The sequence below is a fragment of the Musca autumnalis genome, unplaced genomic scaffold (genome assembly GCF_047663935.1).
Source record: "Musca autumnalis isolate F117 unplaced genomic scaffold, ASM4766393v1 scaffold_1, whole genome shotgun sequence".
In the NCBI taxonomy this organism is placed as follows: Eukaryota; Metazoa; Arthropoda; class Insecta; order Diptera; family Muscidae; genus Musca; species Musca autumnalis.
Window position 1 is genome coordinate 171,306,045 of NW_027411644.1, and position 72,089 is coordinate 171,378,133.

Here is a 72,089-nt window from a genome sequence, read left to right on the forward strand (position 1 = left end):
CATTACAAAATACGATCTACTTCCCTCTCTTACAAACAAAGATTAACACATCATTTCTCTTTCACATTCAACACGGTTTATTGACATTATTGCTCTTAATAATAACGTACAAATATAACAAAAAAAATTGAAACATTAACACCTAGGCAGCATTTAAAAATTCGGATGAGTCACTTACTCAGATCACCCACTATTACAAAAGGAAACAAACACAATGATGCTAAATCTGGCGTATTTTCTGCACTTATAGTACCTGCCTAGTAGAGCTCTTTTAGGTGGTCTAGGGACATAATAATTCGTCCACACAATATAATAAAACAAATGACAGAATATCTTCTGTAATCCGGGGGTAACCCTACGCTCAATGATATTTAACAACAAAGGAGTTAATGTCCCTCACAATAAATAAGATTACAATTAACACTTAAGGACAACACTTCGACGCACAACTTAACCTAGCAAATACATTCAAATTTTAAGTCTATTATTAATTTTTTTGCAGTTACTTGCTATCTTTTGTTTATCTTAATTTTAGTTTTTTTAGTTTAGCCAAATTCTAGTTTCTCATATTTAAGGTTTTGCAAATTTATAGTTTTTTAATTTTTTTGTTTAAATCTTTAACTTTAAGTTTCACTGATTAATTAATAGTTTTTTCTTTTTCCTTTTTTTTAGCGGCTTTGTTGGTGCGCAGACGCGATTCCTGGGCTTCAAGTTTAAAACTTTTGGACATTTTTGTTACCTGAATTTCCATATGCAATACCTCTACTTCAGGCATTTTCCCCCGGCTTTACTCTGGATATGGCTGTACTTGGCCCAAACCCACCGCATCAAGACTTTCTGGCCTTAATATGAATAAAAGGAGCTGACCTCTCGGCTTATATAGCCGGGGAGGTCAGAGAACATCCAATTTTGCTGATTGGTGATATCTTTAAATAGAATATAACAAAACATGCAACACCATAACTATTTTATATAACAACACTACACCATGAATAAACTTACATTTTACTTTTATCACCCACAACATGTATTTAAATACAATAAAAAATAAAGAATTTATTTAATTTAACTTTAACTCGGTTGTGGTATTTAAAAAAAAATGGTTTATTATATTATAGCCGGGTTGGTATTTGCAGCAGCTTATGTTGCTGCTGAAGGTTATTCTCTGCTGCACACAACTATAAAAATGAGGGCGCTTTTAAGCATTTTAAACCCTTTTATAAGCCGGGAAAGACGCAGAACTTTCCCTCTTTTCCTATTTTCTTCATTTTCCTATGTTTTTTTATTTTTTATTTGAACCCAACCTACGGAACCCTATACACCCCCACAGGTTTGTATTTCGGATTAAGGCACTTCTCTAATCTCGTAAATAATGCAACCCTGACAGTGGCAGCACTTTTATATAGCGCTTTTCCCGAATTACAACATTTCCGGTTTCATTTTTCTAAAGCCGGTTAAAGCAATCACTTCGTGCAAAAAATTTGCACACCAAAAATAATTCCTTTCAAACACCACGCAACATGGTCGACAGGCAGTTAAAGTCGCTTGCGCATACCACTACTATTGGCAGACGTGTAGGGCTAAATCGAATCCAAATTTTTTGCAACAAATTTCCCCCAAAAATATTTGGGGTCTAAAACCATTATTTCGATGATGCACATTTTTGTTCGTATCAAAATGTATATACCCTCGATTGTCTAAAGTCAAAAAAGGGTAAAATATGTCTTTAATCGGACGGTACCTTTACATGGCGGCTATTTCAAAGGGTGGTTTTATGTTGACAATTTTTGGTGAAGGAGTCTTGTGACCATTTGGAAACTTAAGTAACAAAATACAGATATTTTGGTCAAAATCAGCTACTCCTCAAAATACTTAGAATGACCATTCGGTCTACAATTTAAAACCTCGAAATAAGAAAACAATCAACTCGTTTACATTGTTGAAACATTAAATTAGCTAAAATACTAAGTAGAGAAGTTGCGTTTGTGACCCCTGAGATGCTCAAATGTCAAACAACAGTTAGTTTTTTCAAAAAATTAGCTAAAATACTCAAAATTCCTAAGATCGGGTGAACCACTGATTACTTAAAATGTCAAATTACAGCTAGTTCGGTTAAAAATTGTAGTTAAAATCCTCAAAATACCGAAAATTGGGAGGTATATGGGGGCATTATCCAAACATTGACCTATGTTGACAATTTTTTATTGAGAGCTGTGGTGTCCACTAAGAACTTCAAATGCCTTTGGCTCTAGACGCGTAGCTTTAAATGGCTTGGCGTTATCTAGACTTACTGATGGATAGGTGTGGTATCCACTAAGAACTTCAAATGTCATATTGCAGCTAGTTCGGTTGAAAATTGGAGCTAAAATCTTCAAATTACTGAAAATACGGAGGTACCGTTATATGGGGGCTATAACAGAACATAAACCTATGCTCACAATTGTGGGTTGTGAAGTTTCGTGGTCACTAGGAATGTCAAATATCAAATAAAAGGTAGTTCGGAGAAAAAATGTAGGAAAATTCGTCAAAATACCTGACTTTGTGACTACATTGAACTTCTAATGTCAAATGACAGGTAGTTTGTTCAAACAAATTACCTAAAATCCTCAAAATTCCTAAAATCATGCCCTCATGATTAACAATTAACAATTTTTGATGGGGAAGTTTCATGACTGCAGGCAACCTTAAATTTCGAATTACTGCTAGTTCAGTCAAAAATTTAGCAAAAACCCGCAAAATACCGAAAATCGGCAGGTACCGTTATAAGTGCGCTATACCAATACATGGACCTATGTTGACCAATTTCAGTGGGGAAGTTTCGTGACTACAGGTGGCTAGGTCAAAGAATATAGCTAAAATCTTCAAAATACCGCAAATCGTGAGGTACCATTGTATGGAGTCTATCCCAAAATATGGACCTATGTTGACAATTTTTAGTGAAGAAGTGAAGAAACTTCAAATGTCAAATTGCAGCAACTTGGGTCAACAAACTGTAGCTAAAATTATGAAAATACAAAAAATAAGAAGGTAGTATTATGTGGGAGCTATACCAAAACATGGTTAAACCCTTATTGTCATTATCACGAAGACTACTCGCTATAAAAACTTTAACACGATGCGACAAGTATTTCGCTAATAAAATCACAACACGATACCAGATATAAGCGTACAACAAGTCTATCATTGAACTATATTTAAGTTTGGGGGTCACACTTTTCGATTGTTGTCAGCCTTCTTAGTTTGTCACCGCGGGGTTTTTAGAGCTTTCACAATATCAGGAGAACTGAACATGCCAACATGCAGGAGTGTGGATGTTGAAAATTAGAATATGCAACAAGTAAAAAGTCGTTAAGTTTGGACGGGCCGAACTTTTTATACCCTCCACCATAAAATAGTCTTTATTAAAATTGAATAATTAGTTTCCTTTCACAATTTTAGGTGGATAATATTTTTGAATACGCATACCTCAGATGTCTAAATTATCTAATCAAATCTAATCTAAACAAATCTAAACCAGTAAGGAAAGGATCATAGTCGGGCGGGGCCGACTATATGATACCCTACACCACTGTGAATATGTAAAATATATATATATATATAAGATATATATCAATTTGAACTGATTTATATATATTATGGTACAATTATTACTAGACAAAACTCAGTCACACATTCCAAATTTCATCAAAATTGGACAGATATAGGGTGTTTGGTGCAGCAAATACGTGAAATCGATCGAAAATATATATGGGAGCTGTATCCAAATCTGAACCGATTTCGATATATTCGGCACACTTATTTCTAGACCGAGTTCAATCACACAATCCAAATTTCATCAAAATCGGACGTATATAACGTGTTTGGAGCAGCAAATACGTCAAATCTGCTGAAAATATATATGGGAGCTATATCCACATCTGAACCGATTTCGATGTAATTGGGCACATTTATTTTTAGACCGAATTCAGTCACACACTCCATATTTCATCAAAATCGGACGTATATAGCGTGTTTTGTGCCGCGAATACGTCAAATCGGCCGAAAATATATATGGGAGCTATATCCAAATCTGAACCGATTTCGATATAATTTGGCATACTTATTTCTAGATCGAATTCAGACACACATCCCAAATTCCATCAAAATCTGAACTATATAGCGTGTTTGGTGCAGCAAATACCTCAAATCGGCTGAAAATATATATGGGAGCTATATCCAAATCTGAACCGATTTCGATATAATTTGGCACACTTTTTTCTAGACCAAGTTCAGTCACACATTCCAAACTTCATCAAAATCGGACGTACATAGGGTGTTTGGTGCCGCAAATACGTCAAATCGGCCGAAAATATATATGGGGGCTATATCCAAATCTGAACTGATTTCGATGTAATTAGGCACATTTATTTTCAGACCGAATTCAATCGGATATTCCAAATTTCATCAAAATCGGACTTATATAACGTGTTTGGTGCAGCAAATACGTCAAATCGGCCGAAAATATATATCAGCAAAAATGTCTAAAATCGTCTTTTCCATTTCAAAAAAATCAAAAAAAAATTTGATACTACATCTATGATTTTTGGTACATAGATTAAGAAAAAAATCGTCATTCCAAATCTGTTTTCGTTACCAACTTTGATTGTTGCGCGCAAAAGATATGACCGTTTTAATTATGCTAATTAGAAAAAATTCTAAAAAAATCGCGGCTTAATATAGTAAGCTGTTATATCAAATTGTCGTTAACTGAATTCGCACCCTTTGAGAATATGCAAAAAAAAATTCAAAAAGTTTCAATGGATTCGCGAAAAATTAAATTTGTTAAATAATTTCACGTATTTACAAACATATTTTTGAAACAATAGCGCTTATACTTACAAAAAAATATATAAAAAAATTATAGCAGCATCCAAACATTGTGAGGAATAAAATGAAACCTAAGTCGTGAAATTTGGAGCTATAGTATTCGTGTTATTTGCAAAAATACAATGAAAATGTGACGAAAAAAATAAAATTATGTTATTTTAATTTTATTTTTTTATGGTTTTATAGGAAATGTTGAAGAAAAAATGATTGAGTTCTTCGTCATTTTCGTCCAAATTTCACGCAATAATGAAGATATTCCGTTGCAACAACTTTTTCACTTATAGTTTTCCTACTGGCGAATATTTTTAGAACATTATATTAAATCACAAGGAATTCCAATTGTGGCATAACATTAAAATAATGTTATATTGAATATTACAACATTTGAAACGCATAGAAACCGCGTAATAGTGGAAATCACAAGATGCGCATCCGATTTTCCAAAACAGCGAATCAATCCCTCTTATTTGATATACATTTTGTGAAATTCCATTTGACGACCACGATGTAGCATTAGTTGCATGTTAGGGTGCAAAAAACAGTAAAATGCCCATAATTTCCACGAAGTACATTTGCTTTTTATGCGCATCCGATTTCAATGATCACCATTAAAAAATACATCATCCTATGTCATTTCAATGCGATCCATCAAGAACCGTGGATGTAGCATCGCACTCAGTTTTTAGAAAAAATCTTTTATATCTCCGGATTCGCGAACGTTTTTCAATATCTGTTTTCGCACATTTTAAATATGCGTTTCGCTCTATTTATCTAAGTAGGAATAACACATCTAAAACGCGTCTAAATACGCGATATTTTCAAAAATATTTTTTGCATATTTTCGAAATTTGAGGGGTATCATATCCGCCGATCTAGTGGATGGATTTAGACGCGCAAAGGCTTGTTAGATTCAGAACGTAAAAAAACTAAATTCACGCGGGTTTCCACTGAAATCGAAAGGCATTTGTAAGTTTTGAATCCAAAAAACTGTTTTTTTTAAAAAAATTACGCACAAAAGTTTCGACTTTAAGCTGAGATTGTTGTGAACCTTTGAAGGCTACACGCCCGAGATATACATCAAAAAATGCGTAATCGCGAGTACTACAATCTCATAAACAGTTTTTAAACGAGTACAGTTGCGCGTTCCGATTAGAGCAAAAATTCAAAAAACCCAATTTTTCAGTCTTCAAAATGTCAGCATCCGTTTGAGATTGATGCGGTGGTTATATTAAAAAATAATACGTTAGAAACTTCATCTCTGAAGTGTATTCTTTAACTTCTTCTTTGAACATTATACTCTACATTGTATTGTAAAGCCACTAATTGAAAATTGACTTAAAAAAACTCGTTTCATTCACCGATTTTTTTCTATTTTTTTACATTAATATGACCACAGATTCCGCTCAAATTATAATTTTAAGAAATCCATCGGTGAATCGTGCTAAAACAATTTATTTTACCTAAATGCGTTCAAAAGTTATGGTATATTACAACAATTCGCGAGATACAATACCCCATACCTCAGTTTCAACAGAAGTAAATTTTCTACAAAAAGGCCGATATATGAGAGCTATATCCAAACTGATTTTCAAAAAAAGCAATAGCGTTCTTCCTATGGCTAAAAAATTATATTCCCCAATTTTCAGCAGAATCGGACAAAAAATGCGACTTGCACGTTGCGAACAAAAATACATGGACAGACGGACATAGGGACGGACGGACATGCATAAATCGACTCTGAGAGTGATTATATGTATATCCCCAAAAGGAACTATGGGTCTATTTCGTTTCCTTTTGTATGTTACATACAAATGCACAAAGACATAATACCCCTTACCACAGTGTGGTGTAGGATATAAAAATGTGTTCAGCCAGATGAAAGGTACCAAAAAGTTTTATAACTGCAGGGGACATCAAAAGACAAATTACGGGTAGTTCCCTCAAACAATGTAGCAAAGACCCTCAAAATACAGTTATATGGGAGCTATACCAAAACATGGACCTTTGTAGACGATTTTTAGTGAAGAACTTTCTTGACCACTGAAAACTTCAAATGTCAAATTACAGCCAGTTCGATTTTTGGTGGAGAATGTTCGTGACCACAAAGAACCTCAAATGTCAAATTACAGCAAGTTCTGTTAAAACTTGTATCTAAAACCCTCAAAATACCGAAAATCGTGAGATACTGTTATATGGGACCTAGTTACATTTTTGGTGCAGAAGTTTCGTGACCGCAAGGAACCTCAAATGTCAAATTACAGCAAGTTCGATTATGTTAGGTTGAAAAGAGGGGTGATGTAAGATCACCACATCTCCTTATGGACATACACTTAAGCCATAAGTAGGTCTGTTGGGCGCTCTAATTTTGGGAAATGGAAAAGGTTATTTTTCAGGTGTAAGGAATTATTAGTTAAATTTCAGATTTTGTTTTGTCTTAGTTTAGGATCCCTGTCCTATTTACGTAGTCTCTTAGATTTTTAAACTTGATTGTCCTAATTTGGTTGAGTCCTTGTACGTATTGTATCGTATACAGATGTTTTTTTTGCTCAGTAAGAGTAGTTCCTTTGTTTTGTCCTTATCTGGGTTTCCCCATGGGATTTGTGCGTTTTTCCCTTCTATTCACTACTCCAGAGGGATATACATATTTGCATGCCTTTGGCTCTAGACACGTAGCTTTAAAAATCTTGGCGTTATCTAGACTTACTGTAGGTTGCTCCCTGGCTTGTTTTGCCAAGGAGTTTGCTATTTCATTACCCCTAATCCCGGTATGCCTTGGTACTCATATAATGTTTACCGTACCGTGTTGGGAGTAATTGTATATAGACTTTATACATTCCAAGACAGTTCTAGATTTCACTGTCTTGGTTGTTATGGCCCTAATGGCTGCTTTGCTTTTGCTGTCCGTAAGGATGTCCTCTATTTTCTCCTTACATAGGCATTCCTCATCTGCTTGCTTGTTTTGGATTTGTTTCGGAAGGTTATCGGGTTAGGCGATGGCATAGCTATTTAAAGGATTGTTCCTCTAGGACCCTCCACTCATGTACATCGTATATTAAATTCTCTAAACATATCGTTATATCTAGTACATCCTCCCTAATTCTATTAACAAAGGTTGCTGTATTTCCTGTGTTAAGTGTAATCAGGTCGTTAGTATTTAAGTAATCTACCCCACGAGATGTGTTGTGAGTTAGCATCGCTACTTACTAGTACTTCGTTACCAGTTTGCTTGATCCTTCTCATCAGTTGCTGCAATTCCGGCGAAGGTGGTAATGTCGGGGAATCGAACGGCAGGTATAGTGACGCTAGGTATATATTTCTATTCCCCTGCTTCAATACTGTGATGTCCGACGATGAGAACTCTGGAGAAAAAAGAAAGCATAAGTCTTTGTAGCATATAATGCAGGTCCATGGTCGGGTTATTTATATGGTTAAGTCCAGGAACCTTGTTTTTTATGGTCCAAGGTTCTTGGACTTGGACGCTAGGTATATATTTCTATTCCCCTGCTTCAATACTGTGATGTCCGACGATGAGAACTCTGGAGAAAAAAGAAAGCATAAGTTTTTGTAGCATATAATGCAGGTCCATGGTCGGGTAATTTATATGGTTAAGTCCAGAAACCTTGTTTTTTTATGGTCCAAGGTTCTTGGACTAAACCAATATGTATATTACCTTTAGTTATCTTGTCCATCAGGGCTAGTGTTGTCGTTTCGCTCCGATGGAGGTTGATCTGGATGACCTCAATCATGGGTCCTCCAGTAGGTTGGTTTAATTTCATCTGCTCCTCCCTCCTTTATGTCTTTTGGTAGGTTGACCTCCTGGTTGTTAGGTTTGGCAATCTCCTCCTCACCAACTCTTGCCTTTCCAATCTTGAAGAAGACCGAGTTCGAGACGAAGAAAGCCTGGCCCTCAGTCTTAGCGAGTCCGGCTAGTTAGAGATCGTTGATCCCCATCACAAGGATAGTGCCGTCTTCTCTCTCCTCCCTGTGGAAGACCTCCCACCTCTCCACTTTTAGGGTCACATTTTGTACGACAAAGACCTCGAGCATGCGCTCCGTCTCGAGCTTGCAGCCGTAGCCCTTGACGTACACCGATGCTTTGGTTAGATGAGGAATTTCGTCTTTCCTCACCAGCTTTAGTCTGCCAACTTCCTATGGAGTTGCTGTGCTGCTGACTACCTCCCCGAGGGCTGCAGAGTTTGTGTTTGAGTCCAGGTGGTACAATAGGGGGACCTCCTTGGTTCACAGTGGTTGATTTTTATTGAAACTCGTCCTTGCAGGATTTGCTCCAATAATTTGTAGTTGATCGATTTCTCGATTTCCGATAGGTGGTCTTTGGGTAGCCTTCCAGATCCTTTGCTAGTGTCGATTACTGCATAGCACAGATCGTCCTTGTAGTACATCTTGGCTACCTTGGCGTAAGTCGATGTAATATTTGTGGTAACCTTTGAAGCAGTCAGCTGCAGTTCCTTTTTTAGTCTACCCTGGTTCCTCTTATATTTCTTTCTTTGAGCCCCAGACCACTGCACTCTTTTCGTTGTGAGCTTTGCGATGCTCGCGATCTCTTCCTTTACCATATTATGGACTTCCTCTTTTATAGGGTTATCCACAATGGTGATGTTAGTTTTGCCGCAGCTATCAGATTCGGATACAGGGTCGCTTCCATCCTCAAATGGTTGGGTTAAGTTAAATCCCCCCCTGTGCTGCCCTTTATCCTCCTCCGTTGTAACACTATGTTGTGTGCTTGTAGCATTACCTTCAACCACAGATGCCAAGCCACCCACATCTATGGGAGATTTTTGCTCACGATCGCATGATATCGACGGGGGGTGACTCGTGGGCAGATCACTGGTCCCCGCCGGCACTGGGTTAATTAGGTCGTGCGCCGTAACTTTTTCATCATTTTTAGCTTCTTCCATATTTGCTTTTTGTTTTAGGGGAACTCTCCCGTAGTCAGTTTTTTGTCCGCGGGAAACTCAAGGTTTCCAGAGGTAGACAATCCCACCACTCTGCCCCAGACCCGCCATGCAACAAGTATTAGACAGAGTGTACTACCATTCACCTCCCCCTATCCGCCGGTGGGGACGCGACCGGCAGTAGAACTGACAAACTCCCGTTCGATTAAAAATTGTAACTAAAATCCTCAAAATACCTATGGGGACTATACCAAAACAAGAAGCTATGCTGGCGATTTTTAGTGAAGAAGTTTCGTGACCATCAAAATACCAAAAATCGGAAGGTACCGTTATTTGAAGGCTATACCAAAACATGGACCTTTGCCCATAATTTGTTGATCACTCGGAACCCTAAATGTCAAACTATAGCTACTTATGTTTGAAAGTGTGACTGAAAACGTCAAAATAACTGAATGGGGCGTTGCCGTTTTATGGGGGCTAAACCAACACGGGAACCGATATAGCCCGTCATCGAACTAGACCTGCCTGCAAACAAAAGACGCATCTTTCCAAATTTTCAGCGTTCTATCTCCATTTTTGTGGATGTTAGAGTGATAACCACAGACGGACGGACATATTAGATCGACTCAGAATTTCACCCTGAGCAAGAATATATCAGGAATATTGTCAATTATTTCATATTCCATTTCAGAAAAAACGGATAATTTTTTTTCGCGCTACATCAACGATTTTTGATATGTAGGTTAAGAAAAAAATTGTCAGTACGAATCTGGTCGCGAGCCAATTTTTGGTTGTTGCGGACAAAAGTTATGGCGCTTTTATTTCGCTTTTTAAGAAAGAAAATATTATTAAAACGCTAATTATTTTAATAAGCACAATTGTTACAAAAAAGTTCTCTCGAAGTGACTTCAGCGAGTAGATTGCATAATACCTGCAAAATGTTACACAGAATTCGCGGAATGTACATAAAATTGATAAATTATTGAATATAAGTCAACTTTTTTCAAAATTAAGGCCAATTTAGTGGTCATAAAATTACATAAAAATTTGTTGTGGATCTAAACTTCACGGCAAATCAAATGAGACTACAATCGTACAGATTGGTGTTATAGTTTTGATGTTACAGCCAAAATAAGCACATATTTTGGTCAAAAAATACTTTTTTATTTGACAAAATATCACTGTGCAACACGAAAATTATTAACTATTTTCTGACACCGCAGTGTGATAGAACACTAAAAATGAGAAGACACGTGTCTCGCCGTTTTTCCCTATCTCATCAACTTTCGCGGTTACAAGCCTCCAAAGGTTTGAGGCTTTGATGTAAAAAGGGTCATTTAGTCAAGACTATATCTTCCAAACCGTTAGGAAATTTGAATTTATACCGGAGGCAATGTTGTAGCTCTTGTCTTAAAGAACAAAAATTGTGAACACATATAACCCATCAAGCTTCATTTGCAAGGTCAAAATCGCCATGGTAAAATTTCTTTTAAAAATTTTTCTCAAGTTTTTTATACAGCTTTCAAACCGATCAAATTTGAAGCAAATAACCAACTACAAAAATGTACCTCAGATCTTAATAAACATCTTTCTAGAATATACGAACTCTGTAGAAACGGATCTTAATGGTCAAAATAGCAAAACAATTGCGATTTTTATCCTCTTTTCTAGGATTCTGCTCCATAGATATTAAACCGTTTAAAATTCAAGAAAACAATCAACCACAATAGTGTAGCAAAGGCATCAACAAACAACTTTCTGGAATATGCGAAATGTCTATGAACGGTTCTTAATGCTAAAAATAGCACAAATCTTTTGAAAAGATCCAATTTTTATACTTTTTTCTCCGACTCTGGTCCAAAGATACGCAACCGCCCAAAAATTAAGGATACTGTCAACTACAAAAATGTACCTTAGATTCCAACAAACAAGTTTCTAGAACAAATGAAGGTCCTAGGAACGATTCTTCAAGCTCAAAATTCGATTATTTTAGATCATTCTTTCCTGTTCAAGACCGTAAATAACAAACCTTTCAAATTTCCTTGAGTTTTTAACAATTTGTTATTTCCAAACCTGAGCAGGGGGAATGTTAAAAAAAATTAATTTTTCGTAAATTTCAACCCTAAGAAACATACCTAGAAAATTCATATGTTCTAAAAAGTTGTTTACTGAGATCATAGGTACATTTTTGTGGTTGACGGTATCCTTATTTTTTGGGCGGTTGCGTATCTTTGGACCAGAGTCGGAGAAAAAAGTATAAAAATTGGATCTTTTCAAAAGATTTGTGCTATTTTTAGCATTAAGAACCGTTCATAGACATTTTGCATATTCCAGAAAGTTGTTTGTTGATGCCTTTGCTACACTATTGTGGTTGATTGTTTTCTTGAATTTTAAACGGTTTAATATCTATGGAGCAGAATCCTAGAAAAGAGGATAAAAATCGCAATTGTTTTGCTATTTTGACCATTAAGATCCGTTTCTACAGAGTTCGTATATTCTAGAAAGATGTTTATTAAGATCTGAGGTACATTTTTGTAGTTGGTTATTTGCTTCAAATTTGATCGGTTTGAAAGCTGTATAAAAAACTTGAGAAAAATTTTTAAAAGAAATATTACCATGGCGATTTTTTCCTTGCAGATGAAGCTTAATGGGTTATATGTGCTCACAATTTTTGTTCTTTAAGACAAGAGCTACAACTTTGCCTCCGAGATAAATTCAAATTTCCTAACGGTTTGGAAGATATAGTCCTAACTAAATGACCCTTTTTACATCAAAGCCTCAAACCTTTGGAGGCCTATAACCGCGAAAGTTGATGAGATAGGGAAAAACGGCGAGACATGTGTATTCTCATTTTTGGTGTTCTATCACACTGTAGAGTCAGAATATGGTTAATAAAACATGACTCAAAAAATTACACACAGTGTATTTTTTCACATGCATTATGTAGTAGAAAATATTGGAAAAATCTATAGAAATATTTCCTTCGTTTTGCTTAAATCTCCCAATAAAATAGACGGATTTTGCTTTATTGACATTCATATTAAAGCTTTCCCATTAGGGAAGGTAATTGGGTTGAGGAGGATATATCTCAAAGCTTCTGAAATGGAAATAGAGGTCAAATAACCCATTTTAATTTATATGCATTTTAAAATACGTGTAAATCGCGTAATTATTAAAATCATTTTGTCCGCATGTGATTTTCATGTACAGCAAGGCCATATCTTTTAATTTATATATATTTTTCGAAATTTACATTGAAGGCTAAGATGTAGCATCGGCTGCATCCTAGCATTAAAAAACCTATAAAATATATCTAATTTGCGCAAAGTGCATACAATTTTTGTCCGCATCCGATTTCAGTGTTCACCATGAAAATCTATATCGATATATATCTATTTCAAGGCGAGCAATCAAGAACCGTGGATGTAGCATCACACACTATTTTTTGAGATAAAATGAATGTAGCTCCCTTATAAGTGAAGTTTTCAAATCTCTGTTTCCGCTAAAATGAAGATGCTGCACTAGTTTTCTCATTGTAGTGGAAACGATCCGCAGAAAACGCGATAAAATACGCGATATTTTCAAAAACAATTTTAGGTGATTTTTCTACTTTGGAATTTCTCGTAACTCGCGTTTTAGTAGTTGGATTTTCACGAGGAATGATTTATTGGATCAGAAACGTAAAAAACTAAAATGTGCAATCAAGTACGAGGAAATCGAATAACAATTGTTAAAATTAGAGCCGAAAAATATGATTTTTAAAAAAATGTTCACACAAAATTTTCGAATTTGAATGCAGATTTCTATGAAGCTGTGCAGACTACATTCACAATATTCCTATCAAATAACTCAGAATCGCAAGTACTACAATTCTATATATGGTTTTTATGAAAACCTGTTTGCGGAATGAAATTAGAGGAAAATTTCAAAAAACACTGTAAATCTGGATTCAAAATGTCAGCATCATTTAATGGTAGAAGCAGACGAAATTTTGAAAAGTAATACATTAGTGAGATGATCCTTATTTAGTTTGCTGCTGCTTTTACTTTGACAGGAAAATCGAGAGAAGTGTGGTTTACTCACAAATCGAGAGAAAACAAAAAAAGACATGGTGGCTTCAACCCATTTTCACCAACTTTTTAACATAAATATAGCCACAGCTTCCTTGCAAATTATCTTTTAAGGCCAATATTTTTTGCCACGTCCAAAAACATTTCATTTTATCAAAAAGTATTTAATTTTTATAATATACAATCACGAGTCGCTTGTTCTAAAAGGGTAAACCTTGGCTTCAGCTATGTTAAATTTTCAAAAATATTGGTGATATATACTTTATAGGGTCGCAAATGAGTATTTCAAAACTTCAAAACAAACTTAATATACCATCCATACTATAAAATTGCTAGTTTTTCTTTGAAAGATCTACTGGCCAATCTGTGTTGACGGTGAATATGGGCGTCGTATGAACCCGGAATTGTAAAGGCTGTATAACGACATTGGCATAGTTAAATTTACTGAGTAACTACGAGTAATGAGTTACAAGTAGCATGTCATGAAATGGCCTGCTATCAACAAAAACATGATATCCAAAATTGGAAAAACAAAGTAATAAATCGGATCGTTTGGACATATATTTTTAATATCGGGCCACCTAAGGAAAGTTCCAACAATAAATGATCACCCAAAACTTCATGAGTTTGACATACCAATTTTCTCGGTTCGTAATATACTCGCAAATAGCTTTCTTTCCAAAAAGCTATATGCTCACAAGGCATTGAGTTACATTATCACGGCTTTACTTAAGCCTTAACGGTAAAAAAACAACACACACCCTATCAATAATCGTTTTCTGCACAATATTTTAAGTATATATTCCGTTCATCTTAAAAGTAAATTACTTCAAACAAAAAATACAAAAACAGAAATCCTCCAAATCCCTAATGAATTGATTTTCCATACAAAGATATAAATCAATTCATTAGGGATTTTGAGAGATCAGTATTCCAACAAAATTAACTTATTGCAATATTTATCAATTAAAATACTCTTTATGGCCACAATGATTCAATACATTACCTAATTATGAAAATAATAAGCAATAATTTTGATGGAAAATATTCAACAGAATCACAGACACACAGCCGAATGTATAACAGCGGCCACAAATAAATAACAAATATAACAGTAGCAAATATTCACACATTTGCACGCACAAAATGGGCGAAAAAAGTACGCATTATTTTGAGAACACTTTAGAAATGCCACAAGTTGCAAATTAAACAATAACAAGTAGAAGAGATGCATAGTCAGAAGCTGGAAATGCGGCTATACAACAGCAACAATAACAAGTGCAGTTTGAAATATAAATGACAAAACAAAACAAATCAAATCATCGTCATCATCTTCATAATAATCTGAATAATCATAGTAAACGTAATGAATGTTGAAGTCCTGAATATATTGAAATGCACACATACACACAACGCACATACAGAAGCTAACACACATACGCACACTAGAATAACTCTGCGACTCTTGACATACGCAATAACCACTCCATCAACAGGATAATGGCTACAGGAGAGCAATGATGACTATGCGATAGATGGATGAATGAATGAATGATGAGGATAGACTACTGACTGGCTAAATAATAACAAGTAAATTACAACAACAACAGTAACAACAATAACATCAACAAAAAAACAATATTCCAACAACAGCAACAAAATTACGCAATGGAGATGCCAGTTAAAAATCCCAACATATTGCATAAAAAACAAAAACAACAAAACTTACTTCTGAACTCGTTTTGCGTGAAATATTGCGTTGAGGCACAGTGGGTTATTTAGCCAATATGACGTGGGTTCTAGATAAAATTATAGCAAAAGTTGTTGGAGAACAATCACTACATATTGTTGGATAGCTACGCAAGACTACGGAGTAAGTGTTCTACAATGAAATTTTATTTATTACCGAGAATAATTCTCAATCACCATGAGTGATTGGTTAGTTAAGTAGTTCAGTTTTTGATAAACAAGAGGAGGCTTGCTACTGCAAGGAGTACGAAGGGTATTTTGGGTCCGCCAACACTCATTGGGAATTACTTTTGGAATCTTCCCATTCAGTTGTGGTGGCGAATAAATTTACAGTTAGCATTCGGGTGTTGTTCCACTCCACATTCGGGTACATCTTCGTGTGTTTTTTATACCCTCCACCATAGTATGGAGGGTATATAAAGTTTGTTTTTCTCTTTGTAATGCATTGAAATATACATTTCCAACCCTATAAAGTAGGTATATTCTTGATCAGTTTAAAATTCTGAGTCGATATAGTCATGTCTGTCCGTCTGTTGTAATCACTCTAGCTTCCACAATAATTGAGCTAGAGAGCTGTATTTTTGCACCCGAGCTTCTTTTCTCCATAGGCAGGCCAAGATTGAATATGGGCTATATCGGCCAACGTTTTGGTATAGCCCCCTCAAATAACGGTACCTCCCGATTTCCGGTATTTTGGGGATTTTAGCTATATTTTTACCAAACTACCTGTAATTTGACGTTTAGGAACCCCCAAAAAACTACTTCACTAAAAATGTTATAGATAGGTCCAGGTTTTGGAATAGCCCCCATATAACGGTACCTCCCGATTTTTGGTTTTTTGAGGATTTTAGCTACCATTTTTGACGAAACTACCTGTAATTTAATATTAAGGGTTCACAGTGGTCACAAAACATCTCCACCAAAAACCGTCAAGATAGGTCCATGTTATGGTATAGCCCTCATATAACGGTTCCTCTCGATTTTCGCTATTTTGAGGAGTTTAGCTACAATTTTTAACCGAAATACCTGTAATTTGACAGTTGAGGTTCCCAGTGGTCTCATCTCCTCCAAAAATTGTCAACATAGTTTCACGTTTTGGTATGGGGGTTATATAACGGTACCTCCCGAGTTTCGGTATTTTGAGAATTTTACTTATTATTTTTAACCGAACTAGCTGTAATTTTACATTTGAGGTTCTCGGTGGTCACAAAAATTCTCCACTAAAAATCGTCAACCTACATAGGTCCATGTTTTGGTATAGCTCCCATATAACGAAACCTTCCAGTTTTCTGTATTTTGAGCATTTTAGCTAAAACTTTTACGGTTCTAGCTTCTCCACTAAAAATCGTCAATATAGGTCCATGTTTTGATATAGCCCCTACAAACAGTTCCTCCCGATTTTGGTTTTTTGAGAATTGTAGCTAAAATTTTTAAGCGAACTATCTGTAATTTGGCATTTAAGGTTATTGGTGGCCACAAAACTTCTCCACCAAAACTTTTTCGATATAGGCCCATGTTTTGGTATAGCCCCCATATGACAATACGTCCTGAGTTTCGGTAGTTTGAGAATTTTAGATACATTTTTTAACCGAAGTAGCTGTAATTTAGCATTTGAGGTTCTCTGTGGTCATGAAACTTAGCCCAAACTTTCACTTGGCTGAACACATTTTTTAGATTAGATAATTGTGAAAGGAAATTTTATTTTAATTAAAACTGTTTTATGGTGAAGGGTATAAAAGTTTGGCCCAGCCGAACTTAACGTTCTTTTACTTGTTTAGTCTATCTTCGTTTGTAGTCCCACTTAACCTTTGGGTGTCGTTCTAATCCACCACCGTGTGTTATTACACTATGTGCAACCGATACTGAGTTTTAGATGCTAGCTCGAAGAATTAGTAGTAACGAACAACCGCAACCCGAAAACACCGAATTTCCATGATCCCGAACAATTGCAACACGAAACCCTGAGAGCCCGAACAATCGCCACAAGAACACCGAACCATCGAATTCAGGATCATCTTCAAACCGTCTATACCCAAGCATCAAATCACCGAGATTACGGTCATCTACAATCTCGAACATCAAATCAGCGAGTTCCCGATCACCTTAAAACCGTCTATACCAATGCCAACCAAGAAGAGGGCAAACAAAATTCTGAATATTGGCAACTTTTGGCAGTGTGTTAGTAAGGTTGTATAACATGCATGCTACAAAACAAAAACAAATCAAAATATTTACTCTCTTTTGTGTGCTCTTTCGTTGCGTTCGGGTCGTGTGTGTGAATTGCTGAAAAACTTCGTAACTTCAACAATACCAAAGAACGGCATTGGTCTATGTATATCCAAATATCGAATTCCCGAGTTCCCGATCATCTACAAACCCGAACAACGAAGCATCGAGTTCCCATTCATCTTCAACTCGTCTACATCCCGAGTTCTCGACCATATACATATAAACAACAACGATTCCCGGAACGAATCAAGGAGTTATCTATCGATCATCTTCAAATCGTCTAAACCCAAACATCGAATCTTCGCATTCGTGATGGTTAAGGAATCGTCTATATCGGAGCACCAAAACATCTGCCAATCGCAGAACAATCCCACGGCGGCAGTCACCTCAGTGTACACATGTTTGTATTTGTATCGTTTTTATGTGTTTTGGTCCCTGCCGGGACGGAGGAAAACCCAGGACCAATATATTTATGCTCGGTTTGTCACATCCGCATCTTCACCCAAATCTAAGCTTCGGTGAGATGCAATTGATTTTGGGAGTGGGTGCATCTAAGGGGCTGTTCTGGACTTGTCCATGCGACGGACAACGACAGGGACTATGTTGCTGCATGAACACAGTCCCAGTGAGTCGCCGTTAGATTACGCGACTCCCCCGCATAGCAGCCGCGCACGCAGCACTTAACACCAGCCGTTGTTTTTCCAATCACTGACCTATCCCGCTTGAGTCAGACTCTAATGGCCCGAACATTGAATACATTTTGGTAGCAGTCAGGTGTTCAACTGTCGAAATAGAATTGCTTAATGTTTACATCCCGCTGATAAATAACTGTACTCCTTCTATAGGCCCAAGCCTCCTTTTGGAAGGTCATAACCCACTGGTATAGGGGGACTTTAAAGTTCATTATGAGTTGGGGCATTCATTCCTGGGCAATGACCAAAGGGGTATAGTGCTGGCTTAACAATTGTATATCTCTAAATTTTGCACGGACAGTGAGGACGCCATTACCAGAATTTTAGTTGAATTCTGTAAATCATTTTTTTGAGTTGCCGACAATATCCGTAAAACTAAAACGCAAAATTATGAATCGAAAATTTTAATTAAAGTTGACATCAATGTTAATATCGGTTGGACTTAACCACTACTACATTTATGTTGTAATTTTACCGACAAATTTCGTTAATTACGGAAATTATAAGCATTTTACCAGTTTTTGTCGGTAACTTGAAAAGAACATAGAAAACAACTTGTCTTGTCTTTTGGGTCAGAACATTGTCTCCATCAGCAGAACGCCCGATTTCATCACCTCAGAACACCGCAGGTTCATCAATCATGGGAAAGCTAATTGGGCTAATTTCAGAGAGTTCACTAATCACCTCTTTAGAGATCTGCCCAACCCATCTGAAAGAACGTTCCGAGACATAATCACTGTTGCGCCCGCTCGCCATATACCTGCTGGCTGAATACCCAAAGTCAGACCAAATTTCCCGGCAGAGGTGATGTGATAAGCGTAAAGAGCTTCGTCGAGCCAATGTCAGTGACCCAAGAATCGGGGAGCTGCCACTGGAAGTTAATAGATTGGTCGGTGAGCATAAGCGGAATAAGGGGTTAAACCATCTTAAGATTTGCAACATCGAGCCGAAATAAGTGAATAGTGTGCAACGGTTAAGTCACTCTCGAACCCTAGAAAGAAGGAAGATAGGACTTCAATCGCGTTTGGCGCCGTTACGCTGACTGATCCGAAGAGGCGCGTAAGTTTCTTTAATAGAGAGTTTGTCGAGCACCGCATTAAATCTCTTTCCACCGAGGAGAAGCACAGGTTACAATGGATGATGTCTCGAATGCCATCAGCAATCTCGATGGAATCTCCATGATAATGTTGAAACAGCTGGATGAGCCGGGAGTTAGGCATCTCACTACAGTTCCCAACCTTTCGCTAGCCACTCACATTGTACCCAAAGTCTAGAAAATCGGTTGGGTGGTCCTGCTCCTAAAGCCAGGTAAGGGTGACAGAAAAGGTATGTCGTACAGAACGATTTCGCTTTTGTCGCCCGTAGCAAAGACTTTTGGAGCTTTACTCGTCCCCAGCATCAGAAGTAGTTATCCACTTACCGATTACCAGCTTGGGTTCCATATGCAGCATCCTCCGGCCAAGTTTGAAACGTTGGATAATCAATATTATGTGTGGTCGCCAGTCGTACGTGAAATGCAGGAACAAGACCCTTTAGTCTGCCCAGGGTCATAAATAGTTCGGTAAGCTGCACAGCATGACAACAGCGCTGCTCGCCACCACCCCACATACTTGTCGAAGACTCAACCATAGCAAGCTGCGCGATAGAACAGTGTTGGTGGCTCTCGTCTTATCAAAAGCCTTTGTCAAGCACTACAAGCCGTTTGAAGACATCGCCAGTCGTTCGTGGAATTCAGGAACAAGACGGTGTTGAGATCGTAAGGTATGCGGATGATTGTACGATCTGGTGTCAGGTACCTTTCCTGATGTCACTTGTGAAAGGCAGAACTCCTTTTTCACTGATCTTACCCCCATTAAATGTACGATCACTCTGTTCACCCCATAGATTGCAGGGGTGAGCACTGAGTTGAATGTCAAGGTCGATAGTGGCAGTCTTCCCACCACTAACTACCAAAATTATTGTAGGGGCACGTTCGATAGTATGTTCTCGTCTTCCGCGCATGCCACAACTATCTGCGACAGGCGACTTAGATGCAGATAAGCAAACCTTGTTGACCGCACATAACGCCATTGGTCCAGTGTGGTCCGCGAACATAAGTGCAACGCGATGGACAAATAGTCACACCTGTCAGAATGCCAGCCTGGGAACTGCAACATCTACATGAGGAGACAAAGATTATTCCAGTACAGTGTGCTCTCCTCACAATACTTGCTCGGGTGTTACCGTGAGAGCCATCCTAATCACTATATGGTGAAAGGACCCCCAACTAGGCATGTTATGAGGGATCGTTATGATCTAGGAACAGAGGTCTAACGTTGCAGAGGGAAGTCTTAAATCAGCAAGTCTATTAAACAGGTTTGAATGGCATTCACACAGATGTCGATGCTCCCATCTACCGCGAGAGCTGCCACGATCAACTACGCTCGGGATGGTGCAGCCGTCTAAATTCCTATAGGACGAGGATTAATGACACCGTGCAAAACATCTGCCCAGCACGCGGCACACGTCCGCACGACACATTGCAGATTCTAAATGCCCTGCCAAACCTACTCGACAAACTTCTGTAGCTTTGTGATTATAACCAGACGAAACAACCAATTACCTTGAACTAGAAATAGAAATAGACCCAGCGGGGTTGTTTGTGATCGTTTTGATATTACTATTGCACGTAACAGTTAAGTTAACGAAAGCTCCGAAATCCTTACTATAACAAAACAAGATTTTGATTTTATTTAATGAATTTTTAACAGAAAGGAAATTTGTTCGCGTTTAGAAATGAGCAATACTGGATCTGTCTATAAAAAAGAAACTCTGCGGAAAGTTATAGATCTTGGCAATCTTTGGGTTCAACAAACACATCGAAATTAATGTTCATTTTTATCTTCTGCAAAATATCACCACTTCAAAAATCTTCCATTGTCCCGCCATCAATGTAGTTACAAAAGGGGTCAGAAAAAGGATGGTGATGAGCCCTAACTGCTGTAATCCAGTAGTGATGTATGGGAACATTGGTTATTTACAGTGCGGGCAGGTTTTGCATTTAATTGTCATCAGGATTTGTGTGCGTTAGCAAACAGGATGCTAGTCAAACACACGCACACATGAATATAACACTCACACACACACACGCAGACGCTCAAATATGAACATTTTCAGATATTTATTCAAAGCATTTGCATTCTGACTGAATTGGCAAAATAATAAAAAAAAAAACCAACACTCAATTCAACTAGGACAACCAACCGTATTGGATGGTAACAACTCACCGTCAGTATAGGTCGTCCGTCGACCACCACCACAACAGCCACATTTTTATCCTATTTTTTAAACAATTCAAAAAAACCAACACACATACATTCACACACTTACGCACAAAAACGACTCCAATTGAATCGCAGAAATAGAAAAGCCAGTCAGCCAAACAGCTATCCAGCCAACCGTCCAACAACAACAATTCATACAAAAATCGTAAAGAACTGATGAAACAAAACAAATGAAAATAATGGCGAACAATTCAAATATTAAAACTGCGTAAAAAATCACAATTGTTAGTTGAATGGATGGATAGATGGATGAATCGCCTCAAATGATTTTGGATGGATACTATAGGTTTGGCTGTATGTAGTCTGGTTTCGGTTGTCATCATCAATGATGTCCATCAAAAGAGAATTTGAATGGAAACTTTGATTTCGATGTTGACAATAACCAAGTTGACGATAGAGTACCAAACATAAGAAGTACCATATATTGAAAAAAAGTAATTGTTGAGTGTAGGAATGACAGATTATAACTAAATAATCTATAAATTGCGTTAGGTTACAAAATATGTTCAAAATTCGTCAAACTTTCTGATCCGACTTGAGTAAGTGATCTACTTTGATAGCACTTCCAATACTGCCTAAATGATAATACATCTGATTTGTCCGATTAGACTTCAGGTCATTATAGAGAATAGAATTATAGCGATGTAGTTGAGATTACAAATAGGAAAGTCCCTTTTGTGTCGCGGAACATTTCGTGACCTATATCTCGGTTGAATGAAATTATCATAAAGGTCAATCATGTAGAGAATTTTCATAGCTACTACATTTTTTTAGTCCTATTTCGATAGGACTTGCGGTTTCCAAGCAAAATCGTGAAAATCTAAAAAACCCCTAAAAATTTCAACTTGAATCGCGATTTATTTAAAAAGCGCTCCGACAATTTTTTTTTGTTTTTTGATTTTTCTTATCTATGAATCCGCAAAAACTTCCCAGGTGTAAGCACCTTCCATTTAAAGTTGATTCAAGAGCACCGTGAACAATGTTAAGAATTTGGACCAATGTCAGTCACTTCTTTCGATAGTTATCAGATTATGAATTATTGGAATTTTTAAATATTTCGTTTTGTTTTTTAAAGCTGATTCTAGGCCCGATTACTGAAAGATCACTAGTCCTCCGTCAACCAATCCAAAATCACAACCAGTGGTTGTGAAGAGGATGGGGTCAACCGAAGAACAAGGACACTAACCACCCTGTGGTGTCACCAGGGGAGATTCCTTTAACACCCGTTAAGGGTATTACGCTAACATGTTTTGGGCGATCACCCAAATAACGTTAAATACTTAGTTTGAGCATTTGGCTAATAAAAAAAAACATAAGACCACAAAAAAGAAGAAAAATAAGCCTGGCTATAGTTAACGACCCTCGCAAACGTTTTAAGGACCATGATCTACGAATCTGAACCTGGAATGTTCAGACTCTTTGTAGAGAATGTGTAGTTTAGCACTGGCATACAATGGATTAGGAAAGGCATCTAGATCTGCCGCCTTCTATTATTGCAACCATTACACAAAACACAAGTTTAATAGTGGATTTATTGTTGGTCGGAGGTTAAAACATCTGGACTCCAGTTTTCCCCCGTTGAATGAAAGACTTACTACCATTCAGATAAAAGCTAAATTTTTCAACATAAGTTTTACAAAGACAAGGACAAGCGAACCAAAAATATGTTTTACTAGCACTTAGAAGACACATATGACCGCTGTCCCGCCTATGACATTAAAATTATTCTAGGCGATTTGAATGTCAATATTGCAAAGGAGAACATCTTTGGCCCAACAGTCGGGAAATTCTGTCTCCACTGTGAAATGTCTGACAATGGAATGAGGCTGATTAACTTCGCAGCGGCAAAATTCAATTTAAGAAATTTTTATAAAGCATTTAGTTTATTTAAATCAATTTACAACAACACTTACTGTATAGAATTCCAATCACTATTTTTCTATGTTTGTTTTGCTATTGTTCTTGTTGTACGCTTTCGCTTCTCTCTCTCCCTCTCAATTGTCTTGACTATTAAGTTACACTGGTGTGCGAAATAATAGAGCCACAGAAGTTACAACACATTAAACGTTTCTAAATCACTTCTGAAAAGTGTTTTATGGCGCAAATTGCATTTTTATAGTGGAACATTATCCCTTAAATAAAATGCAGTCAACATTTGTCCAATTTGGGGGTTGACCTTGTATTAGGTAGGGTAGAGCCTGTAAAGAGGTGTGCGAAAAAATAGAGCCACTTTAGGTAAATAAGACATTTTCTTAAGGAAATTTAAATTTGACCGTCAATATCATAGGGAAAACTTATTTTTCCTTCCTAACATTATTTTCCTGAATGAACCTGCACCAAAAATTAAAATTGTAATTCCCCTTCTAGAGTTAATGGGGCTGAAAACCCATATAGGCTCAGAATCACAGATAATGGTATCCCCGCAAAGCTCATCCGGCTTTGCAAAATGACTTTAACTGACACGAGGTCCTCAGTTAAAATAGGAAGGAACCTCTCCGAAGAGTTTGGTACCAAAAGAGGTTTCAGACAAGGAGACAGCCTTTCGTGTGATCTCTTTAACATCCTGCTAGAAAAGGTTATACGAGAGGCAAACGTCAAAAGAAGTGGCACAATCTACACCAATAGTCACATGTTACTTGCTTACGCTGATGATATGGACATCATAGGCCGATCAGTAAAAGAAGTAACTGATACCTTTATGAAGGTCGAAGGAGAATCTGCTAAAGTGGGTCTGGCGGTAAACGGTGAGAAGACCAAGTTGATGGTGTCGACGCGCAATGCGTCCATTGAGCTCGGACCGACTGTGGAAGTTGGTTCCTATAATATTGAGGTAGTAAAAGACTTCGTCCACCTCGGCACCTCCGTACACACAACAAACGACATCAGTTGTGAAATAAAAAGAAGAATTGTATTGGACAACAGATGCTACTTTGGTTTAAGTAAGCAGTTTAAAAACAAAGGCACATCTCGTCAAACAAAAATAACGCTCTACAAAACACTGATACTACCCGTGCTGATGTATGGCTCCGAAGCCTGGGTACTTGCGCAATCAGACATGGCGGTGCTTGGTGTGTTTGAGGGAAAAATTATTCGAAAGATCTACGGACCAATCTGCGTTGACGGTGAATATCGACGTCGTATGAACCACGAGCTGTATCTGCTGTACAACGACATCAATATTGTTAAACGTATCGAGATGCAGCGATTGCGTTGGCTAGGCCATATCATAAGAATGATGACCCCGCTAAAAAGGTGTATAAACACGGACCGCTTGGCGGTGCACGCAGAATTGGCAGGCCAAGGAATAGATGGCGCAAACAAGTGGATGATGAGATGAAAAGGCGCGGTATTCCAGAAAGCGAAGCAACAAATGGAGAGAATTGGAGATCTTTTCTTAGTTCGGCCTATATAACAAATATTCTGTAATGGGCCAGCTAAGTAAGTAAGTAAGTGGCTGGGCGAGTGGAGTAGTATTTCCGACCGCGACTTGAAATCTTCAGTGTAATCTAAAGATTAAAAAAGTAACCTGAATAGAGTAAAGCTGTGAGCTTACTAGTTACTAGAGTTAGCTGTGTGCTAGTAGAAAGATAAAGTCCTGCGCGAATAAGTTAATGACGTCAATAAAACATTGTAAAATCGTAATCTAAAACGAACCCTCGTTTTATTTGATACAAATCGTATCGGGGAATAAAACAACGTCTGCACGGGATTAAGTTATGCCCGAGAGAGATATCGCAAGGAAAGGTGAAAGGAAAAAGAGAGAAATGGAAAAGCGGGAATGTGAAAAATCGAGATGTTCAAGAGTCAAAATGAAGTCCAAAAATTCTACCAAAGATTGAAACATCAAACTAATGGCTTTGGTACAGGCATATCCTCCAGTAGAGATGAACAAGATTATCTTCTTACAGATACAGATAGTGTGCTCAGGATATGGATATTTTCCAAACTGTTGGTACCTAATACTAGGGAAGACGACGAAGATACAGATCCGATTCCAAAAGATGGTATTGAGGGTATACCGCCCGTCCAAGATAAGGTGCAGAGAGCAATAAACCGGCTGAAGAATAATATGGCGGCAGGAGCCAAAGACTTACCAAGAGAACTGTTCAAACCCGGAGGCGACACGCTGATAAGGTGTATGAACCATATTGTGAACGACTGAAGCATATACTCTCAAGTATTCTAAGACATGTTTAAACATGTCAGAACAGATTAGTACCAAAAGAGGTTTCAGACAAGGAGAACAAGGTACAAACGTTAAAAGAATTGGCACAATGCAGACGATATTGTCACCATATCGTCAGTAAAAAAAGTAACTGATAACATCCAAAAAAGTCGAAAGAGAATCTGCTAAAGTGGGTCTAACAATAAGCGGCGATAAGACCAAAGTGAAGGTATCAACGCGCAATGAGTCCACAGAACTCGGACCAACTGTGGAAGTTGCTACCTATAATTTTGTGGTAGTTAAAGACTCCGTCAACCACGACACCGCGATAAACACAAAAAGAACACAAGTTCTGAAATTTTAATCTTCTTAATATATAAAAGAGCTTAGAGATAAGTGGCTGGCGAATCCGCTGAAGCTAAAAACTTGAAATTTTGAGTGTGGGTTGTTTTTGGTTCGTAGGCGTGAGAAAAGACTGTGTTTTTGGAAATTCGAACAAAAAGGGTACGAAAAGTACCAAAAGGTACTAAATAGGGTACCTACCCTTTGTATTAGGCAAACAAGAAGAGCTAAAATTCTGGAATGAGGGTCACTGATGGTGGGTTAGAAAGATGTACCAAATGGTACCTGAATATTATTCGACCATCACCAAACTCAATGTGCTCCTTCCTCTCTGATATCAAAATTGTGACCTGTAGCTGGATTAAACAAATGGAAAAATGGGATGCATTACTGACCATTGCGATTTCTCCGTTTTATGACCACCTACGCCAACCTACTTTGCATCAATGTTAAGGTTATCTCTTCATCCTCCATTGACAGGCTTTGCTGTTGGAATATCCCTGCTAAAAACCGACATATTCGCAAAACGAATAAAAGTTTGAATTTTCTCCACACACGTTTTTGCCCATTCCGACTCGTGAATATTATCCGACCATCACCAACATCAATGGGCTTCTTTCTCTGTGAGACCCCCATCCAACCCCAAAATTTCGCGATCAAAATTCCGACCTACCGACTATTGCGATATCTCTGTTGTCTAACCACCTACGACAACCTACTTTACATAATTGTAAAGGTAATATTTTCTACTATCCTTGCCTTGGGATTTTCTATTTTCATAGCCAGACTATGTTTTTGGAAGGTCCCCAACCAAAGCTGTGATATTCGTCATTATTATTAAAGTCGCAAAAATTATAAGTTGTGTTCTATTAGCGGCTATTGCGATATCTTCGTTGTTTGACCACCTACGACAACCTGCTTTACATCCTTGCAAAGGTGACATTTTCTACTTTCATTAGCAGGTTTTGCTTTTGATGTACCCCATATAGAAATGGAGATATTCGATTTGAAATAAAACGTCGGCTTTTTCTCCAAATAAGTTTTTGCCCACTCCGACCCCTGAATATTATCCGACCATCACAAAAATAGGCTTCTTCCCCTCCGGGACCTTCATCCACACCCAAAATTTGGTGACGATCGGATTAAAATAGCGGCCTGTAGCGTGATTACAAGGTTTAGATGGACAGACGGACGGATACACATAGCCAGATAGACTCAACTCGTCGAGACATTCATTTTGGTATATATAAGTATGGGTCTACGACCATAATTTCGATGCGTTACAAACTTTTTGGCCTAAACCAACTTATAATACCATCCCCGGTGCCGTGACATAACTCTAACGGACATAACTCCCAAAACTATTTTGAGAGTTATGTCCTCCTTTGTTTGCGGACATAAGTCCCAACATTTTTGGGAGCCCGTTTTTTGTGGGAGTTATGTCCTCTTTGCTTCACGGACATAACTCCCAACGAATTTTGGGAGTTATGTCCGCAAAGTAAAGGGGACATAACGCCCAAAATAATTTTGGGAGTTATGTCCGGGCACCACCCTCCCCACATAGGGGTGTAGGGTATAAAAAGCGACATCTCGACAAACAAAAATAACACTTTACAAAACATTAAGCACTGCCTTATCTGCTTGCGCAAGTTCCCAGGCTTCGGAACCATACATTAATTAGCACTGGTAGTGCTAATTAATGTATGGTTCCGAAGCCTGGGAACTTGCGCAAGCAGATAAAGCAGTGCTTGGTGTGCATGAGAGAAAAATCCCTTAAAAGATCTACGGGCTAATATGTACCACGAGCTGTATCGGCTTTATAATAATGAGCGATGATGAATCTGCTAAAAACAGGTGTATAATGGCGGTACACGCAGAACTAGAAGACGATGGTTTCGATGGAGTAAACAAGTACAAGACGAGATCGAAAAACACGATATTCCGTATTGGAAAAGTAATACAACAAATGGAGAGGAAAGAAAATGTTCTTTAGTTCGGCTTATAGAACAAATGATTAGTAGGGGGCCAAATAAGTAAGCGATTCCAGGTGGATAAAATCGCTTATAATATAATTGTTCCATTTATCGCCGAGTCCGAACGACGTATCTTAGAACACCAATTGTAGATAAGTTTTACATGGCTGAAATACTCAGAAAATGCCGCCAATATTACTGAGGGGAACTTTGCCACCGTTGAAAATTTGAACCCACGTGGTGGCACCGTGGCAGATCAATTTAATAATGTTTTTTTTTCGACATTTTCATATAAAGTTTAACCTTCGAAGTCATATGCGGTAAAATGAGCACACTTTTGTGTATAGTATGCTATTTCTATTTCACCATCTCACTGACCTTCTCCAGCAGAATGTTGAGAGAGATCACACAAATCACACAATATGCCGGCACCCAGGACATAACTTTGGTAGTTATAATTAAGGCAAATATTTCAGGAAATTTGTTACCAACATAAAAAAATTTGCTAAGCCTTACCGATACCAGTTTTGGTTGCATTGTTGAATTTCTTCCCATTTTTCCCTATAAAAATATAACAACAAACCTCTTACTATTTTCATGCATTTTTTTATTCACAAGAAATTATTTTTGTAATTTGGTCTCTTAAGCAAAAATCTTTCACAAACAAAACTGATAAGAAGAGCTTGCCTTTGTTTGTCTCTCTGTATGCGTTGTTTTATTATAGCTTATAGTAAATAAAAAAATAAATTAAAAAGACCCCTTCCCCCATAAAGAATAGAAGAGTTTGTTTGTCAGCCGCAACCAAAATCTCATCATGCGTAAATACACAGAATATCCATTTATCCATTCCAATAATATCATTGTTTTATATAACAAGAAATGTCACAGCGACTGTTATCTCTAGAAGATAATTTTAAGAATTACAAAATAACAAAAAATTATTTTCAATTATATGAAGTAATTTCTTACTTACTCACTTAGTTGGTCCTCTACAGGACATTTGTCCTATAGGCCAATATTCTTAAAAACAATCAATCCACACCCAATCATAATACAGTTGAATTAGCTATCGAAAAGCTTGTAGATACAAGGAATTCATTCATGATGAACATGCGAAGCATGATGCAAGAAATGATGCGAAACCAAAGCATCTTGTACTAAAACGAAATTAGTTAAATAAGAATATCCTATTGGAATGCAAACGGCTTAAGCCAACATAAATCTGAAGTTTAAAGCTTCCTCCGTAGTCAAAACATCGACACTCTCCTCGCATCTGAAACACATTTCACTATCAGAAACTGTTTCCGAATAAAAGAGTACTCCACTCTAGGGCTTGTTGACGCACTGCTGTAATAATTCGAAACTCTATAAAATACTATCCTTTACCCGAGTATAGCACCGATCATATACAGGCGAACCGCTGATAGATAATTTTATTACAAACCCAATACGGCTATCAATCAAGGATGTTGAAAGGGCCATAAAGGACCTGAAGGCAAAAAAATCTCCAGGAAGTGATAACATTACTACAAAAATGCGTATAGAACTTCCATATTCTGCAGTAAAACGATTCTATTCATATTCAATAGTATATCGAACTGGATATTTTCCACTCTCCTGGAAGAAATAGTCATGATACTAAAACCTGGAAAAGACCCAACACAAGCGAAATCTTACCTTCTAATAAGTCTTCTGTCGATATTGTCAAAATTGTTTGAATCAATCCTGTTATTGAGAATTACACCATACATCAATACATGTAATATAATACCCGATCACCAATTTGGTTTTTGAAAAAACCATAGCACAATACAACAGGTGCATCGCATCGTCACTTACATCAGGGAAGCTTTCGAAGAGAAGCAGTACTGTACTACTCTATTCATAGATATTTCCCAAGCCTTCAATAAGATATGGCATGAAGAACTTTTATACAAAATATACGAGTTACTACCAAACACACTCACAAACTATTTTGAAAATAAATAACTGATCGCTCATTTGAAGTAAAAGATAAAGGTATACTTTCAACCCCTAAAAACATAAAGTCTGTGGTTCCTCAGGGAAGCATACTTGGTCCCATACTTTTCTTTATATTCACATCGGATATGCCTACAACAAATTGCACACACACACACATCTATGTTCGCAGACGATACTACATTCGCTAGTATCCACGCAGACCGCGTAATTGCAACTCACCAGTTACAATCGCATATAAGTTCTCTTGGAAATTGGCTGAAAAAATGGAGAATAGCGTTAAATGCGGCCAAATGTACACATACCACATTTATATTTAGAAGAATTAAATTAAAATCGTTAACGTGCAAGTACCACAAGCAGAACATGTGAGATACCTTGGTATTCACTTAGATCAAAGGCTTACGAGGAAATTTCATATTGAATCAAAATTAACACAAGTGAAGTTAAAATGCTCCCAAATCCAGTGGATTATTGGACAACGGTCTACCGTCGACTTAGCATACAAAGTACTTTTATATAAAACAACAATAAAACCAATACGGTCGTACGCAACTCTGAAAGTGCCTCAAATGTAAGTAAATTGCAAAGAAGGCAGTCGAATATTCTTGATTTCAGGTGCTCCATGGTACATAAGAAACTCAAATTTACATAAAGACCTCAACGTGCCAATAGTTGAAGAAGAAATCAAGAAGTACTGCCAATCCTATAAAGCCAAACTACGCGCACACTCAAATAATCTAGTTCGCCAGCTATTATTATTCGAAGGATACAACCGTCTAAAACGGAGAGATACTCTCAGCATATCGACACCTCCAAATAATAGTATGCTAAGTCTAAAAAGTGAGTTTTGCAGGAGAAGCTCTCAAAGTTTGGACATTTTTTTGAACTTCAGTACTATGCTAAGTCAATATTTGTTTATAACTTCTGTTCGGATTGACCGATCATTACCAAAATTAGACAGAATTTAAGTTAAAGGACGTTCGACACCTCCAAATAATAGTTTGCTGATTCTGAAAAGCGAGTTTTGCAGGACAAGCTCTAAAAGTTTGGAAATTTCTTTGACCTTCAGTACTATGCCAAGTAAATATTTGTTTATAACTTCTGTTCGGAATGTCCGATCACTACCAAAATTTGACAGAATTTAAGTGAAAGGACGTTAAATATAAAAATGTAAAGAACTTGAAAACATGCTAAGTCGACTTAGCATACTATTGGTTGGAGGCGTCGATATGAGGAATAAATAAATGAAACGTGCTTACAAAGTGGAGAAATGGGCAGTGGCACATTTCTTCAATAAATATACTTAGTTAAAGATTTTAATACTTATTGTTATTGCCATTGAAATAATAAATATGTAGTTGAAAAAAATTACTCCATCGAAACATTGGCCCTCAAGTTCTGAGTGTACATCAAAATTATAGGAGCCTTCTTCCAGAGTTAGTCCGAGTTCTATGGAAGCATTGCTCGTCGATACCCTCAAATTTGTACTTTTGCCGTTTATTGCCAGACCTACTTTAGCAGATTCTCCTTGGACCCTCTTAAAGGTATCAGTTACTTCTTTTACTCGATGGACCCCTGATGTCAATATCGTCGTCAGCGTAAGCAAGTATCATGTGGCAATTGGTGTAAATTGCGTCATTTGTTTTAAAATCTGCATCTCGTATAAACTTTTCCAGCAGAATATTTAATACGTCACACGAAAGGCTGTTTCCTTGCCTGAAACCCCTTTTGGTATTAAACTCATCGGAGAGGTTCTTTTCCACTTAAACTGATGACCTAGTACCATCAGGATAAGCTGATTGAATCACCCTGTTGTATATCTGTTCCTAATGTTCAAATCACCCTGTCAATTCTTTGCCTGGTAATTGACCTACACTCAGTGTTCGAAAATAAACATTGCTGTTTTGTAACTGAATTCCTAATTAAAATGTCTTGTCTGAACAAAAATTGCAATAAAGTCTGATACAGAAAGAATGATAACATGTTGACTGTGTCACGGAAATTCTCAAAATAAGTCTAGCGATATCTCTGGACTAGTTACTGACACCATTTCGAACAATAAGGGAGTTCATTGGTGCTGCGCAAATTGCAGAGAAATTGGTGTAAGTTTTTAACGATTTTTCAATCGAAAAAGAAATTATTTCTGAAGATTGAAGATGAAACGGGTAAACTATCGAATAGAATAGGCGACTTTAGAAATTTGTTTGAAAATTATAAGTTGCTAGGTAACCTAAAATCGCCGCAGTCATCCCCGAAACGACGTAAGTCAGCCAGCAATTTAAACAAAGATAAACGTGATGAATATGAAAAACAATGCTTCGTAGTCTTCAAATCGCTCTTCTACGTCTACAGCATCTAACATGTCATCACCAATTTCAAAGAACACTTACTTACTTACTTAGATGGCTTTTTACAGAACATTTGTTCCACAAGCCGAACTAAGAAAAAATTTCCAATCCTCTCTATTTGCTGCTGTATTTTCCCAATCTGGGATATGGAATTTTCTGATGCCGTGTTTCGCGTCTTCACTCCAACGAAGCCTTGGCTTCCAGTTTTGCGAGAACCGTCATGCGACCCGTATTTGTACGCCCTTTAGCGGGTTCATCATCACTCATTCTTATGACATGGCCTAGCCAACGAAATCGTTGTATCTGGATTTGTTCAACTATACTGATATCGTTGTATAGTTGAAAGAGCTAGTTGTTCATATGACGTCGATATTCGCCGTAAACGAAGATTGGTCCGTAGATCTTTCGAAGGATTTTTCTCTCGAACACACCAAGCACTGCCTTATCTGCTTGCGCAAGTACCTATACTTCGGAACCATACATTAGCACAGGTAGTATCAGAGTTTTGTAAAGCGTCATTTTTGTGTGACGATATGAGTAGCATCTGTTAGCTAATACTATTCTTCTTATTTCACAATTGATTTTGTTCGTTGTGTTTATGGCGGTGCCGAGGTAGAAGAATTCTTTAACTACCTCAAAATTATAGGTACCAAATTCCACAGTTTGTCCGAGTTCTGTGGACGCATTGCATGTGATACCATCAGATTAGCAGATTGCCTTTCGACTTGTTTTTGAAGGTATCAGTTACTTATTTTACTTATCGTCTAATGATGTCCATGTCGTCGGCATAATATGAGCCTATTGGTGTACATTGTTACATTTGTTTTGACGTTTACAGCTCGTATAAAGATGTTGAATAGATCGAAACCTCCTATTTTAACTGTGGACCAGACATCAGTTCGAGTCATCTCACAAAGCCGGGTGAGCTTTGCGAGGATACAAAATTCAGACATAGCATGGAATACCATTAAACCTAAAGGGCTGACGAAGGCTGCTCTATAATCGACAAAAAGATGGTAAGTGTACATCTGCATCTCTTTTGTTTTTTCCAAGATGTGCGGCACGGAAAATATCTAGTCAATGGTGGATGTGCCATGTCTAAAGCCGCATTGATATGACCCAATTGTTTCCTTGACCATAGGATTAGTCGTTGGCGCAATATCCCTGACACTATCTTATAAGCAATAGGCAGACGGCTTAATAACTAGAGCACACAGTCTAATTTCTTTTCTTCTGGACGGGACACAGGATGCTCAGGTTTCAGTCGTCAGGTACGCTGTTTTCTGTGTCTGTACCAAACACATCAGTTTGATGTTTCACTCTTTGGTAGAATTTTCAGACTTCATTCTGCATCCTTTTTTTCGGTGGAAAAGACGTTTCGTCTCTCCCCTTTTCTCCCGATACCCCTATCGTGAGCTACGTTATTGCTACTGATTGTAGAGTAGCCCTATATACCGCATTTTTCTCTTCGGTAGCAGCACGACACTCCTGGTCATACCATGGGTTCCTTGGTCTTTGGTATTCAAGTAAGATTTTGTAGCTGTTTGCATGGAGTGAGCAATGATTTGCCATGTTATCGGGACGAGGAGTGTTTTGATGAAGCAATTGTGCCCGTTGAGTTGAATATGCTGTTTCTATCTGTTGTGATTGCAGCTTACCGATGTGCACCTTCCGTGTTGTGTCTGTTCGTATTTTATTTTCTACGATTACTCGGTAGCCAGGTGCCCTTATGAATATCGAGATGCTTAAATCTGGTATTGCTAACTACCATGTTTTTTTGGTCGCTGCGAAGTTCATCAGGGTCATTCCATTGTCAGATGTTACACTGTGGAGACTATATTTCCCAACAGTCGGCCCAAAGATATTCTCCTTTCCAATTTGGACATTAAAATCGACAAGAACAATTTTAATGTCATGGGCAGGACAACCGTCATATGTTTCTTCTAAGCGCTCGTAAAATATATAAAATGGTCTGACTGTTCTTCCTAGTCTTCAGTGGGAGCGTGAGCGATGTTGAAGAATTTGGTTTTTATATGTATTGTAGCAAGTTTTTCATTCACTGGGGTGAAGCTGGAGACCAGGTGTTTTAACCTCCGACCAACTACAAATCCGCAAACAAACTCATGCTTTATGTCATGGCACCTTTCCCAATCCATCGTATTTCCTGAATGGCAGTAATATCGGCCTTATATTTTTCGGGTTAACTGCACCTTCTCTGTAGAGGGTGCGAACATTACAGGTGCAGATGGTCCTTAAAACGTTGGTCACCTTTAACGGGTGTTAAAATCAGCTCCTAAGGTGACACCACGCGGAGGTCTGTGTCCACTTGAGATGAAAAAGCGCCCAAGATGAGTTCTTTGAGCTTTACCATTTTAAGGCCAGTTATGGCCATTACATGGAATCTTTCATCCCCTACGTTGCACTGTTGATCGTGGCAAAAGATCCATAATTTTTTTTCTAGAATTCCAAGTACATATTATTATTTGTAGGATATTTTGAATGAAAACGGTGTTATGGTCCATGTTCTGACATCATACCCATCATTATTCTTGTTGACAACTAAGTTCCCCGAGTTATTTTTAATCGCTTCGAATGGAATTGACATCTTTTCAAATTGTACCAACATTTTCAATAAAACATTGCTATTATACAAAGGATATGCCTACCAACACTACAGACACACATATTCTCTTCAATGCTGTCACTTATTTGCGTTTGTATGCCGGTGCGTGGTCGTGTGTGTTTGAGTATTTTCTGTGCATTTCGGTTTGTTTTAATTTTCTAGATTTTTGCATTTAGAACGAACGCATTTTTAGTGCAATTTTGTGTTTTAGCTGCATATTATGCGTCCGGCCGAGGCCACATCCATGCACACACATCCATCTGTGTGTAGAAATGTTTGGCTATGTGAATATGTGTGCGCGAAATCGTTGTTTGAAATGCACTCAACTTTTGAATTGTTTTTTATGTGGATTGCACAGAAATTTACTTTTAGTTGTTGTTGTTGCATCAGTATTTTTGCTTTTGTGTTTTTTATTCGCTCTCAGCAACGCAGGACTTAATTTTCCCCACTACTGCTTTGTGTATTTTGTTTTACTTTGATGGGATAGTCGTCGCAGCAGTGAGTTGAGTAGTAATATGCACTAGGGTTATGACTTTTTTACAACCTCATATCCCTGTATCATAGCGTGATGAGTTTTGCCATAAGATTACATAAAATCATAATTATAAGGTGATTCGGTGAAAAAACCTCACGCACAAAATGATTTTAAAATTTGAATTTATCAAAATTATTGACAATTTTTTGAAGTCACTGTAAGCAGATATACAATTGAAAATAAACTTTAAAGTCACATGAGATAATTAAACTGACATAACATTTATTTGTCACTGTCAATTCTGAGAATTGTAAAAATGTCGTAAACACTTTTATTTAAAAATATAATTTTTTAACAAAAAAAAAAAAAAAAAAAACAAAAAATTAAAATTTTTTCAAAGTGGTTTGTGAATAACCTTTTCCAATATTTGAATAAAATAAACATTATTATAGTTATTAGTAGGCTTATATTTATTCATTCGTGCAACAAAAAATAATTTTTGAAAAAAAAAATTTTTTCATTTCATAAATTTTTTCAAAAAATTGTATTTTTAAAATCGATTTGTGCGTGAACTTTTTCCATATTTCAATGGAGTAAACGATAGCTTAGTGATTATTAGGCAAAAGTTCATTCATCCCTGCTACAGGAAATCATTTTTGAGAAAAAATGTCAAAAAGTCATAACCCTAATATGCACGCATATCCATGCCAAATAAATCATCAGACATTAGGGTGGTCATCGTTTAGCGTTCCTCTTGTCAGATGACGCAAACTACTACAACTCGGCTGATAACCCATCGGGTCGTGTTGTCTTATTATTTTTCAGCCGACTTTCTGCTGCCTTGACCTCATTAAGGCCGGACTGGTGCTGGGCGCCACTGCTGAAAAAGTAATTTCTCCATAATTTTAGGCATCCTTACTAGAAGATCAGATCAGAAATGTGCATTATTGAATTAATGGTTTTCGATCCAAGAGTTCCTCTTATAGAGATGAGCAAGCTAATCTGTCCACAGATACACTACTGGAGGATGTGCCTGTACCAAAGCAATCAGTTTGAAACTCTTGAGTCGAAAACCATTATTACAACAAAGTATATTTCTGTATTGGAATTCTGTAACTCATTTTTCGAGTTACCGACAAAAATAGGTAACATTAAAACGCAAAATTATAAATGCAAAGTATCAATAAAAGTTGACAACACTATTGCTAACGGTAGAAGTTAGCAGCAGCTTTATTTTGTTTGTTACCTTACCAAAATGATATTTGTCGGTAATTCGAAAAATGAGTTACAGAATTCCACTACTGATCTTCTCATATCCACTCTTATATACAGTTTACATTTTAACTGTATGATGATGATTATTATTTACACAACATACGCATGTGTTGGGAATTTTCAAACATTTCGTAGACATATTTATGTTGATAAAGTTGTTGAGTTTTGGTTTAGTTTGCTTAGGATTTTTGTTGTGTATTTTTTTGTATTCGAAGTGGTTCATTTTTTAATATTTTTTTTGCAGCAGCAGTTACTTGTTGTAGTTGCTTTTAGCAACTGTTTTTGTTGTTGTTGGCATCATCCCCTTTAATATTATGCTCCACTCACGCACTGTTTATCCCTACACACTCTATCCACCGTTGCGTTCTCTAATGCATCCAATTTAGTCATATACCCGTCCGTCCATCATCCAGCCATTCATCAGCCTGTCCATCTGTCCGACGATCCATCCGTCCGTCTGTCTGTCCGTTCATTCATCCAACCATTCATTCTTCAATCAATCTATTTTCAACTAAGAACAAAGAACGCATACTGCAGTACAAACAAATGTGCATATAAATATATGTATGTGATAGTACGCGTAGAATTAGGAACAGTAGCTCCCAATTGATTGAATAATGCCATAAATGTAATATTGACGAAGGTTTAAGAAACAATATACACATGTGCAGCAAATAACAGAGGTTACGACATGTCGATCTAAACTTGTATATGTTACACTACATGAAGCAACTATGCCTCTGAAAATCCTATGTCGTTACATTTTAATAATATGTCATATAATGCAGAGTACCTGCAAGGAGTAGCATCTATAGAAAAGTATCGGAAAAAGAGTAAGAAAGAAGTATTTTCCCTGAAAACAAGATTGAAATTGAACAAGTAAGAACGGCGTTAACTTCGGCCAGGCCGAACTTGTTATACCCTCCACAACGAGTTGCATTGAAGTAAAATTGAACAATTAGTTTTCTTTCGTTTATGAAGAAGACTAAATACCAAATTTCAGGAAGATCGGTAAAATAATGTGGCTCACGTACCAAAATTGGGAGATACCGTTCCATGGGGGCTATATCAAAATGTCGATATATAGGTACCTACGAATTTCTGGCGGAAAGTTTTTAGACTCAAAGAAGACTAAATACCAAATTTCTGATATTTCGGTAAAACTTTCAAAATACCGAAAATCAAGAGGTACACTTCTATGGGGGATATAGGAACCCGCGGACCTGTACTGATAATTCTCTTCTGGAATATTTTATAACCCCATGGAAGACTAAATAACAAATTTCAGTCTTTCGGTGGGATATTGACGTCACAAAATTGATAGTTATCAAAATTGGGAGGTACATTTCTACGGGGGCCTATATGAAGACATGAACCTATACCGAAAATAAAAACCAAATACCACATTTTAGCCATTTCGGTGGAATATTGAGTCCGAAACCTTCAACATACTGGGAACAGGGAGGTACCGTTCTATGGGGGATATACTAAGGCGTGGACCTGTACCGACTAGTTTCTGGGGGAAAGTTTAGTACCCCCAACGAAGACTAAGTACCAAATTTCAACAATTTCTGAGACATATTGACCCGACAACATCCAAAATACCGAAAACCGGGAGGTACCGTTCTATGGGGGCTATATGAAGGCGTGGACCTATACCGACAAATTTCATATGGAACGTTTAATACCCCAAATAAAGACCAAATACCAAATTTCAGCCATTTCGGTGGGTTGTTGTGGCCACAACCTTCAAAATACCGAACATCGAGAGGTACCGTTATATGGGGGCTATATGAAGGCGTGGATCTATACCAACAAATTTCTGCGACAAAGTTGTATGCCCCAAACGAAGACTAAGTACCATATTTCAGCCTGTGCGATAATGAGACTAAACTCTTCAAAATACCGAAAATCGGGTGGTACTGTTCTATGGGGGTTATATATAAACGTGGACCGATATAGCCCATCTGCATTACCAAACATTCTAGGAGAAATAGAAACTTCTATACCAAATTACGAAGCTCTATCTTAAACATTGCGAGCTGTAAATTGTTTTAAACATACAGACGGACATGGTTATATCGGCTTAGAATTTTACCCTAATCAACAATATATATAATTTATAGCGTCTCCGATGGATATTTCGATGTGTTACAAATTGAATGACAAATTTATTTATACCCTCCATGTTATGGTGGAGGGTATAAAGAAGTAAGTGTGAAATCTTGATTACAGGAGCCAGAATGAACTCCACACATTATACCAAAGAGTAAAATATCGAACTGATGGCCTTGTTGCAGGCACATCCTCATGGGGTCAAGAGTGTGGTAATGTGGTAACAGTCACATATAACGTAGTTATGTTATGAGTGTTGGCATTCCGCTCTTGGCAATGAACAGAGGGGGCTGGCTGAGCAAATTTATGGCATCACATTTTGCACGGTCAACGCAGACGCTCCAACGAGGATAAAAGTATATTGATAAAACTAGCCAAACATTATTATTGTGCCACCGGGTCGGGCCATCTTGCTAACATCGTCTCCGGTAACAGACCACCCGAATTCATAAACCCTTACCGCCGTACTTTTCTGAACTTTGGAAAAGCTGATTGGCTATGGTTCAAAGAAATCCAAGTACCGTTTGCCTCAGATCCTCGGGTCCCTGAGAGAATTTTCCGGGACATCATCACAGGTGCAGCCGCTCGCAACATACCTGCTGGTCGAATACCCGAAATCATACCAAATTTCTCAGCAGTGGCGACAGGACTAATAAATGAGCGTAACGAGCTTCGTCGTACGAACCTTGAAGTCAACAGACTAGGAGGCAAGCACAAGTGGAAAAAGTGGTTAGACCACCTGAAGCAAGTCGTCCGAAATTCGAAGTCATCTAAAGCATTGGGCCCATCAATAGTAATGCTAATACTGTGAACACAAATTTTGGGGCAGAGATAATGCCTTTTGGAGATGAAAGCCCTTGGTGAGTAGAGTATATTAAGAACCCCGAAGGACATATCCGCCGTGAGTCGAACTTCCGCGTTATGGCGTGATGAAGTTTTTTCTAGAGACCCTGAAAGGCATCAGAAATTAGCATTATATCTTTGTTCACTGTTGTTTTAGTTTATTTTTGAGATGACATGTCTTCACTCAAATCGAATGAGGATTTTTTCGTAGAGCACTTCGACCTTTTAACCCGCTGCCTTCAATGTCCTTTTCGTCCTTTATTTTAAGAGCCGCTATAAAAGTACCACCAGATTACGTTTTTCAGCTTCGAAATGTTCTGCAAAAATGTCGCTCAGAAAATTTTAGGTACGGCTCTCATTGACAACTAATCGATTTTGTCGCGTTGCGATTTTGTCGGAGAGCATCACTGTCACGTCCTAGTTGACAGACTTCCCCCACCCAGACACCTCAGGAGAGATCTTCACGATCTAGAGAGAGAATTGAAAAAATACATCAACGAACTTGTTAGGCAGCCCTGAATAGCATTACCGAAGGTATAGTGTGAATGCCGTACTCGGAGACCGCCCCCATCCATCTCAGCTGAAGAACGTCAGCTGCAAAACACGAGTAGTTTAAGCTCAGTTAAGATCTGGACGATACTGCTGCCTCAATTCATATTCGGACCGAATTAACGGCACGATACCCATCATATGCCCTGCATTTGTTTTGGGACCACACAACACTTTGCATTTATTTCAGGAGTTACCTCTAATTGTCACTTTTGATCATCATACATTTTTGAGAGTTTTAAGTGCCCTTTCAGATGAAACAAGAAGATTGATAGTTTTCGTAAAAGAATACATGAAAAATGAGATTTTTGGAGCTGCACGACTGGGGGTAATACAATATTTCAAATTTTTGTTTTTCTTTATAATCTAGCGAATTTTACGTTTATATTTATTGAATTTGCCTGAGAGAATCATATTTGTTTTCTATAAGAAATTATTAAATTTTTAGACAGAAAAAATATCAGAAGGGCTTTAGTAATCGCAATCGGTGGGGAAACTTTTTTTCACCGAATCGAACTAAAACACGCGTTTTCTTTATCAGGACAATATTACGCACATTGTACTGTCGTGGTATTGGTTATAGTCCTAATGTACATACATATATTGATTTCGCTTGTCCATTAAACATGAGCCTGTTATGACTCGCTATAGAACTTAAGAATTCAAATGCACTCATCTCATTATAGGGAATACTTAGCGATTTCTATGAACATCACCATTGTTTTATATAAATTTTATGGCTTACGAATAAGACAACATGTAAATTAAATGTATTGGTTGCTTAACTACTAGAATGCAATATAAGAATCCTTAGTTACCGGTGATTTTGAATGTCAAAGAAAGAAAATTAAAAGGGCCATACTACTTTGTTTTAAATTTATTGAAATTCCTATGTAAGGACTCTACTATTTTCCTCGTTTATCTATAAAATCCCAATTAAAACTAACCTATTAAACATAAGGCTTTAAATGATTTAAAGATTTTTAGGTTTTGTTTTTTTTTTTTTCAAAATAGCCTGGCTTAATCGCATTGTTGTTGTTTTAATATTTTAAAACAACTAGTTTATTAGTGGAAAAGATTTGGCATTGTTCGCCAAGGGGTAAGGCAGGGAATACTATAGTTTCGATTCTCGCCACAGAATCTCATCAGTTCCCTTGTTTTTTGTTTGTGGATATTCTCCACCGAAGTTATTTTTCAATAACTTCTTCAACAAAAAACTTGTTATACCCAAACATCAATCGTCAGCTCGAAGTATAAAGGTAAGCAAAGAAAAAAGTTCAATGAGAAGTTTTTCCTTGGCAACCTCACACAACTCCGAAAGTGTCTGCGAAAACAATTCAAACCTTTTCCACTAGTTTGTGTCGTCGAATTTCGACGAATGCACACACCAAAATTTGGTTGGTCTGCTTTACAGGAAAAAAAAAACACACGTCGTGCCAGTGTCTTCAATTAGAAACATTGTGGCGTTTTTTTTTTTTTTGGGATAGCGTTTGCAATTTTGTTTTTTCAAAATAGTCTGGCTTAATCCCATTGTTGTTGTTTTTATATGTATTTTAAAACGACAACAATGGGATTAAGCCAGACTATTTTGAAAAAACAAAAATTAAAATAACTAACTAACACAATAATTACCAAAAGCACTGACGGCAAAACGTACGAACACAAACACATAATAGTTGAAGTGATGCCTCCCCTGGTCGAAGATTCCTCCGAGCCGCCGTAGTATTGTTGCGTTATATGCCGAACATTAATTTGCTTTTGGTGGACAATAACCGTCTGTTGCAACACGGATGAAAAAAAGGCCTTTGTCCCGGAGCAAACAAATATATGTTTGGGTCCATATGTTTTGGTGCAAACAAATATTTGTTTGGGTGCAAACAAAAACTTGTTTAGATGAAATATAAATACAAAACCCAAAATCCACTAAAACATACACATACACACATTTATAAATTGTGGTGGTTTTTCTTTTATTGAAAGGCATAGAAATACCAAACACAAAAGCAACAACAGACGCGTAGATACAGGAGAGATCTTCATGATCTAGAACAGTGATGGCCACCAACAACTTTCCTATGCCCGCGGGCATACGACACACACGTACACTGTAAACACATTCGTTCGGTTAACGCATTGTTTACGTTTCCATTCACACTAGCAAATGTGTGATTTTGGCCATCACTGATCTAGAGAAAGAAAGACAGTTCCAAATGTACAAGGGAGAACCTCTAAATCAACGAGTCTATCAGGCACTGATGCAGTTGCTCAGGTAGTACAAATTCGTCGCTACAATAAGTACTACTGCCAAACGTAGACCAAGATCCAAGAAGGACTATGTTGGTCACTTTCTTATGGTACCCCCTACACAAAAGTTCAACACTTTTGCGCTTAAATCAAATTTAAGGTCACTCTTCGATCCTTTATAACTGGTAGTCCTTGTCATCAAGACTACAACAGGATACTTTTATCTCTTTACTTACTTACTCAGTTGGTCCTCTATAGAACATTTGTCATGTAATCCGAACCAAGAAAACATTAAATTTCTCTCTATTTGTTGCTTTACTTTTCGAATTTGGAATGTCGTATTTTTCAATTTCGTTTTGCACTTGTTTACTCAATCGAAACCTTGGCCTTCTGGTTCTGTGTGTACCGTCATGGGCCCGTATTTATACGCCTTTTGAGCAGGATCGTTCTTGCGCATTCTTATGACAAGGCCTAGGCTTAGAAACCATACATTAAGACGAGTAATACTATTTTTCTTCCTATTACACAACTGATTTTGCCTCTTGTGTTTATCGCGGTGCCGAGGTAGACGAAGTATTTAAGCCCAACTTCCATAGTTAGTCCTTGTTCTATGGACGCGCTGTCAAGTCATCATAAAAAACCGCATGTGCTTTTCGGGAATACCAAATTCAGATATGGATTGGAATACCTTTGAACGAAAGGGATATCGAAGGCTGGTCAATAATCGACAAGAATATGGTAAGTGTCGAGCTGCATCTCTTGGGTCTTTAGTCGTTGACACAGTATCCCTGTCACCATCTTATAGCTAATGGGGAGCAGACTTATGCTCCTATAATTAGAGCACACACACTTATCTCCTTTCTTCTGGACGGGACACAAGGTGCCAATCGCCGGGTATGTGTTTCTCCTGCCAGATTGTGCTATCTAGCTAATGCATACACTTTTTCAGCGAGTCGCCTCCTCTTTTGAACAGCCTAGTTGGTAAGCCATCGGCCCCTGCAGCCTTATTATTCAGCCGCTTTACTGCTGTCCTTAGCTCATCGTGGCCGGGCGGTATACATTCAATACCATTTTATGGGATTGGATTAAAGCTGGCTAACTATCGACAGTCGGACTATAGTATTGATCACTGTCCTTTGTTTAGATAACCCATTAGTGGCCGCCGTAACCTTTTGTTTACGACAGCAATCAAAACGATAGTCGGACTATCGATAGTTTGCCAGCTCTAGATTGGATCTATCAGATTACCCTGTTAGTCTATACAAGAGGATGTCCTTATACCAAAGCCATCAGTTTGATATTCCACTGTTCAGTAGAATTTTAGAACTTCATTCTGGCCCTGTACATCTCGATTTTTTTCGCACTCCCGTTTGTCAATTTCCCTCTTTTCCTATGGAAAAGACGTTTCTCCCAATACTTCTCTCGTGCGCTACCCGTAGCTACCGATTGTAGATCAACCATGAACATGGTATATTAATAAAATGTTTTGAATAAGATCTAAAAAGACTTGATATCATATAAGTTCCCCCTTTTCCCTCCTAGGATGTTCATAGAAAATAGTTTTTAAGCAGTTTCCTATAAATTGCACACTTAACTGTGAGCCACTGTACTTACATGTAGGCCCACTTGCATTTCTGTGTTTATTCATGCGTACGTTCGCATCCATCATAAACATGGTATACGCATCGCATTCTTCTTTTTAACTTTTTTATTTGTATATTTATTTTTTGCAATTAAACGCATTTTGTTTATAAAACCATTGTTTTCTGTTCTGTTCAGTTCGGTTCAGTTGTTTATTCCTTTTGGGATAAATTAAACTGTTTGAAAGAATCCTGTCAGCCTTTTTGGTATGGACTAAACCCATCACTCAAAAGCAAAAGCCACAATTAAAGACAAATATGGAAAATTTTAATTGAAGTTCAATTCGATATTTTCAATTTGCAACTGTAAATCGGACAATACAAATTGAAATTTAGAAATTATTGACGGCAATTATCGTGAAAATAAAATATTCACTTTACATTGCTTTAACGACCAAAATAAGGAAGGGACGAAGTCGTTATAACAAAAGTGTTATAAAATTTAATATACACTTTGAATAAGAATTTTATCATATTCTAAATTTAGACAAAGAAGTTTTAGAAGTTTCACGACCTATCGGAGATACTTCTTCCTCATTATATTTTCCTAACAGCTGGATTGCAGAAAGGACAACCTCTGATAGGTACGCATGTGTCCATTTGAGATGAGAGAAGGATCATTATAATTCCTGGATATTATCATGTTAAACTCTGATAAGTCTTCTACAGGCTGGAGTGTGAACTTCAAATTTAGAATTAAGGCAGAAGTTGCCTCTCACAGGTCATATTTTTCATAATTTTTAAAGTGCTGACAAGCTAATTAGAATCCAAAAATGTTTTTTCAATTTTACATTCAATTTTTTAATATTTTTTAAATAATTTTGTTGAATGATTTTCAGCTGACGAACATAAAATAGTGGATTCTGACCATTTAAAAAAAGTGTGGTATCTTTCCCATATAAGTGCAATTTACAATAACTTGGTGTCACCACTGCATATTCTTCCCATCAAAGATGATACCTTATGTTGGTAACAATAAAATAGTTCAAATCTTAGAAGTTCAATCAATATTTTTCATAAGTCCATCAAAATTTATACTTCTTTTCATACTTACACAATTTAATTTTCTCTTTAATATTTCAGCATTTACATACATTCCGCAATATTCGCACAGTTCTTAAAAACTCATAAATTAGCCACTTAACTTCAAAACGCAATCGTAATTTCAAATCTTCACAAATTTTACGGCGCTTTGTTTTATTCTAATCGCAATTTAAACGGCCTTTATTTCCTTTTCCGGTGCGTAGGCTAGAAGGCTTTGGGCTAAAATCAAAAATACCTCAAACCGTTAGGCAGAAGACGGACGGACAGACAAAACGAAAAAAAAACAGTCGACGAAACGAAACTTAAATAACACCATCAACAGCAAAAGCAACAACAGTAGTTGTATTGTTCTTAAACCGGATACGGAAATGCAAAGACATTTGTTATTGAAAGAACAGTACAAAATAGCAACAATAACAACAACATCAACAGCTACAAATAAACACGTTACCCATCTAAATCGAAATCTCGCACACATTTTGCCCCTCTTTAATTGTGTTACTTCAATTTCGTTTTCCATTTCTGTGGCTCTCCATTTTAAAGACATTTTAACTGGGCTTTTACACCCTTACCTTTACCATACTGCTCGCCAATAAAGAAGTTACATTCCACTGTTCCATTTGCAAATTACGCAAGTGTTCCATAAAAAATAGTGCGTAAGTTATAAATTAAAAGTGAACAAAATAGACTTTGTTTTATTTTGTTTGGCATGAAAACTCCAACTGCTGCACGTTGGTTGCGGATTAACTTACTCAGATGGTGGTAACAGTGTTTGAGATTAAAGAAAATTCAGTGAAAACTATGAACTTCGCTTAGATTGAGTCTAAGTGGATGGTTTCAATAAAGCGTGTATTAGATTCGCACAGGAGTTTGCGGTTTTATCTCCTCCTTAAGCGTCATCAACAAAAGCAAAATCTTTTTAACATAAATAGTAAAGGAATACTGGGGAAGTAGTGTAATTGTTGAGAGAAAATTCTTCAAATATATGTAAAAAGGAATCAGTCAACTTGGATAGAATAAATTATAGAGACCACTAATACTAGCTGCATGAAAAACATGGACACAAATACAACGCTGGAAGTAAATGAGGGTGTGGCCCTAAATATTGGAGCCTTTCGGGAACCACAAAGTCTATAGACTATTTAAATTTCATCACGATCCGAGGGGCATTAAACTATATTTAACCGAAAAGGTTTTTTATTGTAGAAACTTTTAGAGTTTTCGGTGAATTATGTCAGGAAGCATGGACTCGGCCACGAAAACATTATGTCGTGGTAACCAGGACCACAAAAACTTTCTTCGGTGTAAATATCAAAACTATTTGCGAAATTCTTTGGCGGATTCACCAGAAGGAATTGTGCGGTAAAGACATTCTTGATTCTTGATGTACATTTGGAAGAAATATTACAACTTGCAAAGTTTCGGTCAAATTAGATACTCAATTTGTAAGTTATTGTGCTCATCCATCATTTTAGTTGGCGCCGCCCAGTGTTGCCTCGTGGACAAAAATCAAAAATTGTGATGTTAACTTTTACATATGTTCATGATTTTTTCTTACAGTAAACACATCCTATACAACGAATCTGAAAGAATTTTGTCGATATGTGCATCCATAATGAAGTTATAGCCCTTGAAATATGAAAAATATTTCCCAGGTAATCTAAAGCGATAATCATATGAAAATTAGACAATTTTTAAAATAACATTTTCTGAAAAGTTTGTTGATAAAGTTAAAAGTTTTGGATGGGGTTTGATGGGTGGGCTATAAATATAAAATTTTATTACAAAAAGTTGACATCAACTGCACGTGGGCAATGTACCGTTATCAAGAAATCAAAATTTAAATTTGATAAAAAAATCAAATTCCTATTATTTAGTAGAGCAGATCTTTTGATTGCCACCTATTGCCACCTCGGCTCTTGTTTTCCGTTAATTGGACATCTCTTCCAAATAAAAATGTGCAAAAACTTTCTGCCCATCCCTGCAACCTTCTGAGATATATCGGTTCAGATTTTATATAACCCCCATATATATCTTTTTCCGATTTAGCTACAACTTGTTCAGTTTTGATCGGATAGCCTTCAAATTTAGTACCTGTTATTTTCTTAGGCTTCTGAATAGCTACACCGATTTTCACAAAAATCGGTTCAGATTTGGATTTAGCCCCCATATATATCTATCACCGATTTTGCTATAACTCTGTCAATTTTAATCGAATAGCCTTCAAATTTTATGTGCGATATTTTCTTAGGCCCCTGAATAGATTCACCGATTTTCGTAAAAATCTGTTCAGATTTGGATATAGCCCCCATATATATCTTCCCACGATTTTGCTATAATTCGCTCAATTTTTGATGAATAGCCTTCAAATTTAACATGGGATGTTCCTCAGTCCCCTGTTCAGTTTTACCTTTGACCTAGGTTGATGAATGTTTGCACAAGTACTTATGAGGGCACAGGAATGAAATCGGTTCAGGTTTGAACATGGCTTCGATATATAATTTCGCCCGATGTCGCTCAAGTACGGATAATTACGTCATTCTTATTTAACCAATATCGTTGCGTGTTTAGTGAAAATATATATGAGAGCTATATCCAAATCTAAACCGATGTTTTGCAAAATCGGTGGAACTGAAAAAGGCCTTAAGAATACATCCCATGTTAAATTTGAAGGCTATGTTTCAAAAATTGATCGATTTATAGTAAAATCGGTGAAAGATATATATAGAGCCTATATCCTAATCTGTACCGATTTTTGAGAATCAAATCAAAATCGGTAAAACTGAACAGTGGCCTGAGGAAACATACCATGTTAAATTTGAAGGCTATTCATCAAAAATTGAGGGATTTATAGCAAAATCGGGGAAAGATATATATGGGAGCTATATCCAAATCTGATGGGTGCCACCGTGGTGCAATGGTATGCACGCCCGCCTTGCACGCAGAAGGTCGGGGGTTCGATTTCCCGGCCAAGCAACATCAAACATTTTTCAACGGTGGCAAAATACCCCTCAGTAATGTTGGCGACATTTCCTGAGTATTTCAGCCTTGAAAAACTTCTCCACAAGTGGTGTCTTAAGACACGCCGTTCGGACTCGGCGATAAACAGTAGGTCCCATATCATTGAGCTAAATATGAATCGGGGTGCACTCATTGATATGAGAGAAGTCTCCCTTGTCCCGTATGGGATGTTGTGGAACAATTGTTTGCTTGTTGTATATCCAAATCTAAACCGATTTTTACGAAAATCCGTGAAACTACTCGGGGGCATAAGAAAATATCACATATAAAATTTGAAGGCTATTCGATTTAAATTGACAGAGTTATAGCAAAATCGGGGAAAGATATATATGGGGACTATATCCAAATCTGATGCGATTTTTGTGAGAATCAAATCTGAACCGATATGGACCAAAGTTGAAATTTTTCATTCCTATTCCCCTATAAGTACTTGTGCAAAAATTCATCAACCTAGGTCAACTCCTTCTATTTTTGTCCACTTTTGTATGGAAGCGGCAACACTGTACGCCGGTAGGACTTTTAGAGTTTTTGATCACAATATCAGGAGGGATAAACTATATCACGAACAAAATTATATTTGGTGAAGATTCCAAAATGATTATCGAAGAGGTCTTAAACTTCACTTAATATAAAATTGTTGAACTTCTCCGGGGGAGGTAACCAAACGAGTGGATACATAACACTGTGCAACATTTTAAAGGCAATCTTGTGCAAACAATTTGAACTGAGGATTATTGGAATGTACAGACCCTAACGACAAAAATCCTAGTTGGGATTTGTTGTGTCAGATCCTGCTTGGATTTAATGGCCCAATCTAAACATGGTTAAATATTGACTGGGCTATATCGCTGAAACCTATGTGAGTCTTCATCTAACATCTAAAGCAAATTTGTAGATAAAGACAAGAATAAAATATTTGGAGAAATGATGAACTCGAAAAACTACATTTATTGTCTCAAATTGTATAAAATATCGAAAATTTATATTCTTGTGGAAAAATATTCACTGGAATGTAATACACAACTCTTCAGAACATGTCATTGTTGTAATATGCTTCTATTACGTTGTTTCAGTATAATTTTCAACGACGATTTACTAAATATGTCAGTAATGTGGTGAAATCCCAAATGCGAGAAAAAACTGTTGATGTGAACTGTGTTTGAAATACGTGTTGTAAAAGATATGATGCAACATAAGGTAAGCATTTTAGAGTTTCAAAATGTTCTGAGGAATTTCTGAGAACGTTATTTGGAAGATTTTTGCAAAAGGTTATTTGGTTCAACTCCCAATAGTTTAGCTGATTCTGACCAGAATATTAGCAATTTTGTAAAATTTTCTATATTTTGTCGGTTTTGATGCCCTAGATAGAGTTTTTCTTATGTAGATAAGATCTACTAGGTTAGGGCTTCAATATTGCCAAAGACAGCAAGACGAAATTCCTAATCGTTTTTGAGATAAGGGCGCAATAAATGCAAAAACTGTAGTTTTAGTCCGGTTTAGATGAGGCGATAAAATCCGAACTGGCTCTGACTGGACAAACCCCTACTAGGGTCTTTGTGTAATCAATGTCCGAACTTGATCTAAGTTTGGAAGAAATTTTACGATGCAAAAAGTTAGGACTAAATTGGTGACTTCGAGAGTTATAGTGTGAACCATACAAACAAATGGACATAATAAGCTAGATCGACTCTAAATTTTCTGAAACCGATCTGATCTTTACATATATGTCGTCTAAAACCATAATACCAATGAGGCACATTTTTAATCGTGTAAGAGTGTATATGGGCAAACTTTTTAAAAATTAAACATAGTTGAAGCCAAGGTTTACCCTTTTATAACTCGCAAATTGAGGTTGTATATTATAGAAATTAAATGCTTTTGGATAATATGAAGTGTTTTCAAACTTGGCAAAAAATATTGACCTTAAAAGACATATTTCGTGGAAGCTATGGCTATATTTATGTTAAACAAGTATGAATAAAGTTGAGTTCGGCCGGGCCGAAATTTTTATACCCTCCACCACCACTGTATTGAAGTAAATATGAACAATTAGTAACCACTAAGCTCTTTCTCTACGTTAAGTATAATTGCTTGGAGGGAAATAATATCTTAACTGATGATAATCACTCCTTATAAGAGCTCATCGTTGTGCCTTATATCCTCTGACTAAACACAATACCATATGTCAATAATATCTGATCGAAAATTTGACAATAACCCATCGATATACATTAAATTGGGCAATACCGGTCCATGAAGGATAGAGTAAACCTAAGTGCCGCAAAGAAGGCAAAAACAACTCAATCGGCTGGTAAGGTTATGGCAACGGTTTTTTGGGACTTCAAAGGTATTTTATTGATTGACTATCTGCAAAGGGGTAAAACAATAAATTCAGAGTACTATTGCAACGTCCCAATTTACATTAGGCGAGTTTACTTGCGGCAATTGTCAGTTTGATGGAGAGAGAGGTGAGGTATATGGTAACCCTTTGCCTCTCAATACCCTCTCTCACCCACAAACTGACAATTGCCGCAAGTAAACTCGCCTAATGTAAATTGGGACGTTGCAATAGTACTCTGAATTTATTGTTTTACCCCTTTGCAGATAGTCAATCAATAAAATACCTTTGAAGTCCCAAAAAACCGTTGCCATAACCTTACCAGCCGATTGAATTATTTTTGCCTTCTTTGGGGCACTTCCTCCAGCTTCAGTCCACTGTTTGGATTGTTATTTTGTCTCTGGAGTATAATGGTGGATCCATGTCTCATGAACAGTTATGAAACGACGCTTAAAATCCATTTTATTTCGCTTAAAACGATCCAAACAAGCTTGAGAAATGTTCATTCTTATGCGTTTTTGATCGACTGTTAACAAATGCGGCACCCATCTTGCAGAAAGCTTTTTCATCTGCAAAATTAAATGGACTCGATCATTTGAGATGCCTATGATATTAGCAATTTCACGCACTTTTATTCGTCGATCATTTAATACCATATCATGCACTTTCGCTACAATTTCCGTTGTTGTTGCTGTTTTTGGACGTCCACTACGTGGTTCATCTTAAATGCTTGTACGACCACGTTTAAATTCAGCAACCCAATTTTTTACTGTTGCATATGAAGGAGCACTTTCACCTAACACATTCACCATATCATTACGAATTTCTTGTCCCGATAAACCTTTTTTATGTAAATATTTAATGACAGCACGCATTACTAATTTTTCCATTGTAAAAAAATTGCGGATGCGTCTTTTTTGAACACCTGTTTCTATATGAAGGAGTTGCCAGATAGAAACAAAATTTAACATGTGTTCATAAAAGAGATGGAAGTTTCCAAAACACTTAAATTTTTTCTGTTTATACCGCGCTTTTTGTGCTAGGCTAAGAAGTTTCCGAACTGCCCTCGTATTGACCTCTTACAAATCAATAGGCCGGTCTGTGGTAAGCTATATGGCGCCAGCGTGTTATGCAAACGTTAGCGCTACTCAGTGGAAGAATATTCAAACCTGCCAGAATTACGCCCTGAGGACTGCATGAGGAGACGAATGTTTAACCTGTGCGTCGACACAATATGATGTTGTCGATGCAGTTCGTGCTTGGGTTTTATCGCCGTGAGCAGCCTGTCACTATTTAATGGGCTTCCCCCACCCAGACACGTCAGGAGAGACCTTCATGATCTAGAGAGGGAGGTCCAAAGATGTAAACGATAACCTCTAGATCAACGGGCCTATCAGGTAGATTTGGATAGCATCCCTACTGAAAACGTCGCAGTACTTGCGGACCACCCCCATCCATCGCAGCAGAAGAAAGACAGCTGCCAAGGCAAACATGAGAGGTTTTAGCCCAATTAAGATCCGGATGATGGAGCCCCCTCAATTCGTATTGGGTCCAAATTGATACCACGATACCCAAAAAATGCACGGCATATGTTTATCTGCCCAGCTAACCCACCTGTCTCCTGATTCTTTTTGGACGCAACCAGTCCAAGTTGCAGAATTTTTGAGCTTGGATACAGAAGAACCGGAACCTTATAATTGAAATAATACAACAATATTAAGGGACACGTGAATGAATGTATAAGATTCTGCATAACAGCAAGGCAAATCATAGGCAGCAACCACTTCGCATAAAGCAGGTTAGTCGTATACTATACAATTCTTACAAAATCTGAAATTGACATTGCCTTGCTCCAGGAATCCTATTCAAGAAATAGTATTGGACCACCTATAGTGGAGATACAGGTAAACAGGTGAAGTCACTTAAGTGGAACTAATATTTTCGTTATAACCGAGCATGTGACCATAGTACATCAAATGAAACGTTGCGTGGCAAATTCGAAATGGTTCTAAGGAAAAAAACAAAAACAATATTTTTGCAACAGAGTATAGCTCATACGCAATGCATCTTGCTTTAGGTAGTCCATTTTATTACATATTGTACCGTAAAAAACCTATTATAAATTGCTTTGCTCTTCCTTTTTACCATAAAATATGACACACATCAAGGAATTTTTATACAGAAATTTAGTACGGAGTATGAAGTACTGTGTAAATTAAATTAGATCAACTCAACACCTCAAACCAAATTTCCCTGTTTTTTATTATTTTTGTAGAACTGATAAAGTACAGTTTGTTTTATCTATATTAAAGCTGTGCGTATGAGTAACTAAAGCACGCTTAAATTGTTATTACTTTACTTCAATGCGGTGCGTGTGTTGTTTTTTTTTTTTTTTTTTTTTGAGCTGGTGGACTTTGTAACTAAAGTAAGTTTTTAATGCATCTGCCAGATGAGATGTGATTCAATTAAGCCAAATTAAATTCAATTTTTTTCCAAGAATACAAAATATACACTTCTGCGATAATGTATGCAAATTCAAATACGGCTTTACCTCCACAAGTTATCTACCTAAATTAACTTCTGAAAAACAATTGCAAATGAAAGCAGTAACAAAGTACTTTACAGACTTGAATCACATTTAGAAACACAGTTTATTACAACTGTTTGGATTGAAAATGTGGCTAAACTTTTAAAACTAAGAAATAAAAGCAAAAATAATTAAAAAAAAAATAAGCTACAGTATTTTCTTTATAAATGCTCTAAAAGCTAGAAAATAATTTTTCGCTTAGCATCAAGTAGTATATTCTTCTTCATAATGGAATCTCTCAAATAAAACGTTTGCCGTTTAATTTGTCACCATTTTTAATTTAAATAAATAAAAAACTGTAACATATTTTTCTAATTATTTTTTATTTTTAACTTTTTAGTAAATAATTTTATTGACCACTGAGAATCCCACGACCAAATTACAGCCAATGTTGGCCGAAAATGTAGATAAAAACTTTAAAATGCCTGAAATCACCGTTATATCGTTGCTATACCAAAACCTGGACCTATATCCAGAATTTATGGTGGGAATGTGTCTGTACCATTGGGAACTCCAAATGCCAATTTACACCCAAATTCGAACTAAGAATGAAGATAAAATCCTCAAAATACCTGAAATCGGGTGGTACCGTTGTATGGGGGCTATACAAAAAATGGACCCATATAGGTTTTGGTGTCATATTCATGTATTGTCATCCAAGTCTGAAAAGTGTGCAAAGTTTTAGTTCGATTGGTCAACTGCAATTGTGTTTAAAATGAGTTACTATATTTGAACTAAACAGACATGAAGCAATGCAAGTTAAATAAAACACTGTAATAAAATCATTAATAACAAAAGTTACTTTAGTTTTCGAAATCGTTACTTTCAGTCCCTCAAATGTCCAGCTATCGTTACACAATTATATGTATAAATAGCTATATTTTGGTATATATTATATAATATTCACGCATGTATTCCACAACATCAAATAATATCCTTCAATAATAAACCCTTCAACTAAATAAGCGTACATTTTTTCGTAATATCAGTCATCAATCTATTGACGGGTTATTTGGCCGTTCTCGAAAAAAATATGGTGATATTTACGGCATAGCCCATCTACATAGTCCAATAGTCAATGCTATTGAATAAAGTTTTTTTGTTGCATTAGAAAATCTAAACCCTTAAAAGTTGTTGCTTTCAGGCCAAAAGGGTTGCAGGATGGCAACCGAAACTAAAATTATGCGTTCAGAGTGTATGCACCAATGCGTAAGGTATGTATGCATAGACTTTCTAGTGAACACACACACACACTTAAACATGGGCTTCTAAATTGTGCATAATAAAAAACTAATAATGTTAGCTTGGTTAAAACAACAACTCGGATGTGTAATAGAAACAACGCACATACACTGAGAATGATTTACACAGAAGCAATAATTGGTAAAACTGTGACCGAGTTCTGGGGCTGGATTCTTGTTCTATGAAAATTTGAAATGAAAAATATTTTCTTTATAATTTTTTTCATTTGACAGGTTTTTCCTTTATAAAAGCTTTCATTTCACATTTTCATAGAAATTGAGCCCCTGAAATCTGTTCAAATGGGATTTTAACCATAAAATATCTAGGTGAATAGAAGTGTATAAATGTCAGGACTCGGCTCCTGCTACTTAATTACTCTTCCTTTGGCTTGATGCTGACTTGCCCATATTCTGGATATTCAATGTCATTTCTGGGATTATGTGGTTAGTTATGTGACGTCCATCCTATCAAATCTCCAGGCTTCTTGTACGCTTAAAATAACATCTGCACCCCTTCGGATATGTCAAAGTCATGACGTCGAAAGTAACAGCCGTTCTATCAACCATCTTTCCCGGATTTGGGAGTAATTTAACTGTTACCCAGTGTTGTGTTGCTTCAGGAATTCTTGTCACTTTATCGCTTGTGTCAACCTACTTGGCTGTTGACTTCAAGAGTATGTTACCTAACTCCCGGTTCATCAGAATTCATACGACGAAGCTCACCACACTCGTTTGCCATTCCCGTCGCCTCTGCTGGGAAATTTGGTTATATTTCGGATTTTCAATCAGCAGGCATGTAATGATGACCCGGAAAATTCAATCAGTTACCCGAGGATATGATTGAACTGGATACCTCTCTAAGAGGTGATTAGTAAATTCTCTCAATTTTCTCAAAAGTAAGGAACCATGGGGAAGCTGATTGAAATTTGAGAAAATTGAGAGAGTGAGTCAAGCGAAATTATTTTGAAGCTTCTCATCAAGTTTCTCTCTCTCCCGTGCATCTTGTTGCAGTGTAATCCCTTTAACGACATTCTTCAATTCGGTACTAGTACGACATTCTCTAGTCATACCATGAGATCCTTGGAAGGGGCTTCTGCAAACAATAGGATAAGTTGAGTAAAATATGCCGAGTCTTCTTCTCTTCTGCGACTGAAGATTTCAGATGCCCAACATCCGTGATGTGTCTGTTCGGTTGCGGTTGCAACAAGGTTGTTGTTGCAGCAATGTAAGTTTGTTCGTTCGTTTAAGTCTAAGTTATCTGCTTCCGATTCATCTGTGTCCATATTCAATCTATACAGGAAAATGCTGCGTGTCTTGTGTTCCCAATCCACATGCAGGACATGTGTTTGGTATCGTGCTATCTATCAATTAGGGCCCAATACGAATTGAAGCAGCTGCGTTGTCCAGATCTTAATTGGGCTAACACTCATGAATGTGAATGCTATCCAAGCCTGTTCGTTGATCTACAGGTTCTTGTTTGTACCTTTGAACATGAAGATCTCTCCTGACGTGCATAAGTGAGAGAGGCCTGTTCACTAGATTGTGTCATGGGTGCTCACGGCGATAACAAGTACTGCACCGACAATACAGGTATTGTCTTCGTCTCCTCATGATGAGGTCATTGGTGTCATGAGTAGTAACAGGTTTGAATATTCTGCGTAGCTCTAACATTCACATACCACACTGGCTCCGCATAGCTTACCACAGACCGGCATAATGCTTTGTAAGAAGTCACCAAGGTTTCTTTGTCGGCACCTCAAGTCCTGCCGCCTATTTCTTGACCTGTTCTAGACCGGAGGATTCAGACCAGGTATAAAAGTGTCAGTAGCCACCAAGGGCAACGGATATTTAGGGACACGTGAGAGCAAACTAATCTTTGACTCTGAATGGATAAGATTCCGCATATCAGCAAGGCAGAGCATACAGCAGATAAGTCTGCGTGGGTACAAGACTACTGTCGAAATTCTTCGAAATGCAATCCTCACAAAATCTGACGTTGACGCCTTGGTCTGGGAACCCTATACAAAAAAATTTTGTTGGGCCACCTGCAGTGGCGATACACGACAGTGATGCCACTTAATTTAGTAGTAGGTTTGAATATTCTGCGTAGCTCTTACATTCACATACTACACTGGCGCCGCATTGCTTACAACAGACCGGCATAACGCTTTGTAAGAAGTCACCAAGGTTTCTTTGTCGGCACCTCAAGTGCTTCCGCCAGAAACTTGAGAACCATCAAATAGCCGGAGCTTGCGCGAACGATTTAATTATACTATCGAACGTTACTCCGAATAACTTGGGATAATTAGTGGTCGGAATCAGGACACCATCTACCAATATGTTCAGAGCGTGCCTCATTTCAGCCGTCCAGGTGATGAACCGTGTGGCAGTGGATTTAGCGGCGTATATTTTCATATTTTAAAGATATAAAAACTGCAGTAAGTCAGTTATGTAGATATTTAACCATATCGACGACAGGAGCCGACGTCATGATCGTGCAATAATCCGCATACATAACGATCTTAGGCCGTCTGCAAGGTGTGGAATTTTAGAAAGGTAGAGGTTAAGCAGTTCCGAAGATATAGTCACGCCTTTGGTATCTACCTGTTTTACTCTATGGGTCCTAGACTTCTTTTTCCTGAATTCAACAAACGACTTACGTCCACACGTATAGTTGATTATCCAACGTTTCGTACTCGGCAGAAGGAACAGCTTGGCATGGTTGATGGTATCGAATGACTTCAATAGGTTACGAGCTACCATGACTGTTCTGTGGCAATGGCCTGTTCTGGTTCAGTGCTCTATGTTTGGATATGGTGTGTAATGCTTCTGTTTTCGGAATATATGCTAATGTTGAGCAACTGGGAAATTGCTTCTCAGTGCTACAGGCGACAATAGTGAGATTAGCCTGTACGATTCGCCCCGGATGGCATTTTTGCCAGGCTCCAGTAGCGGGACCACCCTACCAAATTCAGGACATTTGACAAATGTTCAACTCCAGGTTCATCCGGATGCTTAAGCATAACCATTGAGATTCCGTGTGGGCCCAACACTTTGGGTGATTTCGCGTAACATCGTTCATAGTAAATTGTGCTTGAACCTCCTCGACAGTTTCTGCATTTATGAAACAGCTGAGCTGGTAAGCAACTCTTTTGTTGCTGTTTACTACGCAAATTGAGTCTCAGAGCATGCTCTCTCTCTCTAACATAAATACGGTCTCTCTTTTACAGCATTGCCATATTGAAATGCCTAAATTCTGTTTCAATTCAGTTTTATTTTGTGAATTAAGAATGTGGATAATGCACGAATTAATTTGAATTAAGGCAGTTAATGCAAATTAACGCTGCAGTCTGTCTAGGACAATACTCTCATGTTAAAATAAAAGGCGCCCTTCTTCGGATTTGTCATGGTCAACTTCACTTTTAACTTCAAAAATTTACTTCAGGGTTCGTATGACAAAACTCATAACGCCATTTGCTAGTCTCGTCGTCTCTGCTAGTAAATTTGGTCGAATTTTTGGTATTCGACCAACAGATATGAAGCGATTGCTGCAGCTGTGATATTGACCCCGAAAAATTTATCCGGAATCTGAGTGAATGTACCGAGAATCTGGGTGGTGATTGGTAAATTCTCGGAATCTTAGCCAATCAGCTTTTCCATAGTTCATGAAGTAGCGTCGTCCGTAACGGAAAAATTATCGGAAGATAATATGAGCCAAGAACACGTCATTTATCAGACCGGGTGCCACAATGGCGATGTCTGGTGAGCTGTGCCAATTTCCTCTTAGGGTCTTCAGTCGTTGTGCAAAATGTGGAGCTATCCATTTGCTCAGTCAACACTGTACCTTTCTGTACTAGGACGGAATATTCATGCTGAACATTGTAGTCCTCCAATAGCGAACTAATGTCAGATATATAATGTAAGATTCAACTATTCTCCTCTTTTCTACGATCTTTCCGGTAAACTTTCTAACCGCTGGATGATTGCAAGCTACAAGTAATGGTGATCTTAGTTTTCTGGATGGGTACTATTACGTTTTTCCATTCATTCAGGGAGCTGGACATCAACATGTGGTTTGAGGCGCTGCGTTTATTGCTGTTGGGGAAATTGACGGAGTGATTTGTATTCCAACGACTTTGATAAATCGGACGGCGAAGTTCGAGGCACGCTGGGAGATGTTCTGACGCAGCAGGCAGCAACATAACTTCTATGGCAGTAATCTGATTCTCTCATTCTTTTATTTTGATAAGAACCAACGTTTTCGAGTATTATATAAACATAAATGTTCTAAACTGCTGAGATTTATTCATTGAAGCGAATTCAACTTTGTGCCAAATAATACTCTGAACCTATTGAAAATATTGACACTATACAAAAATAAAAAAAAACATTGAAATAACCAACCCTCAAACTGAAAATTTTCAGAAAACTTTCACATAAATAACGAAAAAACGATCCCCTACAAATGATACCAAGCAACTAACCAGCCAGCCAACCAACGAAGTTGGCCTTTCAGTCCCAGTTTTAGTCAATTGCGGTGGTTGCCAGCCGATGGATGATATGAACTTTGTGGGTCGCTGGAGAGTGAGACAGATGAATGTGAATGTGCTGCTTGGTAAGTTAGTTAGCCTAAAAAAGATGAAGGGAGGGATAATAACTGCAAGTGGGAGGGGTAAGAGCTTTTGTGCTACTGCAAAAGTGCGTGAGTAGGACTTGTTTTGGCTTTGGTGCGTACATTAGACGTACTAGTAGCCTGTATGACCTCACACGCAAAAAGGACAGACGCTTATTTGACTGTGTGAATGGAATGGTGGTGCATGGTGGTGAACTCGGTTCACCAAACAGGAGGTAGGTACTAAACTCACAAACACACATCGTACACATATGTATGTATCACTCTACCAATCAAATACTTTGAGCTGGCATAAAATAAGCATCGGTTCCACTTTGTTTTTTTTTCATGCTAAACCATACAGTCAGTCATATTTGAGTGGTATGGGACTTTGGAAAGTTCATTGATTCCTATGGTGTGACCAAAATGTGTGTGTGTGTGGGGAATGGGGTGATGTGTGTTAGAGAAAATTTTTATATTTGATAAATTATCGATAAACGTTGAACAAATACAACAAAGCTTTAGCACCACCAACAACAACAAAGTATAACACAAATATGAATTGCAAAATTCGTTTGGAATCCGCGAGGGTGCTGGTATTACACACATGTATTAACTCACACGCACTTTTTTCAGGAGCTGTTAAATTAGAGTCTCACGTCACATAGCGCTAAGGCATGACACAGTGGTGTGATACGTCAGTGGCATATGCCAAGCTAAAGTAATAAATTGTTTACAAAATCTCCCCCGAATATGTGTAGTGAAACATCAAAAAAAGAATTAATTGTTGTAGTCCCATAACAATATTCTTAAACTTAATTAGTGCAATGAACTAAGATTTAAAATTTAGAGTCTAAAGTCTAAAGCCTCAGCAAGTAGACCAAACAAAACTCATGGTGGGTGTAAGCGAACTTCAAATCAGTCATCAATTTAGATTTTGTAGGGTATTATACAGAGACTAGCTGAATACGGTGGGCTTCGCTACCCCAATAAGATAAAATATAAGGGAATGACTATATTATATTAACTTTAAATGTTACCTTTTTTAAATACTTTAATGCATAAAAATAGAAGATATGAGGACGTTCCCTACCCGTTAAGAGCTGTGCATGGAGCTTATGACAAAGTATTTTTGTATGTTGCAACTTTCCATCTATAAGTACTTCTTTCCATTCTCTTAATTTAATTAAACCCACTTTAAGTCGTTTAAACGCCACAAAAAAATGGTTTGCAAAAATTTACATACAACTCGGATATTTTCGCATATTTTTGTGTTCTTTTTGCAATTTTTATAGTATTGTCTGTTATCTGTCTTTCCACGCTTATAAAGTTTCATTTGGCCTACGTATTTCCACGCATTTGGCCTAAAACGCAAGCGAATAAAAAAATCGACTATTTTATAATTTTCGACTTTTGATAAAAAATTTAAAAATGCCATATAAATTTAATCATAAATGTTACATTCATATAAATTTTGGAGTTGGGCAATATCGTTGAATTGAACGATCCGAGTAACATCATAAAAACCAACGTGTGAAATTAAGTATACGCAGTTTTGTCAAAGAAATTACCGCTGTCCATTGAACGAGATAGTGATCCGGATCGTTCAATTGAACGAGATTGCTCAACTCTAATAAATTCAGAGATTTGTTAAGCGGCCCATACACAATCAAATTTTGATCTCAATATTTGTAGTAGTATGTGTAAATTTTTCAAAACATGAGAATGTGTGTGTGAATTTTACCAAACATACCAAAAAAGCTTGAGAATTATATTATAATAAGCTTACCAACATAAGCCTTAAGCTTATTAAAGACTTGAGAAATTTGTTGTTAAAAGTTTATGCCATAATTGTAGAATAATCGAAACGGAACCCTTGTTTATAAGCTTACCCTTGTAATTGTAGAACAAGCTTATGCAGTTAATATTAGCGGTATTCACTCATTGTGGTAGATTTACAACCCTTGTTAATGTACTATATATACCAGGGTTCTTTACAACGAAGTGTCTTTTTTTGTGAATATCGTCAACAAATCGTCGTAAGTCTATCTTTTAGTTCAGTTTTATTACACTTTTTTCATAAATAAAAATAGGTAAAAAACTTTTTAAGTTAAACGGTTTTATGTTAAACATACATTGCAATGTTTAAGATAAATGTACTAAAAACCAAAAAATAATAAAATAGATACAGTCGTGGGAATTATAAACATATGCATAGACTAGACTAAAATAAAACCGTGGGGCACGTCAATAGTCTACAAATTATCGACTTAATGTACGATAGAAGAATCGTTTAATTCGTCGTTAGGCAGTTGGCCCGCAGACGGTGAGGAAATTACTTACTATTTCTTGCTCATGGAAATTCCAATAGTTATACACTCCATGTAAATAAAAGAGATGTTTCAACTAGTTTATCGTTGGACATTCACACTGCTGGCTGGCGAGGAATCGTTTCACTGCTCGTAGTTTGTCTTTAATCGACAAAGTACTACTCGCTCACCACTATGAAACCCTAAAACTCGCTTATAATCGAGCTTGCTAGCTTGTTTCCACTTATCACACGTCCATCGTTGTCGGTTGAACAACTGCCTAATTATAGTGTAACATTACAAAACAAACATTTTAATCAACGATTGTAGACAATTGACGTGCCCCACGGTTTTATTTTAGTCTAGTCTATGCATATGTTTATAATTCCCACGACTGTATCTATTTTATTATTTTTTGGTTTTTAGTACATTTATCTTAAACATTGCAATGTATGTTTAACATAAAACCGTTTAACTTAAAAAGTTTTTTACCTATTTTATTTTCTAGTTTTTAGTTTTTATTTCGCATTCTGTTTAATTCATTTAGTGCTTCATTATTGCAAGGTTTCTTGCAGTCCAACACCTCTATACGTAGTCCCTGCAAAGATCTTACTCTACTAAGAGCCACGTAGGCTTGACCTTCTTCAAACAATTTCGCACCTAAGTATATGACTGCGTGATCCACAGTGCTGGCCTGCATTTTATGTATTGTAGAAGCCCATGATAGTATTAAAGGCAACACACATCTGTGTGTATCGCTCCCGTTGTTTTGTTAACCTGGCTTCATATTCTTCAGGCGTTTCTGACGCTATCATCTGTGTGTATCGCTCACGTTGCTTTGTTAACCTGGCTTCATATTCTTCAGGCGTTTCTGACGCCGTCATTTGTGTATATCGCTGACGTTGCTTTTTTAACCTGTTTCTGTAATCGACTATTTCTATCACCTTCACTTTCTTTAGCTCGTTTTGCTTTATACTTTTCTTTCGCTTTTTGAAGCCTTCGTTTACGTTTTGTTGCAGTTTCTGTTTTATTTGTGTTTGTATTTCTTATATATTTTTTTACCATTTTGTTCCCACGAGTAATGGACACTTAAACGGTCGACACCCCAGAGGTCCAATAAAGGGGCAAGGCTATGTACAACAAGATGCGCCTGAGTCTTGAGGGGAAAACGCTAACGACATATCATTTTTATCCACCCTAATGCCATACAGTTCTCGGCGCGTTTTAACCTTTCACCTTAACTTGGGTGGTGTACCGCAAACGACGTATCATTTTTAGCCACCCTAACGCCACACAGTCCTCAACACGATAAAAAATCTTGACTTGGGTGGTGGATTCAGGCTGGATTAATCAGATACCTAAATTACAGATTCAATTTCTAAATTTAAATCTTAATTATACGCCATTTAGTGGCTGCGCCCATCTTAAATATTGAGGTTGTATAGTTCACTGTATTCTTCTTGCCAAGCCCTTTTATTTGATACCCATTTGGTAGCGGCGGCCATCTTAGATTTCAATTTTGCATAGTAAATTGTATTCTACTTGTAGAGACCTTTCATTTGATACCCATGTTGATGGGATTGATAAAACCTACGTTATCCGCCATTTTGTAGCGGCCGCCATCTTGGATTTCAATTGTTTATAGTGCATTGTATTCTGCTTGTTGAGCCCTTTCATTTGATACCCATATTGATGGGATTGATAGAACCTACGTTATCCGCCATTTTGTAGCGGCCGCCATCTTGGATTTCAATTGTTTATAGTGCATTGTATTCTGCTTGTTGAGCCCTTTCATTTGATACCCATATTGATGGGATTGATAAAACCTACGTTATCAGCCATTTTGTAGCGGCGGCCATCTTGAATTTATAATGATAATGAATAAACATAATTTTATTGTCACCAAAATCCAAAGTGTATACAAAGTTTCAGATTAATCGGTTGACAGGAAGAGGGTGAAATTTGAATTACTAAATTTGACCCAAGAATAAATAATAAATAAAACAAACGGGATGAGCTAAATAAAACCATTTAAAAATAGTTTTTATTATTTTATTATTCTTTTATTCTTTTTATTTTTCCCATTTTTCTACCAAAAAACAAAACTCCGACATAAAATAAAAATCACAACAAAGTAACGCCACAACAATCAGCTGTTCTAACCCTTGTAAAAGTACAATGGAATGTTTACAATACTTTCAGGTCGAGTAAATTAACCACGCTGTGGTAAATTAAACTTTCATGTATTTTGTTGTTGTGGTATTGTAAACACTTGTAGATCTACAATATTAACAAGATCTACAATGCCACTTTACAAACATGAGTGAATACCGCTATTATCTTAAGCTTACCCTTGTAATTGTAAAACCAGCTCACATATATTTTTTAAATTTTTATTAAAATTTTTTAAATTAAGTTCACATTTTGAGATTTAGTTATAAATTAACAAAACGGGTAGTGCTTTATATCATTGTTATTTTTTTAATTTAAATTAACTTAATTAGTGATTTAAGTTTTCACTCTATGGTATAATTAAAATAATTATATTTTTATAGTTATGTTTTTTGATCTTATAATTGTTTCGTATCTTTATACGATGTTTAGCCAACCGTCTTAAATGAATGTGTGGTTGGAGCTGCGGCATCTGTGAAAAGTAGAAATTTAGTGATAATTTTTTCAGTTAATTTTGTAAATTGAACTTACTTTGTTGTGCGTTTGTTGTGCTTAAATTCCGAACACTTCCTTTCCATTCCTTTTCAATAGAGCTCTTCTACCAACCGCTATTTATATTACTAATCCTGAAAACCTCTTCAGATTCGTATTTTTTATGATTCAAACGTTTAACGACTTTTTTTGTCTTTTAACACTTTTTATATTTTGTAGGCATCGGCAATTATATAAAAGATCGATGTAAAATACAAAAAAAATGTTCCTACGAAAACTAATTTATCAACAAATGACAATAACAAAAATGTTTATACAAATAATTTTCAGGCAGACTTTAGAAAAGTTTGTTACCAGTAATAGTTTTATAAGCATTGTTACAAATTGATTGTGAAATTTCTATTTTTGTAATATTATTCTCAAGTCCTATTATTTTTATTTGAGTTCTGTTCCAGAACTAAAAAGTTTTTAAAATGTTTACCACTTTTAAACATTTTGCGTTCGCGTACACAAAATTTATATGAAAATCGTTTACGACTTTTACAACTTTTACGACTTTTACCACTTTATAAAGTACGGGAACAGGCCATTGGTATGTTGGGTATGGATTAAAAAAATCAAACTAGTTCTGATTTTCAAAATTAATATGGTTTATTTTCAAAATTGTCAAAAAGCAATTTTGAAAAACCAGAACATTGTGTTTGTGAGGAAACAAAAAAAATTAAGTTCATTAATTTTTAGAGGACAATTTCAAGATTTCGGTTGCAGAATGAAGGCTGGCTGAATGCTTTGCTACACACTTATCAAGCACACACGTACAGAAATGTTTAGAAAGTCTCAAAAATATCATAAAATGTTAAGTTTGACCGCGATTTATTTGAAAATCCTCAATTTTTTTATTTTTCTCATCTATGAACATTGTAGTTTCAGAAATCGGAAAAACTTCCAGGGCGTAAGCACCTTTCATTTAAATTTAGTTAAGGCGCACCGTGAGCCCCCATATAACGGTTCCTCCCGATTATCGGTATTTTGAGGATTTTAGGTACAATTTTTAATCGATTTAGCTGTAATTTGACATTTGAGATTCTCTGTGGTCATGAAACTTAGCACCAAAAATCGAACTAGCTGCAATTTGAGACTTAACGAAACTTCTTTACTATAAATCGTCAACATGTTTTGGTATAGCTCCCATATAATGGTACCTCCTGATTTTCGGTAGTTTGGGGATCTTAGATTCATTGTTTGACAAAACTACCCATAATTTGACTTTTGAGGTTATATGCAGTTATAAAACTTTTCCAACAAAAATTGTAAAGATAGGTCCACTCTTTGATATAGCCCCGTAGGTAGGTAGACACTTTGATATAGCCCCATAGGCGGTACCTTTCACCTGGCTGAACACATTTTTATACCTTACTCCACCAGGGACGTACGCAGGGGGGCTAAAATCAACGAATTAAAGTACGAGTTGCTTGACCACCCACCTTATTCTCCTGATTTAGCTCCCAGTGACTTTTACTTGTTCCCAAATCTAAAAAAATTCCTTGCTGGCAAGCGTTTTACCTCAGATGAAGATGCAATTACAGTTGTAAACCACTATTTTGAAGACCTTGAGGAAAACTATTTTAATCAAGGGATAGAATTGCTAGAAAAGCGTTGGACTAAGTGTATTGAAGTTTCAGGAGATTATATTGAAAAATAAAAATATTTTTGAAAAACTAACTATTCTCTTTCATGGATAGACTAAGAAGTTTCCGAACCCCCCTCGTACTTTAACAAATTATTACGATTTTTTCTCTAAAATAATTTTTGTTTTCAAATGAAGGTTATGTACTGAAAATGTACTTTATCAACAAGTTGTCTAAGAGATATTTAAATTTTCTTGTGTGAATACTCTTTTTAGAGAAACTTCCAGTAAAACTGAATTCTTTCTTTATGCCATGCCAGTGTTTTGAAATTCTGTAATGAATATAAAAGTCTTGAGGCTTTAAACTCATTTTGTATTCAAAACTATTACAAATTCAGTATTGTGCGGATTAGAGGTACATAAAATGAAATGTCTATTGGACAATATGTACGACATATCAAGGGTTTTTTCGTGGAGTATATCTCGAAAACTAGTTAGAAAATTGTTTTACTGCCTTAATCAACATTTTGTATTCCTAGTTTATATCAACTTGTTGCTAAACAGTGGAATAAAATAATGGAGAAAAATGTATTGTTGTGCAGTATAAAGTGATAATATCTGCTATAAATAGCATGCCAATCTGAATTTTTTCCTATCAGTAACAAATTTATAGCTGAAAACAACCGTAAACGAAATTAATGCTTAAACTTTGGTTATATGGCATTGTATTAAAATCTGCTGTTATTTGTATTGTATATCACGGTGCTCTTGAACCAACTTTAAATGAAAGAAGCTTAGATGAGAAAATCAAAAAAACAAAAAAATCGGGTTTTTTAGGTTTTGACGGGTTTGCTGGGAAACCAAAAGCCATATAAAAATGTAACTAAAGAAAATGTTGTAGCACAGAAAATTCCCTACAATATTTTTTATATGATATTTTCGAGGGTTTTACCATTTTTGAGATATAGAAGATCAAATTGGGACAATTCACTGAGTGTATCGTCTCCTTATAACGGGTGTTTTTTAAGCCCGATAGAACTTGAAATTGTAAAAAATAACACAAAAAATTAAATTGTAATCAAAATTTTTTTTATTCGAAAGATCAATACGTGACATTAACATTTGAAAATGATTTCGGGCATATGGGCACCGCGGCTGTTCTTGACGAAGTGCATTCTGGACGTCCAATTTTTGTCCACTTTTTCGAGCACTGCTGGCCGTATGTCACGAATAACACGAACAATGCTGGCCTCCAAGGCATCAATTGTTGCTGGTTTATCAGCATAAACCAGTGACTTCACGTAGCCCCACAGGAAATAATCTAGAGGTGTCAAATCGCACGACCTTGGAGGCCAATTGACAGGTCCACTTCTCTAAATCAACTTATCGTCGATGGTTGCGTTCGCCGTATGGTACGTAGCGCCATCCTGTTGAAACCACATCTCCTCCGGATCAATGTCATCCATATTTTCAAACAAAAAATCATTGATCATGGTGCGGTAACGATCTCCATTGACCGTAACGCGAGCTCCGGCCTCATTTTTGAAAAAATAAGGTCCGATGATGCCACCAGCGTGAAAACCGCACCATACGGTGCATTTTTCTGGATGTAATGGAGTCTGTAGGGTCTCTTGTGGATTGGTCTCACTCCATATGCGGCAATTTTGCTTATTAACAAACCCGTTAAGCCAAAAATGCGCTTGTTCAGATGGACGATTATGTACGCCATACAAATGACGAAGTCGTCTATAAGTTGCGGGAATCGACGACTGATTTTCAAAGTAAATTTGGATAATTTCGTAGCGTTGTTCAAGCGTGAGTCTATTCATGATGATTTGTCAGAGTATACTGAAACAAATAAAAAAAAAGTTTCATCAAAATTTAATTTTTTGTGTTACTTTTTACAATTTAAAGTTCTATCTAGCTTAAAAAAAACACCCTATAAAACAATGTCATGACTAAAATTTTCTAACTTAAACTTATATAACTCAGAAATGGTACAACCGAGTAAAAAATTACGAATCCCAATCTTGTAGAGAATTTTCACAGCTATACGACTTTCTGTAGTCCCATTTCGATAAGACTTACTGTTTTGAAGCAAATCGTGAAAACCTAACAAAAAACCTCAAAATGTGTCCTGAACTTCTTTATCTCAAAAATGGTAAAACCTAGAAACGCTAGATAGGACTAGCGGTTTCCAAGCAAAATCGCGAAAACCTAAAATATACCTAACAAGTAAAAAAGCATTAAGTTCGGCCGGGCCGAACTTTTCATACCCTCCACCATAAAATCTTCATTCCTGTCGCCAACTTTAAGTGAGTACGTTAAAATGTCAGATAATGTACATAAAATGCTTCATTTGGGACCCCCTTTTTTATGGTGCCTATATCTAACTGTTGACAATTTTTGGTGGGCTAGAAATTGGGAGGTACTGTTATATAGGGGTTATAATGATGGGAGCCTTTAATGTCAAATAACTCCAAATTCGGTTAAAAAATTTAGCTAGAATCCTCAAAATATCGAAAATCGGTACATAACGTGGGAACTTCAAATGTCATTAACAGCTAGCTCGGAGGTATCTGGGCTATACGAAAATATGAACTTAAATGAACAATTTTTGTTGCAGAATTTTTGTTGACTTTTAAATTTCAAATTACAGAAAGTTCGTCCAAAACTAAAACTAAGGTACGGAAAATCGGGAGGTTTGTTTTGGGGCTATACCAAAACGTGGACCTATGTCCACAAGTTTTGTCACATAAGTTTATTGACATTTAAGAACTTCAAATGTCAAATTATAGCTTCATCGGTCTGAAAATGTAGCTAAAAACGTCAAAATACGGTAAATCGGGGGGTACCGTTATATGGGGGCTATACCAAAACGTGGACCTATGTCCACAACTTTTGTTATATAAGTTTATTGATATTTAAGAACCCTAAATGTCAAATTATAGCTAAATCGGTCTGAAAATGTAGCTAAAACCGTCAAAATACCGTAAATCGGGGGGTACCGTTATATGGGGGCTATACCAAAACGTGGACCTATGTCCACAACTTTTGTTATATAAGTTTATCGACACTTAAGAACCCTAAATGTCAAATTATAGCCAAATCGGTCTGAAAATGTAGCTAAAACCGTCAAAATACCGTAAATCGGGGGGTACCGTTATATGGGGGTTATACCAAAACGTGGACCTATGTCCACAACTTTTGTTATATAAGTTTATTGACACTTAAGAACCCTAAATGTCAAATAATAGCTAAATCGGTCTGAAAATGTAGCTACAAACGTCAAAATACCGCAAATCAGGGGGTACCGTTATATGGGGGATATACCAAAACTTGGACCTATGTCCACAACTTTTGTTATATAAGTTTATTAACACTTAAGAACCCTAAATGTCAAATTATAGCTACATCGGTCTGATAATGTAGCTAAAACGTCAAAATACCGTATATCTGGGGGTACCGTTATATGGGGGCTATACCAAAACGTGGACCTATGTCCACAACTTTTGTTATATAAGTTTATTGACACTTAAGAACCCTTAATGTCAAATAATAGCTAAATCGGTCTGAAAATGTAGCTACAAACGTCAAAATACCGCAAATCAGGGGGTACCGTTATATGGGGGCTATACCAAAACTTGGACCTATGTCCACAACTTTTGTTATATAAGTTTATTAACACTTAAGAACCCTAAATGTCAAATTATAGCCAAATCGGTCTGAAAATCTAGCTAAAAACGTCAAAATACCGTAAATCGGGGGGTACCGTTATATATGGGCTATACCAAAACGTGGACCGATATAGCCCATCATCGAACTTGACCTGCCTGCAAACAAAAGACGCATTTTCCCAAAATTTCAGCGTCCTATCTCCATTTTTGTGGATGCTAGAGTGATTACCACAGACGGACGGACGGACGGACGTGCTCAGATCGACTTAGAATTTTACCCTGATCAAGAATATATATACTTTATAGGGTCGCAAATGAGTATTTCAATGCGTTACAAACGGAAAAACAAACTTAATATACCCTCCATACTATGGTGGAGGGTATAAAAAGTGGACCTAAATCCTCCTCTGACAGATCTAACATTGACTATTTTTAGGTATATGGTTATAGTGGTCTTGGGAACTTTGTTGGCACATTTCTGTAAGTTAGGCAATGAAACAAAAATATTTTATACTGTTTAAGTCAATACAGCCAGCTATAAATAATTTAAAACGATACCATGAACCGATCTTGATCTATGTTTGGAATAATATAATGTTATGGAAATTTTGTTTCGAATCAATCGACTCCAAGTTGAGATACATTTATTACCGTATTCCCCATTACTCGAAAGGCCGGAGACACATAAAGGCCTCGGTACATAAGCGGCTGGCTTTCTTACTTAAGTAATTTCTGATAAAAGGCAAAGGGCAATTTAGTTCGAATTTGGCCCGGCCGTTGTTTTATTTTTTATCAAAATGACTTAAGCAAGAATAATTCAGTTGCTTAACAAAGTTCTGTTCAAATAATAACGATCTGTTAAGGCCATATTTGAATTAGATCGTACTTACCCCGTATTCCTTTCAAGCAATGACTTAGGCCACCACCACGTTGAGGCCGGGATTATAAAAAATGAAAATATTTTTCTATTTGGTCATATTTGTCGATATTCGTCTTTTCTACTACAAAATGTTATTGTTAACAATGTATCTGTCGGAATTTTAAAACAATCAGTACACCTGTCATAGGCGTGTTAAAATTCTCATAACGCATACGAAAACCAATTTCTCAATATCTGTGGCTTTTTCAAAAAAGAATGTAATAAAACCAGATAATTGTTCCAATTACAGCACTTGAATATTTTATGTGTCATACAAATTAAGTAATTCTGTTTTATATTTCTATGGGACGAGACGCCTTCAAGTTGTAACAAATAAAGTGTTTTACATAATATAGGTGACAATTTTAAACAAATTAATTATAACAACATTATGAGTATCATCACCAACAGTCAATCAATAAACTATCAGCTGTCAAAAAAAAAAAATAAATAAATAAATAAAAATTCTAAGGAAACCGATAGTTTTTGGCAATCGATTTTCGAATTTCCACTTCAGTAGTAATTGACCGTTTGGCCCAGCCCTTATTTTTTAAATATTTACTTGGCTTATATACAAAGTAATTATATCTTATGGGACGCAAGACCAAATGTTATGAGATTGCAGGTCCAGTCAAAAGTAGTGGATGGTGGAAATCCCAGTAAATGTATTTGGGGTCTTTGATCTCACTGTAGTATCCCATAGACGACAAATCCAAATAGATAACCCTATGAAACCCTGAATTGATATCTATAAAGCAGTTTGAATTTTAAATTGAATTTGCTTCTCCCGTTAAATTGTGTTTTTTATCCCCTTAGCCTTTAGGCTAAGGAGGGTATATACACTTTGATACGATGAAAATGTGCCTCATCGAAATAATGGTTTAAGACCCCAAGCATGTTTGGACGAAATGTGTTTCAGACAATTTGGAGTTGATCTAGCCATGTCCGTCCGTCTGTCTGTCTGTCCTGCTGGCTGGAGCGCACGATAACTCTCGAACAGATGTACCGATTCGGTTCAAATTTTGGCTTTCGTAATATTTTGCCCAAACTTAGTTTAAGTTCGAAGATGAGCAACATCGGTCCCCTCCTTCCGGTACCTCCCACACAAAAGTTCGAAAATGTTCGGAAAGTTTGTGCGCACGATAACTCTTGAAGGGAGTGACCGATTTGGTCCATACTTTGTATAGTGTAAACTTTCTTTTAGAGTAATATGAGGTTCCAATATGGTCTCAATAGGTCCACTCCTTCGGGTACCTCCCACACAAAATTTCGGAAAAGTTCAGTTTAGGGCCATCTCTCGAATCGCTTTGATTTTGTTTTTAGCAACTTATATTCACTGCCATCCATACGACGGTACAAGTTTCATCAGGGGCAAGTCCACACTTCCTGAGAAAATAGCCTGAAAGTTGCAAAAAACCCCTATGACACCGTGTGAGGTGGTTGGAGCCCAAGATAACTCTCGAACGGATCTGCCGATTCGGTCAAACATAGTTTAAGTTTGAAGATAAGCCATATTGGTCCACTCCTTCAGGTACCTCCCCCACAAAAGTTCAAAAATGTTCGGAAAAATTGTTCGTACGGTAACTCTTGAAGGGAGTGGCCGAATTGGTCTATACTTTACACATCCTTATAT